The sequence below is a fragment of the Lygodium microphyllum genome, chromosome 3 (assembly GCF_053477565.2).
Source record: "Lygodium microphyllum isolate KBCC chromosome 3, Lygodium_microphyllum_v1.1.10, whole genome shotgun sequence".
NCBI classification, from domain to species: domain Eukaryota; kingdom Viridiplantae; phylum Streptophyta; class Polypodiopsida; order Schizaeales; family Lygodiaceae; genus Lygodium; species Lygodium microphyllum.
This window is the reverse complement of record NC_141137.1, coordinates 164,754,639-164,826,727: the sequence shown is the minus strand read 5'-3', so window position 1 is coordinate 164,826,727 and position 72,089 is coordinate 164,754,639.

The following is a 72,089-nucleotide window of genomic DNA, read 5'->3' as shown; positions in this document are numbered from 1 at the left end:
GGGTATCTTTATAAGAAGGGAGTGGGTCAGATTCTCAGAAGATGTGTTCCTAATAGTCAGCAAACTACAGTGTTGGCTGAGGCACATACAAGAGATGCTCGAGGACATTTCTCAGGTGAAATAACCAGCAGAAAAATATTTCAGAGTGGTCTATGGTGGCCTACAGTTATTAAGGATTCACATTTGTTTGCCAAGACTTGTGAGAAGTGTCAGAGGGATGGTTACCCTAAAAACAAGGATAGGATGATTCAAAACCCTGTCTTGCCATTAGGCCCATTTGAGAAGTGGGGTTTGGATTTCATGGGTCCATTTAAGCCAGCTGTACAAAACACAAGAAACAGGTATATTTTGGTTGCAACAGATTACTGTACTAAATGGGTGGAAGCTGTGGCTCTGAAGGATAACAAGGCCAGGAGTGTAGCGTCCTTCTTGTACAACAATATTATGACAAGATTTGGGTGTCCCATTGAACTGGTTTCAGATCAGGGAGTTCATTTCCTAAATAAGGTGATTAGAGTATTGACTGAAACTCATATGATTAGTCACAAGATGTCTTCTGTATATCATCCATAGGCAAATGGGTTAGCTGAAAGTACCAATAAGAACTTGGTCAAGATCTTGAAGAGGACAGTTGCAGAAAATAGGAAGGATTGGGATCCAAAACTCAATTCAGCACTTTGGGCTTTCAGAACAGCTTTTAAAGTCAGTACAGGGCTTACACCATTCAGATTGGTTTATGGAAAGGAAGTTGTAGTGCCAATGGAGTTCATTGTGCCATCTTTGAGAGTGGCTGTGCAACACAGATTGGCACAGGATGAGTCATTGCAACACAAATTAAACCAGTTGTTGACTTTGGATGAAGATAGGTTTCATAGTGCTTATGTGGCAACAGTGATTCAGAATAGGAGGTCAGCATGGTTGGACCAACATCTGAAGAAGAAAAAATTGAAGGAAGGGGATTTAGTTCTGATGTACAATTTCAAATTGGGCAAGCATCCTGGTAAGCTTAAACTCAGATATGTGGGACCTTATGTTATTTTTCAAGATATTGGTCAGGGCACCTTTATTTTATCTGATTTGGAGGGAACTCTGCTTAAAAAACCTGTTAATGGTTTTCGGTTGAAGAAATTCTTGTCTAGTGTGTTTCACGACACTAGAGATGTGCAATGTGACTTGGTGGGAGCGATCTCATGTTCTAATTTTGAAGGACAGTATTATTATTCTATTGTTGAAACCGACTAGGGTGACAAGGGCATTATAAGGAGAATAAGAGATGATGGCAAACGTCAAGTCTTCACACATGCTAAGGTGGGTTTTCAAAAGTTTGGCGCATGCAAACAGCTGTTCAAACTTGAGCCTACTCGCGCACAGAGGATTCATTCGCGTTCTGCATTTTCAAGGCCTAGCGTTTTCTGTGTCGTTCAGCTATACTTCTACTTCGTTCTCAATGCTTGTTTGCAAGTTCTTTTCTTTCCAAAGCTTCCCGCTATGAGGAGAAAATTCAGTTCACCAGAGAAGATGGCTGATAAGCCAGTCCGGCGTTCTGCTCGTGGTAAGGAGAAATTACCACAGGCTGATGCAAATGACTCAGATGCTAGCGAGGAAGATCTTACCAATTATGAAATGAAACCGCGCGCCACGATAGATTTGGCCTTGAATTTGATGTATCCTTTACATGATTTTCAGATTCATATGAATATTGAGCAGGAAGATAATGTTTTATGGCTGGAGCAGATGAAGCTAACTGAGTATGCTAGATTGCCATGGGAGAAGTATGAGCAGAACATTTATGCGCCCACTCAGTTGGCCTGTTTGCAGTCAGCTGATGTACCTTCCTGTCATAAGGAAGTGACCCCTGAGTTTTTAGCCAAAGTTTTTAAGTTTCCTATGGAAGGAGAAACAGAATGGAGCAAAGCATCAGATGAGCAGATAATTGCTGAGTTTGGAGCTGTAGAAGGAAGCAGGAACTATTATGTAATCAAAAAGGTTAAGAGTAAAAATAGAAGAATTCAGCTGACATGGTTCATGGAGAGGATCTTACTTCTGGTGAAATTGGACTACATGAGCAAAGATACATTTGGTTTACTAGTAGCTGCAAAATCAGGCATTATGTTCAATTGGGCACATATCATGTACAACAGATTAGTTATGGAGGTACATGGTACAGACAAAAGAAAGCAATCTGGTACTAGCAAAATTCCAGCCATTCTGGGAATGATTTTTGAGGGGGCCAAAGTGGATTCTTTTCAGTTAGCATTGTCATGTTCTGGTTTGGGTAAAAACAGAAAGGCAGGGGGTAGTAGAAGAACTTCTATCTCTACTTCTGTGTGCCTGATCAGTCAAAACCACCAACCAAGAAGATAAAGACAAAGACAGCAGTTGAAAGTTAGAAGCATGATCAGAAAATAGAATATGTGGATCAGGGGACTGAAGCTCAGATTCAAACTGAAGAAACAGGTGAATGGGGGACAGATTTGAAAAGTCAGCTGCACAAAAGACTTGTTAGCAAGCAAGGCCAAGTACAGGGGATTCCTGTGAAGAAAATATCAATCAAATTGGGCAAAAAGCAGAAAGAGGAGCAAAATGTACAGCCTGAAACTGACTTAGTGAAGAAATCAGATGTTTTGATGGGGAAACAGAAAATTGAAGACTTGGACATTTCAGTAAATGTGGATAAGAAGGATCAAGAGAATTTGACAACTTCATTGGCTGTTAAATCACTACAGGAACTTATTGTGTTCATTGAAAAATACCAAGTTCATATTCACAACTTGAATCAGACTGTTCAGATGTTGAAGGATTCAAATACAGCATTGGTGTCTATGATGCAAGATGAAAGAGCCAAAACTGTGAACTTTGATGTGTTGTCACAAAAAGTTGAAGAATTAGGAGAGTTTTTCAAAAGTCAGATTATTGAAAAAGAAGAGACCATTGTAATGATGAACAGGGAGCTGTCAGAAGCAGAAATCAAAGCAAATACAGTGAGGGAATGGATAAAAGATCTGAAGTTAACCTTTGATAATGAGCTTACTGAATTTTCAAAAGAAAACACAAGGTTAATGGCAGAATGTGGTGTGCTGAAGGACAAACTAAAGGTGTTGGAGGATGTGGAGAATCAATTAAAAGGTTCAGTTGATTTAGATGAAGTTGATGTAGATGCAGTATTCTTGACAGGAAATGATTTGAATCATCTGGTCAATGAAGTATTGGAAAATGGAGATATGGTTTGGAACTCTATACAGAAAAAGATGGAAGGGGTAATGCAGAAACGTTATAGCATGATTCAAATTAAGGATGAGTTAGAAACAGAAGCTAATCTGAATTTGTTAAATAAGGAATTGTTGAGTACAGTGAAATGCAAAAACATACCCTGACAATTCAAAAATTGGATTCAGAAATTTTGGAAGAACATATTAAAGCTTTGAAATTTCAGAGAGGAAAGGCCGATTTGTTTCAGAAGAAATCTGAAGAGGCAGAAAGTAGTCAATCTGACTATGAAGACAAATTCAAAGCACTGATTTAGTTTGTTAGTAAACACAGAAGTGTTTTTAGAGGGAGAACTGATGTGTAAGAATCAGAGGAGTGGAAGAATATTCAGCAATGGTTATTGGATTTTTCTGATGAGAAGAATTTAACAAATGTTTTAGAGTCAAAAGAAGTAAAGGAAGACAGTGGAAAAGAACCTGAACAGGAGAGTTTGATTCAACAAGAGTGGGCAATTGTACCTGTTGGACAAGCTTATGATGAACCATTGGAGGCAAAAGTGTTTTTTTTACAAATTTCCAACAACAAAATGTGAATTTCTCCATAGAGGCAAACCAAGCAGAGCAGCAGCCAAGACAGGAAATTAAAGTGATAAATGATGAAACAAAAGCAGAATAGTTCTGATTAGTAAACATATACTGAAAACAGACATAGGGACTATATTTTTGTATTTGTGTATGTTGGATTTTTTTTACAGCCACTGCACCTTGCACTCATATGAGTCCTAACATCTGAATTCACTTCTGTAAATTTTCAGAAAGATCAAGGGATTTTGTGGGTCTAGGTCAACTATTTTGGGAAAATAGTATCCACCGGGTGTGCCAATGTTAGAGGCATAACCTTAGGGATTATTTATCACTTTAGTTTGAGCCTTAGGATGTAAGGGATATGAAGGGGTGTCAGTTGTACCTTTTTGAATGGAAGAGTCATGAACCTTTTGGGTATGTAACTATTTGTGGAAGGAAGAGAGAATCGGAATGCGCTGTTGTAGAAGACAGTTCTGTTTTTGGCAATGAAAGGATGTTACCTGATTTTGCCTATGTATATCTGATTCTCTGTACTGTATTCTGAATTATCTGATTCCATTGATAAGGTTAATGGTGATGAATAGTGAATATTGAATAGCGTATCGCGATCAGAATGTGTATCTGAGAAGTCAGATTATTAACATTTAGAATCAGATTTTGATTATCTGTTATGGAGGCTTTGTATCTGTTTGGTATATTAAGGGTGGAAATTGGCCCTTAACAGTCATACCACAGCTTTCGTCATGCCTTTTCACAGATTAGAGTGTGGACTAACCGCTTAGAGACGCTCTAGCTCCTCTAAGCGGTTAGTCCATGCCTCTCTTCCCTCCCAATGCTCCTGCACTGCTATTCTTAAGCTAGGGACGAAGAATTCTAGAGGTAGAATGGCCTTCGTCCCGTAGGTCATTCTAAAGGGTGTTTGCCCAACAGCCGTCCGATAAGCCCACAAGGCAGCCATCAGGTTATTATCCCAGTCTCTTCTTGATGTGGATACTACCTTAGTGAGCATGTTAACGAGGATTTTATTCGTGGACTCCGCTTGGCCATTTGCCTGAGGGTAGTAGGGGGAGGACCTTCTATGAATGATTAAAAAGGTTGAGAGCAGGTGGGATATCACTTCATTAACAAAGTGTGCGCCTTGGTCACTTACTAGTTCGATTGGACAACCAATCCGCGAAAAGACCTGTTCCCACAGGAACTTTGCGGTGGTCCTAGCGTCATTCCTTTTGGTGGCTCGTGCCTCCACCCACTTTGTCAGGTAGTCTATTTCCACAATGATGTAGCGCGCCTGGGAGTATTGGGTTGCTGGACTGATAGGTCCGATGATGTCAATGCCCCATTTTTCGAAGGGATGTCCGGCTATTATGGGGGTTAACTCCATCTTATCTTTGTGCATGGGCATCTTAGTCCTCTGGCACTCATCGCAGTGTTTGATGAACTTAGAGGCGTCACGGAATAGGGTGGGCCACCAGAGTTAGGATTGTAATACCTTACGGGCGGTCTGTCCCTACTAAAGTGCCCGCCAGCTATCCTGTTGTGTGCCTCTCCCAATACATCATGCATCTCATGCTCGCACATGCATCTACGTAGCAGCCCGTCCTGTCCCAACCTATAGAGTTGGTCGGCAATTAGTTAGTATGGCTGAATTTTTAAGATAACTCTCCTTAGCCTAGCTTTCTCAATAGGTCTCTCTAGCAAGCCATTTTCTAACACTTGGACAACATCGTCTGCCCAATAAGGCATCAAATCGGCTCTAAACAAGTCCCCTTTGCTAGACAGGCCAAAGAGGTGAGTGTCCGGTAAATCATCAGGGATGCCTCGGCGAGCAGCTTCCCTTGTAGGTATGCAGGACATGTGATCTGTCATGTAGTGTTGCTTCCCTTTACGCACAATCACTGAGAAATCAAACTCCAGCAGGAGAAGTAACCACCTTGCTCTGCGATCTGTGGTGCATGGCTTGTTTATGAGATACAGCAGGGCTTGATGGTCCACGTAAAAGACGAAGGGTGTGGCCAATTGGTAATGCCTAAATTTCTTCACAGAGAACACCATGGCTAGCCCTTCCCTTTCTGTGGTGGAGTAGTTCATTTCTGTTTCGGTGAGCTACCTACTAGCAAAGCTCATGGGGTAATCAAGACTATGTTCACCAAGCTGGCATAGAACGGCTCCGATGGCAAATTTGGAGGCATGTGTACATGGAATGCTACACTCCAGTCTGGGGCTCGCAAGATGGGTGCAGTGGTGAGAGCCTTCTTTAACTGTTAATACGCGCATTGGCATTCCTTAGCCCACTCGAATACAATCAGTAGCTTGTACAATGGTCTAGCAATCAGCCCGTAGTTTAGTACAAAGCGTCGGTAGTATCCTGTGTGGCCTAGGAAACACTGGACGCCCTTGTAATCGGTGGGCGGTGGGAGGTCAATAATGGCTCTGACTTTTGAGAAGTCGATGGCAATGCCATTCCATGACACTACGTGCCCTAGGATGCATCTATGCTTCACCCAAAACTAGCACTTCAAGGGGTTCAGTGAGAGTTTGTATAGTCAGCATCGTTTGAAGACGGCTCCCAGCCTCTCTAAGTGTTTGGCCCAACTGGAGTGTATGCATAAGTCGTCCACAAATACCTCCGGCTCGCGTCGCAGCATATCCTTGAAGATCGTGCACATTAATCATTAGAAGGTTGCAGGAGCATTCATTAGCCCAAAGGGCATAATGATGTAGGCAAAGACACCCCACTCCGTGGCGAAGGTAGTCGTCAAGATGCACTTGCACTTGATTGTAGCCTAAGAATCCATCCAGAAAGCTGTAAGCTTCTTTGCCTACTACTCTCTCCAGCATGTGATCGGTATATGGCAAAGGGTAGTTGTCTCTCTTCGTAGCGGCATTCACCTTCTTGTAATTCATGCACACTCGAATCTTGCCGTTCTTTTTCATAACTATCACTATGGGCGATACCCAATCTGTGTGCTCGATCTCATATATAAATCCCACCTTCATGAGCTTATCGATCTCTTCCTTCACCGCATGAGCGTGTTTGGGATTCATAGGGTAAGGCCGCTGCTTCGTTGGCACCGCTTCTGGGACCATGGGAATGTTATGGGTCACAACCCAAGGATCGACTCCTCTCAGTTCCTCCAAGGACCAGGCGAACACATCGACGTACTCCCGCAGGAGAGCAACCAGCCTAGCCTCCTCTTCCTTGGTAAGGTAGTCAGCAATGAACACGGGTCGTGGTTCCTTGCCCTCCTCTGCCAGGTCGACTTCCTTGACCCTCGCGGGCCCCTCAATTGGTTCCCTAGCTTGCCCTTGTCTCTTTGCTCCTAGCAAAACCACCACTCTATCACCCTTCTTAAACTTTGTGAAGCGTTTGGGTAGGTCCTGTGGTTTCTTTTGTCTCTCTCCTTCTGAGTCTCTAGTTTTCTTCCTGGTCCCCTCCTTAATCTGCTTGCACCTTAAGTGGGCTGGCAAGTCCCCTTTAGTGCGTCAGACATTAGAGGATTGGGGTATTTCGGGATCACTCTCTGTACTGACTTGAGACTTCGAGTTAAACTTGCATCCCTCGCTTGAGGAAGGGGTTTCGCCCGGGGGTCGTAGTTCAGTAGGTGACTCTGTCTTTAATATTGGGACTACCAGCAATTGTGCCACCCCTACCTGCTCATAATCCATAGCTCTCACCTACTCCAGCCAAGTCCTATCACATTCCATCCGCATGACTCCTTTTCCACCCCTTTCCCATTTTGGCCTAGAGTCTGCCTCAATCTGCTCGATTGCTCTCCCTTCAGTGTCATAATCTATCATGTTAAGCCCTTCGTCGCTCTCATCCGTCTCAGAGCGACAATGCTCATACTCCTCATCACCGGAATCTTGCCCCTTCGACTGTTCATCATCCCCTAGGTTTTCGTCTCCAATCTCCTCTTCGTTGGTGATTAAAGCCCAGTTGTATGATAGGTTGAGATCGTGCACTTTGGTCCATTCCCATTCAGGCCGAGCCAAGAGATCGCTTAGGGGCTTTAGACTAGCCGCTTCGCTGCCTTTCAGTTTAGTGGTTAGGTACCCTACGATTCCCTAAAGCTCGAGCTTGTTCGTGGGGGTGTGGAATGGGACCGGTCTCCCCGCCATCGTGGATCCTGGATCCTACGAGCTCCCCGCCATCATGCAGAGTGGCACAGTGGGCTCCTCTGCTGGCATGCTCGGTGACTTAGCCACTTGCTTATACAACTCCTCCTCATCTAAGAATGGCAGGTCAATGGTTGCCAAGATGTGCATCCAGTCCCTCTCGTCCTTAGGGCAGGGAATATACTTGGTCAGCGTCCCATAGTGCTTGTGCGCTTGGGCATCGCCTTTTAGCATGATCGAGATAGCATCGAGGTCGGCTGGGGTAGTCTTCCATGTGTCCATCTCAACCCTCACCGCCTCCGTCGTCCTATTCCCCAAGAATATGAGGTTGTTTCCCTAGTCTTCGACCACTTGTGCATTCCTCATCCATGGCCGGCCTAGCAGTATGTCGTAGTCCACCCCCTTCATGACAATGAAGTTTACGGAAAACTGCACTCCTGCTATCTTCACTGGCCAATTTTTTAAGACCCCGAATGGTCTGACCTTCATTCTATTGGCCAATGTAACATTGAACCTAGCCGCTTCCACAGGTGGGTTTCCCCAGCCCTATAGAACTGTGTGGCTCAAGACACTGACCCCTGCGCCGATGTCCACAATTCCTTTCCGTGTTGTGTCCCCTAAGGCTAAGACAGGTAGGACTGCATGCATCTCCGTGCCTTCCCAGAAAGCGTTGATGTGCAGTGACCTTGGAGCCGAGTGCAGCATTAGGCTTGGAATTTGCGTGACTGCATCCTGCTCGTGCAAGTCAGCGGCAGCATGCTCCCCCCTTCCCTCCACCTAGTGCCTCAATTCTCCCCACAATGGAGGGTGCTGCTGAAGCAGGTCTCCCAAATTAATGGTCACTCGGGTGGTTACTACGATGGTGAGGAGGTTGCTGGGTAGTTGGCTTTCTCCTCAGTCACCACTCTTCGGCCACATGTCGTGGCTAGCTTGTTGATAAGTTTCTTTTTGGTCTTGCCTTTGTGGCATCTCTTGTGGTGTTAGCGCATTCCCCGATTGAGGTCGCGATGGCGAATCAGGTGTGCTTGCACTAGAAAGGTCCTCTATCGGATCCTCCAATATGGGTTCTACATCTTTAAGGTGTTCTTGGGCATCCTTGACCCACTCCTTTACCTTGGCAATAGCCTCAAGTTGCCACCTGGGATGAGGGTATTCCCCGACCTTGGCACTACCTAGTTCCGCCATCTTGGGGGCAGAGGTCTCTGCCTCAGTGTCTATGACCCCTCTTCTCACCACTAAGGTTGTATCTTCCTCAGTCTTAAGAGTGATCCTTGCGTCTGCTCTATTTCTCCTTCTCCTCTGGCTTTTCTTTCCTAGCGAGGCTGCATCCAGGTTACTTGGCCCAAGCAATGAGATGCTTGTCCGTCTTGTTTGCGCTCAGTCATGACATGCAACGGGATGGGTGTGTCCTCTTCGCCAAAAGTCTCTACACCAAATATCCCCAAGGGCACAGAAGGCACGTTGGCCGAACTGGCTGATGGTTTCCACCTAGGGCAGTCAGGAAACAAGTGCGTGATCCCACATTCGGTGCACCTAAGGTCAGCCTTGTCCTGATTTGCCTGTTCCCTTTCTGGACAGCATGATGATATATGGCCTGGATGACCATAGGTCCAACATGAGATTGGATCCTAGCTTGGTCCTCCCAAGCCTCTACCTCTTCCTCTGCCCAGCGCCATCACCGGCTCCGGTCGATAGTCCATTAGGACTGGATTGCCTTCCTCGTCATAGGAGATGTATGGGTTTACATAGCTCTCTTCTTCACTAGGTTCCTCCACATAATGAACAGGAGCGTCACTCGATGGTTGGGTTACATAGGGTCTTGGTGGCCTGGATATACCTGTTGGGTTCATCTCTAGCCTAGGGATGACTAGTCTCATGTTGTTTGGTGCTGGGAGTGCCAGCTGGGCTCCCCTGCCAAGAAAGTTAGGTGGCATGTTGCCTAGGTAAGGAGGGTTGTATTGATGTGCATACGGAAACCTCCTGGGCAATCTGCAGTGCAACGCGTCATGTCCGAACCTACCACAGTTTGAACACGGTCTAGATCTAGGATCTTGCCACTCGACTGGGAGGTGGTTTCCACCACAATGTATGCACTACACATGGGCTCGCGTAGGCTTCCTTATTTGTTCTTGCAAACGCGCAAGCTCCATTCTCACCTCAGCCAGGTCCTTGCCTTGGTCGACTCCCTTTCCCTTATCCCGTGCACTAGAGCTCTCTCTCTCACCCAATGTTGTTGACCGCTCTGAAGCCCTCTCGCCTGCACCGTCCCGACTAGTGTTCCTCATGCTTTGCTCCCTAAGCTAGTCGTTTACCCTTATTGCTTCATCAAAAACCCTAGCCAGCACATCTCTGTGTAGTGTGGAGTTATTAGTCAAGGCCTTGTAGAGTTCCTCGCTACGGATTCCATTTATGAACACTGTAGACACAGCCTTTTTGTTAGGTTGCTCATTGGCCGGGATTCTCTTGAAGAGGCTACGTACATGTGTGATGCAGTCTCTTACATCCTCCTTTTCTCTCTGGCTGACATTCATCAAGCGGACGATGAGGTTGTCGGAGTATCCTGCCTCGGAGAACCTCTTCATAAAGTGGTCCTTAAGATGGGAAAAGTTCTGATGCTCGGCTGCATCCATGCTGGTGTACCACACCCTCCCCTTGTCACCTAAGCACAGCCCAAAAGCTTGGGAGTATTGTGCAGGGTCTGTGAGGCCGTTTGCTTCACAAACCTGTTCGAACTGCTCCACAAAGCTATATGGGTCATTGCTAGGTTCATACTTGTCCAGTTGTTTCGCTACTATAGGGATCCTAGATTGCCCCTTGTGTGACCCCTAATCCTGAGAGTAAGGCTGTGGCTAAGGCTGTCGCGCCCTGCTCAGTGGACGTGTTGTCCATGAGCCGCCTAGCTACAAGTTCACTTAATGACAAGTCAGCCTCCACTGCCCGCTCTCTCTCGGCATTTGGTCCTGCCTTTGCTGCTCCAGCCAGGGAGCCGGGCCTCGTAATATCCACGTCTTGTTGGAGTTTCCTAGTTTTTGCTCGTGGTTATAGGCGATCATGCTCTCTAGCGCCCTTCTGATTGCCTTTCGTTCCTCTTCTAGGGTCGCTACCACTTCCTCTACTAGCCTACCCTGAACTATCGTCCTGGCCAGCAAGTCATACTCGTTGACTAACTCGTGCACCACGATTGGGAATTCTCCCAAGTCCAGTCTATCCTCTCCTGGTTCGCCTTGGGATCCTGACATTGCTTCCGCTTCCTATTTCACTAGGTCGTCGATCAACTTGAGTAGCTCTTCTCTATGTTGCGGTCCTCCGGATCTTCGTGTCCTCTCAGGGCCCTACAAATGGAGTTCCCTAGTAGCCCGCTATGCTTTGGGATCCTCCCCTAGTAGTGGGTTCCTTGATATTATTATGTTTCTTGTTAAGCTCCTTGTTACTAAAAACCATCGTTAATCTTATCCACAACTTGTGCTGAGTGCTTTCTTGTGCTCATGTGGAAGCGGGCTTTTCCTTTCCTTGTAGTGCACCCTAGGTGATGAAATCAGAAGGTGAGGTGAGGATGCACTAAATGCCTGATGCAGGCTCCACCCCACTGCCTACGATTGTGGCCTGATGTGGCTTTTGGTGCAGGTCCTAGCCACTCTAAAGTCTTACAGAAAGACCCTGCTGCATTCCCTATCCTGCTTCAGGGTTGGTTAGTTGGTTGGCTGGTTGCCGAATGTTGCATCCAATCCCAATTATGTCCGCCCAGTGTGTAGCTATTTGGGTGAATCTTCTGTCACCTTGTCTGGTATCCAGCTTCCAGGATCAAACTGGGTTCCCTAGGGAGTCAAAGACGTGACCAGGGCACCCATGACCGTGGCCTAGGTGAACCACCTTCTATTCAAGCTTTGGTACTCTGGTCCGATTCTGGGAATCGAACAGGTTGGTCCGATTCTGGGAATCGGGCGTCCGAGTCTGACTCTAGGAATCGGACGGGCGGGTCTAGTCTTACCGGCTTCCCTTAATCAAATGCAGATGGTTTGACCATTGCAATGGGTTGAGTGGCTCAAGTCTGGGACTCGAACACGTGGCCCGACTTGGTGGGCATTCTGGGAATCGGATTCAACTGGTCTGACTCTCAAAATCAGACGGTCCAACTCTCAAAATCAGACGGTCCGACAGTGCGGCCGACGGCCCGCAAGTTGCACACGGCGCCTTTAGGTCAATGTCTACTCTATCAAATCATGCCGCACTTTCCAAATCAATGCAAGCAACAGAGGGAAACGTCTAGCATACCTCGAAGAGATGGGGCACTAGATTAGAGCACTTCATGATCTCCCATAGCTCTCTCCCTCTCTCGCTCTCTCCCGAGCTCCCAGTCTCACAGTCGTCTCAGAAAACAGGGTGTCAAATGTGGGTACCCTAGTCTGCTGGGCCCCTTATTACCTCCTTCAGTCTGTTGTAGACTCAGAGACTAATCTCATACACTCCACCAACCAGATGTCTGAATCTTCACCCCAACTTCCCTGTCTCCAGTAACAGCAGAACCCTTCTGTTCCCTTCTTTTTCCTATCCTACCCTTAACCTATTGCAACAGAAAACAGAAACAAAAATAAAGACAGATGGTCCTACTCTACATTCAGCAACAAATCAAAATACTTACTTGCTCCAAGGATTAAAACCTCCTAATCCTTCTAACTATCTCGAGCATCGGTTCAGGCTGCAAACCCTACTGCCATGCTCGATACGATGCGTGCAAGTGCTCAAGGCTTGAATCCGTTGGTCCCGGCAACGGAACCAAAATGTAGGGGAGCTACAATGCTCTACCTCGAGACCTGCGGACCGCTTATTGATCAAGCGTTTCAAGCTGAGCGTTTCACGCTGCTCTACCCCGAGACCTACGGACCACTTATTGATCAAGCGTTTCAAGCTGAGCGGCCATGGCTACCTCTCACATAGCCGACGTGCAATGCCTACCTTGTGGGTGTAGTGAGCTTACCTTGATGCTCAATCGAGTTCCCTCCTCTCTCTCACACTTCGGTAGCTCCACGATCCTTGTGGCAAGCTCAAGCAACCTCAATCCCTCTCTATCAAGCTCCATCCTCCATAGCCGCACGAGATGAGAGAAGAGAAGAGAAGAAGGGAAGGAAAGATGAAGAGAGAAGATGGGGAGCTTCTTCTCCACGATCCCTTACTCACACACACTCACTCCCTCACTCCCTCACACTCCCTCAATCCCTCACTCAAGCACAAGAAAGAAGATAAGAAGCAAGAGAAAAGGAAGAAGAAGCTTTAGCCACACCCAAGAATGAACTTCTCATTCACTTTTAAACTTTATATACATGCCCTACTTTTTGGGCGATCATCCCCACTTTTTACATGGCCGGCCATTAGCCTAGGCCCTCTTTTCCTATTTCCCACCATTCTAACTTATGCATACAATTGGCACAGGAGTGAGCCCGGCGCTCTTTTTACAAGGATTCGGGAGCGCCTTCATATTTAATAGCGCACTTTTACTCTTTTCTTTTCTCGAGGTGACACCGAGATTTTCAGAGTCTGACCTCCATCCAGGACACATTTTTCCTTTCTTTGTCCTGTGCCTTCTTGGTTGTCTCCTTCTTCCATTTTTCCCTCACTTCTGCTCCATTTTTCGTTCCTCTGTGCTGCAGTAAACAGATGAATGAGAAGAAGATGCTGCTCTATTATTGGGCTGAGCCATTATGACAACCATGTATATCTTGAACAGGACTCCCACTGTAGGTATTCATGATATGAGACCATTTGAGAAGTTGTATGGCTAACAAGCCTGATATCAGTCACATGAAAGTATTTGGTTGTCTTGCTTATGTGCACATCCCCGATGAGAAGAGGAAGAAGCTGGATCTAAAAGCACATAAGTATGTCTTTATTGGTTATTCGCAGGAGAAGAAAACATATAAATGCTATGATCCCTCTACTCGAGAGACACTAGTAAGCAGAGATGTTATCTTTGATGAGATGGCATCTTGCATGCATCACCTACTGCAATGCCATTAGATATGCCTTCTACACATTTTTCTACAGTTGATTCACAGTAGAGTACTGCATTGACAAGCCCTAGTGGTATGACAATATCTCCATGGAAGTGGAGATTGCAGAGCTCTAGCTCACTATCCATTGACACCACTATGTCAGTAGTGAGGGGGAGATATGACCTAGTGGATAGCAAAGGGAAAGAGCAAGCTTTTGATGATACATCTAGTGTGATGACTCCTGGCAGGATGACTTCAGCAGCTAACAATCTACACAGTGAGCTTGGTATTCTGACTATGTATATGCCTAGCACTAGGCAAAACATGTATATTCCACCTCATGAGAGAGGGGAATCGAGTAGTGCACCACAGCTTGGACACTTGTAGAGAGTCATGTACCCTGTGGATAGACTGACTTACAATGGTTACTCTGTGAAGCATTATGCTTACATGACAAAAGTGACGGAGGTCAAAGAACCTACTACGTATGCTGAAGCAGTGATGGATAAAAATTGGTGCATAGCTATGGATGAGGAGATATCTGCCTTGGCTGGCTAAAAATAGAACATGGGAACTTGTACCACTATGAGAAGGAAAGCAGAACATTGGTTGCAAATGGGTCTACAAGATTAAATGCAAGTCAGATGGTAGCGTAGAGAGGTACGAAGCCAGGCTGGTTGCTAAAGGATATACTCAGCAGTATGGATTAGACTATGAGGAAACATTCAATCTTGTTGCCAAGATGGCAACCATACGAACAGTGATCACATTGGCTACTGCTAAAGGCTGGAAATTGCAGAGCAGATGGATGTTAAAAATGTGTTTCTCAATGGTGATTTAGCAGAGGATGTTTATATGGATCAGCCTGAAGAAAATGTACACCCTGATTTTTAGCATTATGTATGCAAGCTAAAAAAAGTATTGTATGGGCTAAAGCAGGCTCCAAGATCCTGGCATGCAAGGATCACTAATTACTTACAAAGTTTGGGATTCACTGTTGGTAGGGCTGATCATAGTCTGTTTACGAAAAAGACAGTTGGTAGTGCTAGTTATCTATGTTGATGATTTGATAATCACAGGTGATGACAACATGTTATGAGGATGCTAAAATCTGAATTTGATATGAAAGACTTAGGTGAACTAAAGTATTTCTTGGGTATTGAGGTGATCAAGGCCGAAAATGATTTATGGCTGATGCAAAAACACTATGCCATGGAAATGATAAAGAAATATGGCATGGCTGAATGTAAACCACTAGATACAGCTCTTGATCAGAATGTCAAGTTGGACATTAGCACTAGAACTGAAATTGATTATGTGACTATGTACAGGCAGATGGTTGGAAGTCTGGTCTACTTGACCATCACTAGGCCTCACTTGAGTTATGTTGTTGGGCTCATAAGTCAGTTCATGCAAAAGCCTAGAAAGCTACAATTGGATGTTGTTAGGCGAATTATGAGATATGTAAAGTCCACTGAAGATTATGGGTTGTTTTATGTGAAAGCTAAGCCCTTGACACTGGTTGGATACACGGATGTAGATTGGGTAGGATGCTCATATGACCGTAGATCTACAAGTGGTTATGCCTTTGGATTTGCAAATGGAATGATCAGCTGAAGCAACAAGAAGCAACCTAGGATTGCATTGTCTAGCACTGAGGTAGAGTACAAGGGTGCTGCATGGGCAGCATGAGAGACTGCATGGCTGCTCAAGCTTATGGCTGATTTGGACAAATAGGGGAATGCTCCAGTGACTTTGTTATGCGACAATCTCAGTAGTGTACTACTGGCAACAAATCCAGTCTATCATGCCAGGACTAAACACATTGAGGTACACTACCATTTTATCAAAGAGATAGTTCTTGAAGGGAAAGTAGATCTTATGCATGTGAAGACTAATGAATAGGTTGCATATATCTTTACCAAGTCTTTGGGTAAAGACAAGTTCAATGTTTTTCGATAGCTACTTGGTGTGCAAAGGTTGCCTTGAGCTTGAGGGGGAGTGTTAAGACTTCAAGCTCTTTTATCTTTATTATGTGTGTAACTGACACTTTATCACCTGTCATATGTCCAATTGTATCAGCAAGTGTGGGACATTAAATAAGTCAGTGACTTTAGGCTATGTGTGAATGTTCTGTAAGACCTTTAGTGTGTTGTATTCACTTCAGTTATGTGTTATGGAATAAATGAAGAAAATGAGATGAGAGCACACAGCTCCTCTCTATTACTCCAAGCCTTCTCTCTATCTCTCAACAACAATAGGTCTCATGGCTGTAAGTCCTCATCGACTTATCATTACTGTGGGAAAGTAGGGCATATTCAACCTCAATGTCATAAAATGTGTGAGGACAAGTACAAAGAAAAGGCAAGGGCAAAGCATAGGACAAAAATAATGATCACAACATTATCCCTAGCAATTCGAGTGTTAAGATTGAAGAGATTAATGTTATGCAAACTAATTTTGATGATGATTTCATACTTGCAATTTCTTCTCTTGATAGTTCACATCTGACTAATACTTTGTCAAGGTATACTCAATGTTGGTTGATAGATTCAGGGGATTCTTTTCATGTGACCCCTCATAGAGAGTGGTTTCACTCCTATCATTGTTTGACTAGATTTGTTCATTTAGGTAATGACCTAGCATTAGAGATAGTTGGTATTGGTGATGTTCAGCTATGCAGTTTGGTTCAGGTTGCATATTTACTCTTCATGATGTACGTCATGTACTGGCTCTTACGAAGAGCCTTATCTCTACTGCTGGCACTTTGGATGATGCAAGTTATCTAGTTTCTTTTGGTGATTCTCATGGAATACTACCCCTGGGAATATTGTCATTGCATGTGGTGCTAAGTCTAATACTCTCTATCCCTTGTATCTGGGTTAGTTGACCATGTTTTGGCAGTGGATGTAGTTCCACATGTATCTCTATGGCATTGTCACCTTGGGCACATGTCCTTGAAAGGAATGAAAATTCTTAATCATTTGCAGTATCTTCCACCCCTTGATTATAAGTGCTTTGAGTCTTGTGATCATTGTTTATATGCCAAGCAGACATGTAATATGTATAGAAAGTCTGGTATGACATGCATGGGTAAGCCATTGACTCTCATTCATTTGGATGTATGTGGTCCCATGTCGTGCAAGTCATTAGGTGGTATAAAGTATTTTGTTACTTTCATTGATGACTATATGCATAAGGTTTGAGCATATCCTATTGAGAAAAAATCAGAAGTCTTGGCTACATTTCAGCACTGGCTTGCTTTGGTTGAGAACCACTCTTCTGGGTATAGGCTGAAATACCTAAGGTCAAATAATGGGGATGAGTATGTCTCTAAAGCTTTTGAGCAATTTTGTGATGAGAGGGATATTAAGTGTTAGTTGATTGCCCTATACACCCCACCCCAGAATGGTATGGCTAAGCGCATGAATATGACAATTCAAGAGCAAGTTCACAGTATACTTAGCCAGGCAGGCTTACGAACAGTATTTTTGGGCTAAGGCAATTACTACTATCGTACACTTGATGAACCAATCCCCATGTACTACTCTTGACTATCAAGTTACAAAGGAGGTATGGTTTGAAAAACCTCTCTCATATGCTCATTTGCATGTCTTTGATTGTGAGGCTTTTTGCCATGTACCCAAGGACAAGTGCAATAAGCTGGATCCTAAAACTAGGAAATGTATCTTTCTTGGTTATGGGGATGCAACTGAGATGAGCTATCATCTCTAGGATTTGCATGCTTGGAAGGTTATTTGCGGCTCTGATGTTGTTTTTCATGAGAAGAAAATGCATAAACAACCTAAGCATGTCATTGAGGTATGGAGGTTGATATTTTAGTAGTAGCCTCCTATTATTGTACAACTAGCTAGACAGACTATAGCAGCACAGTCAATGCCCTAGTGGCCCAAGTCCCTAGTGCTCCACAGGATGTACAAGCCCCACAGCCAACTTTCAGTCTACTAGAGATAGGTGACAACCTACACAATTTGAGCCCTCTATGGATTATGTTATGGTGCCAGATGTTGATGAGTCTCTTACTTATGATGAGGCCATGCACAAAGGTGATAGTCACTCTTGGGAGAGGTCCATGTAGTTAGAGTATAACTCCCTACAAAAAAATCATACATGGGATTTGGTTCATTTTCCTAGTGAAAAGCGTGCTTTGCTATGCAAATGGATGTACAAGTTGAAAAGTATCCCTGGACACCCCAAGCCGGGATACAAGGCCAGATTGGTTACTAAGGGCTTCAAGCAGGAACATGGTGTGGGCTTTGATAGAGCATTTTCTCATGTTGTGAAGATGACTACCCTACACTTGGTAATGGCTTTGGTTGCTTAGTTTGACTTGGATATCTATTAGATGGTTGTCCGGATGGCTTTTCTTCATGGGGACTTGCATGATGAGATTTACATGGAGTAGGCTAAGGGATTTGCAAACATGGTAGGGAACACCTAGTATGCAGATTGCAAAAGAGTCTTTATGGCCTTTATTAGGCACCTAGGGAATAGCACTATAATTTTGATGATTTTATGCATTTAAAGGGGCATTCCCACAGTGATATGGATCCATGTTTATACATGAAGAAGACTCGTGATGGCAACCTTATGATTTCGATCCTCTATGTGAATGATATGTTGATTGCTGGGAGTGCACATGATGAGCTAGATGCTTGAAAGGTCAGCTCAAGAAGAGCTTTGAGATGAAGGATATGGGATATGCCTCACATATTATTGGGATGCATATTATGCATGATCGCTCTAAGGGGCTCCTCTACTTATCACAGAAGGAGCACATCCAGAAGGTCCTTGAGCGATTTCATCTACAAGATGTTAAGTCTATTAGTTGTCCTTTACCTTCTCACATGAAGGTTAGTCATGCCGATTATCTGCAATAATCTAATGAGAAGAAGGCCGAGTTGGCTAAGATCCCTTATACATCCACAGTGGGCAGTTTGATGTATGCCATGATAGCCACTCATCCTAATGTAACATTTGCAATGGGAGTTATAGAACATTATATAGCCACTCATCCTAATGTAGCATTTGCACTTTGATCTTTCTATTCTTTTTATTACAATCACAATGGGTGACACCCAATCCATGTGCTCAATCTCATAAATGAATCTAATGCTCAACAGCTTGTTGATTTCTTCTTTTACTACTTGAGCATGTGAAGGATTCATGGTGTAAGGCCTTTATTTGACTGGTGTTGCATCAGGAACCACATGGATGCTATGAGTCACTATAGTTGGATCGATGCCTTTCAACTCATCCATGGACCATGCAAACACATCAAAGAATTATTTTGAAAGGTGAATGTTCTTAGCCTCTTTCTCCTAAGTCAATCGTCACCTATGAACACAGGTCAAGGCTTTAGGTCAGGTTGAGATCTTTGGCCTTGGTAGGTTGCTCGATGGGCTTGCTGGCCAATCCTTTCCTTTTGGCTCCAATTAGCACCACTATTCAATCACCTTTTTTAACTTTGTGAAGCATTTAGGTAGATCATGTGGTTTCTTCTACTGTTACACTTCTAAGTCTTTGGGCTACTTTGTCCTCTCCTCCTTCAGCCTTTTATGCCTCAAGTGGACTAGAAGGTCCCCTTTGGTGCATTGAGTCTTAGAGGGTCATGGTATCTTCAGATTCATATCATGTACTCTAGTCCATTTCCATTTTGACTCTTTCATGAGGTTTCAGGTTGTCTGTAGGGTTATTAGCTAACTTTTGTGCTAGATGCTCAAGGATTCTATGCGATTCCAATTTTCTTGTTGGAACATGGCGGGCATCCACTACTTTCCATCATGCATAGAGGTACTATGGGTAGATCATTGCTCTTAGTAGCTTCATTGAATTTTGTAGCTTTCTACTCAACCTTTTTGTAATCATCCTCATCATTAGAGAATGGCAAGTGAATGGACCATGCAAACACATCAGAGAATTATTTTGAAAGGTGAATGTTCTTAGCCTCTTTCTGCTAAGTCAAATCATCTTTTATGAACACAGGTCAAGGCTTTATGCCAGTTGAGATCTTTGGCCTTAGTAGGTTACTTGATGGGCTTGCTAGCCAAGCCTTTCCTTTTGGCTCCAATTAGCACCACTATTCAATCGCCTTTTTTTAACTTTGTGAAGCATTTAGGTAGATCATGTGGTTTCTTCTACTGTTCCACTTCTAAGTCTTTGGGCTACTTTGTCCTCTCCTCCTTCAGCCTTCTATGCCTCAAGTGGACTGGAAGATCCCCTTTGGTGCATCGAGCCTTAGAGGGTCATGGTATCTTCATATTCATATCATGTACTCTAGTCCATTTCCATTTTGACTCTTTCATGAGGTCCCTTGAGAGGTTTTAGGTTGGTTGTAGGGTTGTTAGCTAACTTCTGTGCCAGATACTCAAGGATTCTATGAAATTCCAATTTTCTTGTTGGAACATGGCGGGCATCAACATTTTTCTTAAGCTACTTGCAATCATTCATAGAGGTACTATGGGTAGATCAATGCTCTTAATAGCTTCATTGCTCTTAGTAGCTTCATTGAATTTTGTAGCTTTCTCCTCAACCTTTTTGTAATCATCCTCATCATTAGAGAATGGCAAGTCAATGGTTGCTAATGCATGTATCCAATCCCACTCATCCTGTAGATAGGGAATTCATTTGGTTTAGGTGTGCCGTAGTTGGGCTTGACATGGGATTCTTCTTTGAGCATGGCAAAAATTATATCTAGGTTGACTAGTGAAGTCTTCCATGTGTCAATCTCCACCTGAACTACCTCCATTCTATTTCCAAAGAACATCAACCCATTTCCTAAATCCTCTATCTTGCAAGCACATCACATCCAAGGCCTTTTCAACAAGATATTGTAGTCCACTCCTTTTATTACAATGAAATTTACCATGAATTGGACTCCTATCTTAATTGGCCAATTTTTCAACACTCCAAAAGGGTAAACTTTTGTTCCATTGGTGAGTGTTATGTTGAATCTAGCAATCTCCACAAGAGGACTACCACAAGCCTAAAATATTTACTTAAGAACACTCACTCCCATCCCTATATCTACAATGCCTTTCCAAGTCACGTCTCCCAATGCTATGACTGGTAAGATATCATCCATCTTAGTCCCTTTCAAGAAGGCATTAATCTATAGTGAACCTAATGTTAGGGAAGGTGTCACACTTGGAATGTGGGTATCATTGTCACCGGACATGGGCCCACAGACATCCGAATGTACCAATGCTAAGGGCTCACTCATGTGTGTCCTACCAGACTTCTTATGTGTATTCCTGATGGGACCAGAAATGGGCCAGCACTAGCTATAGCACTAGTCGGACCTCATACTCATGGCACACATACACCCTCACGGCCGCACAGACCAGGAGTGTCAATCTAATGCTAAAGGACAAACTGCCCTAAAGCTTAATCTATGCGTTTATAGTTTATAGTCCAACATTTTCCTTAAACTCCTCAAAGGGAGAACCCTTACACATTGGCAATGCCACGATCACACACACATAGGAGGCACTCCACCGACTAATCGTCGGAGCCCCACTGCAGCTCTCCTACATCTCAGGGATTGGCCCTTTGATGTGCTGCTAGACATATAACACATACGAGCACCAACTCCTCTCAAGGTACCAGTATTTTACGTTCCAGGATGTATCATTCCTCACTACACTTTCCCCTTAGGACCCAACAACTAACCTACAGCTTAGGACATCCTCTCATGCTCATCGTTGGTCACAACCTAAGGAAGACAAGTGCCATGCATCCAGGAGGTTTTTCTGATACCTTTTAATTATTATGTTTAATACAAATCATGTATGGCTATGTGCTCAAAGATCAGCATCGTGCATAGTGCATAAAGCATTCTTTCCATGAATTTTACTAGCGCGTGCTGTGTTGAAAGGAGGCACCGAGCCATATACTCATGCTACCATCCTCTTTATTAAAACCGTTTCCTATATGCCAAATGCAATGCATAAATCAAATATTTTCTTTATATTTCAGTGTTTTAGCCCCTCTTCATCCAACTCTTAGCATTTTGCATCATTGATCTGTTAGATAGGGTTTCTATGCATTTTTCCCTTTTAAAAGAACGATAAATACGCACAAAATATAGAAACGGGGACAAACCGAGGCCAACCTCATGCTTTGCCATCATTATACATTGCACAAACATAGATATATTTTTTCCTAATTTTTCTCAGCCCATTTTCTATTTTTTCCTAATTTTAAACCTATTTTTTCCTTTTTTTAAAGGTATTTTTTCCTATTTTTCTTTAATAAATAATGATTGAAAATGAAAATTGATTGTGGGCTGTGGCCCTTAGGCTCATTGACAGAAAAAACTCAGATTTAGTTGGTGTGACATATTATATTTCTCATTTATATAGCAAAAAACCCAATTTTACCCTTAAAACGCGTGTTTTTCATGCATTTTAACACTAATTCCGGCCATGTAGCCTTATATTTTCTTATTTTCGGGTTGCAAACAGTTGAAACTCATGGAAAACAATATCATAATGAACTTTCATCCCATATGAACAAGATTTCATAAAGCAAATAGCATAAAAAGATCATTTTTCTTTATAAAAATAGCATTACCGCTTATTTTCAGGTCTCGGTTTCTTGGTCTTGATTACGAGACTGATTTCCAGCATGCATTTAATGCTCAGCATCTTCAAGAACAACACTCTTCATGTCTTCATCCATCCGAAAGCAATCCGGTCTCATCCGGACAAGCTTTCCTCCATTATTCTTCATTGTCTTCTTCCAAACAAGAACAGCCCCTTAAGGGAGAGAGAGGGAGGAGAGAGAAAGACTAGATCTGGTTCTCTTCATTCCCATAGCCATTTCATGGGCGAAGACAGGCGATAAGACCGGCAAGAAAGGAGAATATCAGCCCCATGATCGATTGTATGGATTGCTTTCAGCCTGCATACTCCATCTCCATCATGAGAGGGCGCAAAAAACGGCCTCCATGTTGCTCCACGTTTTTTCTTCATCCCTCATTCTCTCTTCACATTTTTTGCTTCATAAGGTGCATAACATTTTAGGGGGGGGGTCCAAACTCAAAAGGCATGCCCAATGTTGGCCTCCCAAATGTCCACCTTTTCATATCTTGACCATTTTGTGGCCATTTCCCCGTTCGGACTCCAAATCGAGCTTTGAAAAATCTTGGACGTCTGGCTTTACATCTCGCATTGACTGGCAACTCTTGACAACCTATATGGTAGTCTGAAAAATTATCAAAAATCAACAAGTGTCGCTCGGGCGCCTTTTAAAAGTCATCTTTCACTTGGTGCTTAAAATCGTCCTAGCTGGAGCCACCACCTTCGATGTTGAATATTTTTCCCTTGATATTCGTAATTTTTTGCTATTTTTAAGCACTTCTCGGTATCAAAACTCCGCTCTCATTGGCGACCACAGGATAGGGCGACTCAGCCTGTCGAATCCCACAATAGATCTACACAAAACAACCAAAGGAAGCATCAAGATGGTACAAAATAGATACAAAAACACAGCACAGTGCTCACCCTACCCCCTGACAAAACCAAGGCATGACATCCACAAGGAGTAGGCCTAGCACTATCCAATAGAAGGTCCGAAGCTAGTCACTAAACAACTGCTCCAACACAGCCAAACTAAAAAGAACTATCAAAGAGGTCGCCCTAAGTGGTGGTCTGAACTACCTACCTAACTAAGGACAACACAACCAGGAGCTCCTACTAGGCGAGGACTCCTATAGCCTAATCAGGAAGTATTTTCTTTTAGCACATTTCCTCTTCTAGGGTTTTATTTTCCCATACTCGAGTATGTAAAAAGGAGGGAGCTAAGCATAGTGACCCAGGGAGAATAGGGCATCGGCCTCAGGTCCTGTCTCGGTACCCAAGAACCTACCAAGCCCTCGCAAGGCGACACTTAATCCTTTCTTGACGCTCACTTTTATTTTCACTCTAACCTTCCTTACTTTCTTCTTTTTTAGCAAGAAGCCACCCCTAGGAAGACAAGGCATCGGCCCCGAGTCGACTTGTCCCCAAGAACCTACCAGGCCTTCACAAGGCGATGATCAACTGCTTATAAAATTTCCTTTCTTTTCTTTTCTATTTTGATAGGGGTTAGAACCCCTTTTTACACACCTTTGTATATATTTTTATTTTCTTTTGGGATATTCAGGGTTTTGATCATCATCATTATTTTTCTTCTAGCAGGCTTCTCTAACTGCCTCACAACTAAGCAAGAACTCCTAGAATAGCTGCAGGCTAGCAGAACAGGGTCACTAGGACTCCCTTCTAAAACAGGTCTTGTAATGTCTAGCAATGTCTTTACAGGAGGCAACGACTACTCAGACCTCCCTCAAACATACTGAACCTAAACCTGGGACTTCATGCCTTGGACGTCGGTCCCCAACAAGAAAAGAAAAACCCCTTACAAGCACACAGACATATATAGCACAAAAACTACAGTACTCATAAAGGAGAGATATCACCTGGATAGGGCCACGAGAAGCTTCCACGCAACAAAAGGCTCCTTCCAAGCTCTTCTTTCGAACCTGTCTAGCACAAAACTAAAACAAGAAACCATTAACCATACCTGCACTAAACAGACGACTGGCCCTCTTGGCCTAGCAAAATAAAACATTCAAAACCTCACAAAATTTGCCCTCTTGGCCTAACGAGATCAAATAGAATAGCACCTACACATCCCTTCCTGAAATAGCACAAATATATAATAACATACCCCTTTCCAAGGAGGAAAACCACAGGGCTCGCAGCCCTAAACTAAATGCATAAGGTTATGACCCATCCCTCCTGCATATATAGCAAGAGGTGTATGCATAATATGTTGTCTAATCAGCCTATGGGTCCAGGATAATAACGGTAGATTGGTTTCGGCTACTCTTTGCATCACCCATATCAACCATCGTCTGCCATATATTGCATGCTCTGATAACATTCCCCACAAGCGACTGGGTCATGTTTCATCATTGATAACAATATCCAAACTAGGACCACAATTGAAGAAGAGGTCTTCCTCATAAGCAAGATTTGCCAGTGAATCCGCAAACTGATTCCAGTAACGTGGAATCACTGAAAAGACACTCTCTCAAACTCCTCAAGTAGGGTCATAGCAGTTTGATGATACATACAAAGAATGGGATTCCGCACTATGTATGTCCCATCTAGCTGATTCAGGATCAACTGGGAATCCCCTTTTACTAACAACCGACGAATACCACCTTGTTTGGCAATATGCAGACCCATAATCAAGGCTTTATACTCCACCATATTGTTAGTGAATCCTACCCCAAGATAAGCAGCTAACTTCATCGTAACTCTTCGTCGGGGATCTCGAATTATTACTCCAACACTCCCTTTTTTATTAGGGCCCCTAGACGCTCCGTCAAAATATAATGTCTACGTCCACAATGGGTTTACATAGCCGGCCATCACGAACTCCTCTATTCATAATTATGATAATCAAAGTTTAGCATGTTAAGAGGATGAACGGACGGCTCCATCCCACCTTCTTCATTGAACTCAACAGGGATACTTGTCAATAATCGTAAGCAGTGATGGCAAAAGACTTTACTCTCCCACACAAAGGTTCTGTCTTCTTACTCAATCACTTTGTATCCTTTGCTCCACCAGATAAGTTTCCCCTAATGGTATCTCTGCTCCAGATATGGGTGCTCCAAATAAGGAATTAACCGACCCATCAACCAACTTTAGGCTCTTTTGCAGGTCTCAAATCATCCCCCAGCATGGACCTACAATGCATTTTCTTTGTATTAGCATACTTAGAAATAATAAGGTTTAATCTTATTAAGATTAACCTTATTTTTAAACTCTACTCCTTGTAAATCAGCTAATAGAGCCATAGACCTATTTTTCCCGAGCCTCACAATCTTGTAGGGACCATCCCATTTAGGTTCCAGCTTCCCTGCAAATAGCTCCCTATGCGCATCATAATAGAGAACTAATTGCCCTTTTTTAAAGGTATATTTCTTCTCTCTAAGGTCATGCAAGTGCTTCATCCAACGTTTAGCCACCTCATGGTGTAATAAGCTCTGCAACTTCAGCTCATCCAGGTGGGCTATGGTGGTGAAACGTTCAAAAAGGAAATCCTCATCTCCCAAAGAATGATTAATTGCAAACCGTATGGTTGGCAACTCAATTTCAAGGGGTAACACACACTCTTCCCCATAAACCAGTTTAAATGGAGTATGGCCGGTAGCTCGCTTGAACGTGGTATTATACGCCCATACTGCCACATACAACTTCCTGTCCCAATCTCGTTTCTTCTCAGAGACTATTTTAGACAAGATACCCACAAGCTGCTTATTAGTACTTTCAACTTGCCCATTTGCTTGCGGATTATAAGGAGTCGTTTTATTATGCTTGATTTGCCAAGCTTCAGTCAAGCTTTTGATCACTTTGTTCAAAAAATGGGTTCCACGGTTTGACACTAATTCTTTCGGTGGACCAAAACGGCAGATAATCTGCTCTAAAAGGAAACTTGCAGTTTCTTTTGCATTGTCCTGCCTCATCGCCCGCGCTTCTGGCCATTTTGTAAAATAATCACTGGCTACTATAATGTACCTCTTCTGAGCAGTAGACGACGGGGTAATAGGACCCACAAAGTCAGTGCCCCACTTCTCAAATGGAAGGATAGCCATGATAGGCGTAAGTGGGCGTTTCCTATTCTCTCTGCTGTCATGTCTTTGACAGGTATCACATCTCTTAACATACTCAAAGGAATCTTGGAAGATGGAAGGCCACCAATATCCAGCTCGTAAAGCTTTCTGCACCGTCAACGGTCCAGCGAAGTGCCCTCCACATGCAGAGTCATGGCACTCTTCCAAGATGAAAGGAACCTCGTCAAGCATCACACATCGGCAGTAGATATCATCAACACCCTGCCAATATAGTGTTCCTATGATCAAGGAAAACTTCCAAGCTTCTTGTTTGATTTTTCTCTTTTCAGATTTTGATAGACTAGCTCCCGTCTCTCCTGTTGATAGATAATGCATAATAGCAGCATATCAAGATGGAATTGAAGCTGTATCAATTTTAAACATTTCCTCAATATCACTTCCTTCAGCCAAAATCTCTTTTGGCTCCCCGAAATCCACAAGGCATTCCACAATACCCTGCAACCTCGGTGGCTTACTCTTAATCTCATAATCGAACTCCTGCAAAGTGATTGACCACTTTGCCAAACGATCAGGCGGCTATAGCTTGTTCATAAGCAATCTAAGCCCTTCCGCCTTCATATAGAACACTACCTTTTCATAGAGGATGTAGTGCCTGAATTCTTAGTCCCAAAGACCATCGCAAGACATAACTTCTCCATGTAGGTATAATTGATCTCCGAAATGCCTAATTTTTGACTAGCAAAAGCTATCGAATCATACCACTTTTCCTCCCAGATTTGGGCTAAACAGCACAGCTGATACTATGCATGGTGGCGCTAAAAATATGTAGAACACCTCGCCTCTTTTAGGTGCTTTTAAAACGGGTGCTTTTACTAGCTCCTGTTTCACATCCTCAAATGCTACCTTACAAGGGTCGCTCCACTCAAATGAATAGCTAAAGGATAATAAATTCATTAATGGCAACGTCCTTTCTGCCAAGGCATTTATAAACCTCCGATAGTACCCTATCGACAACAGAAAGCTATGCACCTCTTTCGGAGTGCGTGGTGGACTCATAGCAACTATAACCTTGATCTTTTCAAGGTCAGTTGCTATCCCTACTAAACTGACCACATGGCCCAGCAATAGCCCATAAGGCACTCCAAAGACACACTTCCTTGGATTAAGAGCGACACAAAATTGTCTGCAACGCTCAAAGCATTTTCTTAAGATAACCAACATCATGTCCCTTACACTGGCTGCCCCCAGGTCATCAATAAATACTTTCAACTCGTCGCGAGAGATATCACCAAAGGTCTTGTCTGCTATTCATTGCCATGATCCAAGTGCATTCCACAAACCAAAGGCCATCACATGGTACGCAAAAGTACCAAAGACCGTAATAAAAGTTGTTTTCAACTTGTCCTCTTCTGCAATTGCCATCTGGTTGTATCCTGCAAAGCAATCCATGAACGAATATATTTCCCTACCCGCTAATTGATCCAAAATCTGGTCAATAAACAGCAATGGGTAGTATTCCTTAACCGTCTACTTATTCAGCTCTCTAAAATCTACACATAGTCGGATCTAGTTATTTTTGTTCTTCCTGATAACAACTGGTGAATACCATTCTGTGTGTTGTACAGGAAAGATTAAACCAGCTTTCCTTAACTTCTGTAACTCCTCAAACAGCCCGTCCCTCAATTCGAAAGGCATACGACTTACCTTCTAATGCACAGGACGACTGTCTTCTTTTACAGGAATAGTATGAACAGCCAAGCTGGGAGGAATACCTCTCAGCTCATCATAACTCCAAGCAAAGATGTCGTGGAATTCTTGAATCAAGGACACATAGTCCTCCCTTTTTGAACTGAGCATGGATCCTAATTTTATTGGCCGTGAATCATTCAGCATGCCAAGGTCCAACTCAATCACATCCGCATCTCTTATCCTATCTTGCGGCTCTATCGGCTCATTTAGAGTTATCTGATAAATATCCTCTGTAGTGGACCCCTCTTTAGATTCATCACTGGACAATGTCTCACTACCAGATGGATCGTCTGCTGTCTCTAATTCAGTAGAAGATAAAGGAGCTCTCTCACTTTGAGGAGACTCAGGGTAAGCATCGACTATTACTCGATTAGCACCTCTACCTAGAACCACTCAACCGGCAGGTATATCGACTTGACAGTCTGTTCGTAAGATCCAAGGCCTCCCTAGCAAAACTCAATAGCTAGGACGTCCTACAAATCTGATCACCCTAAAGTCCAAGAAACATTCTACACTCGCAATTGTAACATGGACCTTAGTAACGCAACCTTCTGGTTGTCTTAGACTATCATTAGCCATTCTAAGAAGGGTGGAGCTGTCTTTTTGGATACCCTGACCCAGCCTCTCCATCAACTCTGAACTCATGATATTGACGGAGGATCCAGTGTCTACAATGGCATGTTCCACTAATATTCCATCCACATATGCTGGAACCCTAGGGCAATTCTTTTCAGCATGGTCAAACCAATCTTCCCCTACTCGTGCTATGCCCAAGGGTTCTACAATATACCCAATACGTAGGATCTTCTTAAATTCCTTACGTACTCCTGGAGATAATTTGATCAATTGCAAGAGGTTCACATCTGGATTAACTTCGCAAAGGGAACTTGCTAAATCAAAGTCATGATAAGTAGCCAAAGCCCTCTTTTCTTGCCAAACCATCCTCTCTTTTGGTCTTTGGATCGGTTTCGGTGCTTCTTTCTTAGCTCTTGCCTTCTTTCTTGGCACTTCCTCATCCTTCTTAGGGTCGTCTTTTCTGTCAACCGGCCTTGGCAGTCCCCCTTCCATGCTAGGACTCTGGACTTGCATCCCCTTATCCCCTTGTTTAGGGTTTTCCTCGACTGGTTTTGCATTATCTTTGTCATCCTCTTTAGCCTTTTAGCCTCTTGTCACGGCTCTTAAGTTAGAGGTTTTAGCGTCATTGACTCATACAGCCTCAATAAGGCTGACTCCGTTGCCTTGTGGCAACTCTTCTATAGTTGTTTTTCCCCTCTGCAATATTTGTCTTGGTGCATCATTCTATTGCAAGTTATTTCCTTGTACTCTATGATTCACTGGGCCCGACTGTTTACTCCCTTGTTGGAGAGAACTAATCTTACTCCAAACAACAGGTAGCAGCTAAGTGGCCCGACTTCCCACAAATGTCACATGTCACATTTGGACAGTTTCTGGGGAAGTGCTATCCACCACACCATTTACAACTAAATCTAGAGGGTCCACCCTCTTCAGGGCATCGACTCCCTATCAGATTTTGTTGTTTCTTCAAGAAATTAACGTCGACAACTATTTGTCGATATTGTTCAGAAATCATATCGGTATAATGCTTCATCATGTCCTTAACTTCACCAAGGACATTAGATGCACTCGACTCGCAGCCTTGATCATCGACCCGTCGTTCCATTGGCCTAACAATCTAATTTAGCATGGGTTGTTGACTCACAAGAACAACGTTAGAATTCGAAACCTGGCCTCCAACATTTGGTGGAGCCAACTGACTTGCCATAAGCATAGTCACACTGGGAGGAGCTAGCAGTAAAGGTACATTCTGAACCACACTCCCTCTCCCAATAGGTTAGTCAAAGGTATCCCTTGACTTCCATTCATCAATGATGGATTGCCGCCAGGTACTAAACCCCCATTAACATTCATTCGAGAGGAGTAGGCAATTTGTAATCGTGCTTCTACTCCCTCTGCCCGCGTAATAGCAGTGTCTATATCTGCCAAGGCCACACTGCTCAATTGTACTTGGATATTAAAGTCCAACCCATGCAAAAAATATTGCAATTGGGCAGCCGGCGGAATGGGAATGTAAGTTTGTAACTTACGAAATACTTCTTTCAGCTTATTGGCATATGCTTTCACATTCTCATGAGGATCTTGGTGCATTACATTCAAGACCCACAACCAATATTGGCCACCTCTTTCAGGGGCATATTCTCCTCGGAAAGCTGCATAGAATTGATCAATTGTGGTTATGGTTCCAGATTCTATGCTATGATACCATACGGCAACCCTTCCTTTTAATGTCATATTGAAGAACATCATGAGATGTCCCTCGTCTTGGATGCGATAATTGAACATCAATCTTTGAAATTTACAGATGTGAAATTCTACATCCTCTTCCGCTAACCCATTAAAAATGGACAAGGGAACTCCTAAGGCTGGTAAATCTGGCATCCCTACAGGAATTGCAATTGGTTGTGCCATGATGACAATCGGATTAGCAATAGGAGCTTGAACGGGTGAATTCACCCCCCCACTTGAAGTGGGTAGACTTGGTGGAGAAGAGGAAGAACTTATGCTTCCTCCTGCACCTAGTGGAATATATGGAGCAGTTGGGCGACTAAGACCACTGCTTCGTATACGTACTAGGCCACTCCTTTGAGGAGAATAACGGCTTACGATCTCTAACCGCCATCTAGCCCTCTCAGCACGTTCTACTTTCTGGATTTCGGCTTGACGGTCCTTGTCAGAGGACATAAACCAACTTCCTTTTGGTCCCTAGAAACCCTAGATCCAAAAACCACCACTTATAAGCGGCTCCTGGCAGTCGCACCACTGATGGGACTTGAAATGGGCTGGCACTGGCTATAGCACTAGCCAGACCTCATGCTCATGACACACAAACATCCTCACGGCCGTGTGGACCAGGAGCGTCAATCTAATGCTAAAGGACAAACTGCCCTAAAGCTTAATCTATGCGTTTATAGTTTATAGTCCAACATTTCCCTTAAACTCCTCAAAGGGAGAACCCTTACACATTGGCAATGCCATGATCACACACACATAGGAGGCACTCCACAGACTAATAGTCGAAGCCCCACTGCAGCTCTCCTACATCTCAGGGATTGGTCCTTTGATGCACTGCTAGACATATAACACATACGAGCACCAACTCCTCTCAAGGTACCAATATTTTACGTTCCAGGATGTATCATTCCTCACTACACTTTCCCCTTAGGACCCAATGACTAACCTATAGCTTAGGACATCCTCTCACGCTCATCGTTGGTCACAACCTAAGGAAGACATGTGCCATGCATTCAGGAGGTTTTTCTGATACCTTTTAATTATTATGCTTAATGCAAATCATGTATGGCTATGTGCTCAGACAAAAGAAAGGTCAGCATCGTGCATACTGCATAAAGCATTCTTTCCATGAATTTTACTAGCACGTGCTGCATTGAAAGGAGGCACCGAGCCATATACTCATGCTACCATCCTCTTTATTAAAACCGTTTCCTATATGCCAAGTGCAATGTATAAATAAAATCTTTTCTTTATCTTTCAGTGTTTCAGCCCCTCTTCATCCAACTCTTAGCATTTTGCATCATTGATCGGTTAGATAGGGTTTCTATGCATTTTTCCATTTTAAAAGAACGATAAATACGCACAAAATATAGAAACGGGGACAAACCGAGGCCAACCTCATGCTTTGCCATTGTTATACATTGCATAAACATAGATATAATTTTTTCTAATTTTCCTTAGTCCATTTTCTATTTTTCTCTAATTTTAAACCCATTTTTAGGGTTTTTTTCTTATTTTTCTTTAATAAATAATGATTGAAAAGGAAAATTGATTGTGGACTATGGCCCTTAGGTTCATTGACAAAAAAAACTCAGATTTAGTTGGTGTAACATATCATATTTCTCATTTATATAGCAAAAAAACCCAATTTTATCCTTAAAACGCGTGTTTTTCATGCATTTTAACACTAATTCCAGCCATGTAGCCTTATATTTTCTGATTTTCAGGTTGCAAACAGTTGAAACTCATGGAAAACAATATCATAATGAACTTTCATCCCATATGAACAAGATTTCATAAAGCAAATAGCATAAAAAGATCATTTTTCTTTATAAAAATAGCATTACCGCTTATTTTCAGGTCTCAGTTTCTTGGTCTTGATTACGGGACTGATTTTCAGCATGCATTTAATGCCCAGCATCTTCAAGAACAGCACTCTTCATGTCTTCATCCATCCGAAAGCAATCCGGTCTCATCCGGACAAGCTTTCCTCCATCATTCATTATTGTCTTCTTCCACACAAGAACAGCCCCTTAAGGGAGAGAGAGGGAGGAGAGAGAAAGACTAGATCTGGTTCTCTTCATTCCCATAGCCATTTCACTGGCGAAGACAGGCGATAAGACCGGCAAGAAAGGAGAATATCAGCCCCATGATCAATTGTATGGATTGCTTTCAGCCTACATACTCCATCTCCATCATGAGAGGGCGCAAAAAACGGCCGCCATGTTGCTCCACGTTTTTTCTTCATCCCTCATTCTCTCTCCACATTTTTTGCTTCATAAGGTGCATAACATTTTAGGGGGGGGTCCAAACTCAAAAGGCATGCCCAATTTTTGCCTCCCAAATGTCCACCTTTTCATATCTTGACCATTTTGTGGCCATTTCCTCGTCCGGACTCCAAATCGAGCTCTAAAAAATCTTGGACGTCCGGCTTTACATCCCGCATTGACTGGAAACTCTTGAAACATGCACGGCAATCTGAAAAATTATCAAAAATCAACAAGTGTCGCTCGGACGCCTTTTAAAAGTCGTCTTTCACTTGGTGCTTAAAATCATCCTAGCTGGAGCCGCCGCCTTCGACGTTGAATATTTTTCCCTTAATATTCGTAATTTTTGGCTATTTTTAAGCACTTCTCGGTATCAAAACTCCACTCTCAATTCCTAGTCTGTCTACTATAAAGACAATGCTCATATGAATCAAAACATGCATAGTCAAGGGGCGGTAAGTACTGCAAACAAGAAAGCATTTTCATTCCCTTCAAGGATATATGGCCCAAATGGGCATGCCAAAGAGATACATGTGGAATGGAACTGATTGAAAAAATATGGTCAATAGAGGACCTATCAACTACAAGAGGACAGAGGCTACCAACCTTGGCACCTCTAGCAAGCACAAGTCTGCCAACGGGTAATCTTCCAAGCAGAATCCCCTAATGAAATATGAAATCGAGCATCATTAAGCTGCCCTGCAGACATAAGACTACGTGTAAGCGCATGTATATGATGTACATCCTATAACAGAAAAGTACTGCTAGTAGAGAACTGCAACCATACATCCCTAATGCCAACATTGCAAGTGACATGTCATCACCCAAGAGAACTAAACCAAAGACGGTGCAGTAGGAGTGAAACCATTCACGCAATGGTGTAACATGAAATGAAGCACCAATATCCAAAAGCTAGCACTGCACATACATAGAGTGAACCTCGATCAACGGTGTAGCATCACAAGAACTAGCTGCAAGTATGTATTCCCCATCGGAGTCATCAATCTGCATGACATTGATTTCCTCTATTTTCACACTAGATTTCACAGGTACCATGCTGTGATCAAATGACTTTTCTTGTACTTTGTCTTTCCCCTTCTCTTTGCACTTCTCATTGCGCAACTCATGACACTGTGGGCGTATGTGACCCTTCTTGCCACAATGATGACATGTCACATTAGCATTTTTTCCACGAGACTTGCTGCGCAACTTACCACACAACTTAGACCTAAACTTCTGTGAGTCTCTGCCACATCCATACCAATGGTCATTATTTCCATTACCATCTCTGCCTCTAACATTCAAAGCATGCGACACATGAGAGGCATCCAAGTTCTTACGGTTGATCTCTTCTTACACAAGAGCACTCTCTACATCAAGCAAGTTCAAAATAGTAGCAAGAGCACATAAGGTAGTGCGAAATACATCCCATGACTCACTCAAAGTCCCAAGCAAAAACAATGGAGTAACCTCATCATTAAAGGTAATGCCCTGCGAAGTCAAGTTCTTGAGAATAGCATGGAACTGGCTCAAATGAGTAGACATTGTCATATTCTCACATTGTAATGCACCTATTCAATGAGATACAAGATGAGGGTGGACTTGCATAACTCATCAAGCTCATCCCATTCATCATCAGTCATAGTTTTAGGTTGCTTGCCATGTATCCTTAGTGGCTTGATCTAAGATTTATACACCAATACCTGCCAAACTTGGCTCTTCCAATAGGCATAATTTGTACCATTGAGCTTAGTGATATTGAAGATAGCATTGTTAGTGGAAGAATATGCCATATTGCAGTCCAAAATGGTACAGACAGTTCAAAACTGCTTGCTATTTTCTACTGTAATCAACCAAAATACCACCAAAACCAAGGCAAAATGACCACGAAGTGATAGCTAATGATGTTGCCTACCAAGTACCATCAAAAGTACATAAAATCAGGATGATTTAGCATGAAAAATACATCACAGTCCATGCATAACTGCTTGCTATAATAAATTACAGCTAGGTACAATGAGAGCAAATTGTAGGCAAAATGAATACACCAAGTCCACCACCACTGATGACTATCAAAGCATAACCGGCATCAAGCGAGCATAAATCAACATGTGACAATCATATGGACGTCGAGAAAACACCCAAGTATGTCAAATGAATCCATCATTAAGCCAGCACACCCCTTGTGTAATAGGCCAAAGTGTACACAACACTAACAAGACCTTACACAAATAGGTGTATGCTCAAGAAGTGCAAAGCCCAAATCAGCCCAAGTACATCTGTGAGGACCATGACATATCAACCATGGAACATCCAAGTGAAGATCCCAGTCTCAAGTATTTGAATGCTCAAGTAGCATAAATCTCTTGCTCAATGTTTGTCAAGCGTATCAAGACACTCCCACTGGCACAAAAGCCGTAAATATCAAGCAAAGAAGCTCAACAAGGGCATATAATAGCACCAGTGCCCAGAAGGTGCAAGATTAAGCATCAATAAGACCTCATGAGCATATAGCTCATGTAGCATCCATAGACATCAAGTACATCTGAACTGTAACTCTGGCAAGTCGAGAAATAGCCAAAGTAAGCTCCGGGAAATCAAATGTCAAAGCCAAAGCAAGGATTAGTACCATCCAACTCCAAACAATGTAACAGGCATGTAGTAGTGGCATAGGCTAAGCATGTCAAGACCGGTCGTACATAAGCAAAGTACATGCCATAAGTAAATCAAAGATGAAGATCCAAATGCTATGTGAAGCGAGCTCGAGCTCAATCAATGATTCGAGAGCAAATCCAAGCTCTGTGTTGATCCTTGAGAGTAGTCATGAATCCCTTCACTCCCCGGCTTCCCAACTACCCGGCCCCTTTAGGCACCCTCAAGGTATTCCAACAAAGGTATTTCTTCATTTTCTTCAAGGTTTCATGCTAAAGAGTTTGGATTTGGGAACCTACCTGGCCCCTTTGGGCACCGTCAAGGCATTCCAACACAGACCCAATGAGTGAAGGGATTCAATAGGAAGCTAAAGATTCCATGAACCAAGCTCGAGTAGTCATGAATCCATGCTCTGATAGCAGTTGAAAGGTGAGCAAGATCGAAGCTTGCTTGGAAGAGCTATGGCAGGAGATCAAGAACAAGAAAGAGAGAGAGAGACCAAATGGGAACTCCAATAGTCACAATGTGTGACGAGGCCTTCCTTTATTCAAACTGTCACTAAAAGAATAAAGAATAAAGTGACGGTGATGGGGCGCCCGCCACCTGCAGTGTGCAATGGCGGGTACTATCAGTGTAGTAATATACGGGTAGCTAGGCACAAGTGCCTTTACCCCCAACAGGATATCTTAGCCGATCTAGAGGAGGAGAGAAAGTTGGCAAGGGAAGCATTGCAAAGCTTGACTGCCTACAACCGAGAGCAAGAAGCTCAAAAATTAAGATAAGACATAGAAATGCACGAAATCCAATGTGTCTTAGCTCTTGCCAATAGAGCCAGGACATGACCAAATACTGAGAGGGAGAGAGGCTTAGAGGCTGATCTTACGCTAAGTGAGCTTGTCACGAAGTGAGTCTTAGACAATAGCTCTAGTGACTATATTGCTAGCAGGACTAGGAATGACCCTAAACTCTAGGAGCTAGACCAAGATACCTGTGGTTGTAAAGAAACTCAACAAATATCAGCCAATAATGACTCGTATACCTTTCTAGATAAGTTTGAGCAAGTATGCAAGGCGAATAGCCTCATGGACCTTGCTCAACATGCATAAGCTTTCGAACTTTGCCTAGGAGACAAAGGATAGATGTGGTACACTAGTTTAGACAATGTTGAACACAATGACTTTAACACCCTCAAGAGTCTCTTCATCAAGAGATTCTCTGAGGCAGGATACTCTGACAACCTCATTGCTAGATTGATGAATGTCAAGCAAAAGGACAAGGAGGATATCCAAGACTATGTCACCCATATGCGGAATCTCTTTAAGAGAATCCCAATAGTAAAGAGACCTAGCAAATGAGCAGTCTCCACTGCATTCATAAGTGGAATCTGAAGTGAAGAGCTTTAAAAAGCCTTTGTGAGCAACTCAAAGGGATGTGCTAGCTAGGATCTTCGAAGAAGCAATATGAGTGGATGAACTACTCAAAGAGAGGAGCTCAAGACCCACAATTCGAGACATCACTGCCTATAGAACCTCAGAAAGAGCTCCAACCACTAGTGAAAGATCCAGCCAAAGCACCCAAGACAAGGGAAACAATGTTGATTAGAGCCAAGAGTTGGAAGATGGGAAGCTAGAGTTGGCTAAGCTGCAAGAGATGATGAGAAGGCCTTCCACGACCTCATGTCCAATGCGTGCATTGCAAAGGAAACCACCTTTTGACCAAGCGCATGGATTCAAGATCTAAACCCTGTGCCAATTGTAGTAGGTTTGGCCATGATGCAATGCATTGCCGATTACCAAGGCGGTTGCCATACCCACAGCCATACAATCATCCTTACTACCTATGGAGTAGACTGCCACATTATGGAAAGGGAGCTCCACTAGCTCTTCCAGCACCCAATGATTCAAAGCTAGCCATCCGTAGGATGGACATCAACCCCATAGGGATACCTAGACCACCTGGACCCATTGTGACCCATCCACACCGACGAGTGATACTCCAATACATTGTGTAGAGGAGCCAAACAAGGACGAAGCATACCTAAACCCTTATGTCTTGTATGAAAACAAGGGTAGTTCCATCTTGATGGATTTTAGACCAGTGCCAATGATGGCATTGGTTAGGGGAAGAGGTAGAGATCTAGGAGGACAGAACCAAGAACCCATCGCATGCTAGACTTGTAGTCACCTAGGACACATCTCATCTAGATGTCTTGAAAGGGAGCAAGCTAATTGAGACAAGGCTGACATGAGATGCCCTGTGTGTGGAATCACATACTTGTATGTCGAGGGCCCTAGGCAGAAACCATCCACTAGGTTGGCTATTGTACCGTTTGTACCATTGGGATTGTTTGGAGTTGAAACACTTGACGGTGAAGCCACACCAATTCCATTGAATGTCATGACTCGAGCATAGGCAAAGCAGGCCAATGTCCCATTACCAGGACCTAGAAACCTTGATGAAGCCTCAATAGGAAAGAGAAGTCGTAGAAGAAGGAAAAAGTGGGATGAGACAAGGATTATACTTAAGATAGATAGTGCCACCACATTACCAAAGGGGAAGCAAGTCACAGACACAGGATCAGAGACATCTGCTCCTAAGACAACAAAAAAGGGAAGTGCCAAGGTTGGGGAATATCTTGATCCAAGGCACTAATTAGAAGTGGTCTATAAGGTCAAGGAGTGGGTGAGAGAAGCCCAAGTGCACCTAAAAGATACGAAATCCATCATGGAAGATGAGAATGATGAGCTCTCTAGTGTGAGCACACCAGTCTCACCTACTCGTTTAAAATCAAGAGATGCATCCACACCCCACGTAACACCACATAGATAGAGCCTAGACACCACAGGTGGGCAAACTGCCCAAGATCATTGGCAAAAGAGTGTAGAGCCTAATGAAAAGAAACTAGTTGGCAACTCACTCATTGGCAAAAGAGTGTAGAGCCTAATGAAAAGAAACTAGTTGGCAACCCTACCTTTGGGAGAGCTGCTTAGGCAATTGCCAATGCTATGGCAAGGGTTGAAGCAATGGGTAGAACAACATGACAAGCTTGGCATGATCGACTTGCCTGACCATGATGTAGTATCGTACATACCAAGCTTAACCTTGAACTCAGTGCCTATGTCCTTGCATCTGAATGCTTTTTGGGAAGGCACGGAGATGCATGTAGTCTTGCCTATCAATGCATTAGGAGATGCTACAAGAAAGGAAATTGTAGACGTAGGGGCAAAAGTCAATGTACTTAGTCATGCAGTCCTACATGCTTGTGGTAACCCACCTATGGAGATGGCAAGTTTAATGTCACTTTGGCTAATGAAATGAAGGTCAAACCGTTTAGAGTGCTAAAAGACTGGCCCTTGAGGTTAACGGGAGTCTAGTTGTTAGTGAACTTCATAGTCATGAAGGGAGTGGACTACGATGTCTTGCTAGGCCAACTTTGGATGCAAAATGCACGAGCGACAGAAGATTGGGGCAATGGTCTCATATTCTTAGGCAACAAATAGGAGGTTGTAAGAATTGAGATGGACACTTGGAAGATCACTCTAGTCAACCTAGATGCCACCTTTGTTATGTTGAAAGGAGACTCACAAGTCAACAAATCCTATGGGCCACTAACAAAGTATATCCCCTGCCTTGAGGATGAGCGGGATTGGATGCATGTGCTAGCCGCCATCAATCTACCAATCTCAAATGAAGAGGAGGATTATAAATAGGTTGCCATCATAGTCAGTGAGCCCCAAAAAATCACACATCTCAGTGCTACCGCTAAAGAATAGGGTTCCACCATCAGTATCACTCTGCATGATGGCTAGGAGTATAGTAATCAACCAATACCAACTCACCTGCCACACGAGCCTCCAATGCTAAAACCCCCTTTAAATGTAAGAATAGGCACCATAACTGAGAATGAGGAACAGGGTGAGGAAGCAATCGCACCTGCCTACCTACGCATATCAGTGATTGCCCAGAAGACACACATCTTTGATGCATTCATTAATGAGGGAGATGATTGTAATATCCTTACGATCATTGAATCCTCATTGGTCAGCCCCAACTGCAACCTACCAACACTAAACTTAACCCATTTGGAGGACAGTCCTACTCACTACTGGGAAAGTGCAAAATAACAGTCTCTATCGAGACTAAAAGCCTACCTATGATCTTCTATGTGATGCCTAACACTAAGGCTACTAGTAAGGAATCACTACTAGGACACGCATTTAAGAAATAAGCACACTGTAATGTTGACTATGACTCGCAATGCATTCACCTTACCATTGGCAATGTTTGAATAGTGATAGCTTTCAGCAAGGGTAGTATAGCTCCATCAAAGCTTGCAATGCCATTCGTGGAGGAACCCAATGGAAGGTCTGAGGGGGGTCATAACTTGTCCCATCCTGCCAAGACAAGTCGGTTGCAACATAAAGGAGACACATCCAAGACCATTGAGCAAGAGCTCACATGGATGCCCAAACGACAACTGCAGCTGCCTAGAAGCCAACCCTCACAAACTTGTGACCACAGAATATCATGTCCTAGGCCTAGAAGCAATAGCTCTCTCACGGAGTAGGTTGAGAAAAGTGCCGTCTTCTATGAACGGATGCTGAGTGCAGCAAACGGCCAATGTCAATGAAGAACTCTAATATAGAACACTCTAGTAGCAACTTAGACGACTGAAAAATGCAGCAGGTCAGCAAAGGATAGATGATCACATAGGGCTAAAGACAGTAGGGCACTAGGCAGCATGTTAAAGTGTAGCAATGTCTAAGGCTGAGGATGATGAGATGAAGTTGTGTGTAGCTTGGTGGCAGGCTTTGAAGGCTTCAGTACTAGCAAGATTATAGAGCAAAAAATGTAGGAGTGCTACAGATGTAAATGCAGGCTACAATGAGTAGTGTGGGGGACAACACCAAAGGATGGAGCAGTAGCTCGGTGGCAACTTGCAAGAAGAAATGCAGCTGCTAGGTGATGTACATGTAGAAAGTGGCAACTTTAGATGGCAGGGCTATAGCTCTAGATGCAAGGCAGCACCACTAGCAACGAGGTGGCATAAGTCAGCAGATGGATGACAGTTGAGGCTGCAACTAGAAGGAGCGATGATAATGATGAAGAGAGCGATAGAGGAGAGCTGGCATTGCAGACTGAAGGATCGAGGGATGCAAGTGGTATTGCAATTGAGTTTCCCTTCTATAAAACATTCTGAGCAGTTATCCTATTAGAAAGTCTTGAGTGTCCCTAAATTGAATAATTGATTTTTGGGATTGATTTAGTGGCCATAAATATGTCAAACAATTATAATATTTTCAATGGCAATTTTAGGTACCTTACACTTGAGACCTTCATGCTATCAATTTTAAGTTCATGATTTATGCCATCACTCCAACATAAAGATATGGCCTCTTGAACATCAAAATTATGTGGGGATGCTACACTGTCATTGTCGCCTCTTCCTTTCTATGGTGATGGCTAGTGGATCTTGTTATCGTTAATATAGGTATCGAGGAAGATTTTCTTCTACTATCTTTTAGAATAGTAACATGTGTCTTTGTTACACTTTAGGCCTTGGGAGGCATAAGCCTCATAGAATATCCAAACATTTGCAGATCCCATTGCACGTATGATGTATCTTGCACTCTTTGCATTGATCCTTTCATGTTAATGTTTCTCTCTATGCTCACTGAAAGGTTGCTCTTTCTTATTTCAGCACAATTGTTGGATATTTTTATTGATCTCCACTTCTTTAGAACTGCTACTTGTCACACTACAATTGAGTTAGCTAAGCGAATGTTTGAATCATGTATAATAATTAGCTAAAGCAATAGAAGGGTTCTTCTTTGAAAATTAAAAGATAAAGACTACCAAAAATCCATCCATACTTATATCAAGGTTTGTGTTTAAGTAGGGAAGCCATCAAATTATTTTCACAATTGAAAATTTGGCTGTGGAATGATCAAATCTATCCAAAATACTTTAAAAAGTGCTCATAGTGGTAATTCATATTTGTCATATTTCAGAATCAAGAACAACCAGAAATATAATTTCAATCAGGGATGGAAGAAAACGTGTTTGAAGAACACAATACATCATAAACAAACATACATTTCACTGCTATCCATAGTTAGCACCCAATCCCCTTACAAGGCTAGGTTTTGCTATTAATGATAATCGGTGCCTAAGCCGCTTACAAGGCTGTTATCTATATATGCAAAAAACTGAAAGCATTACATTCATAATCAAGAGCTCAACTACTTGAATTGATAGTTCATAATAACTTTTTGTACCTCTACATGTCATAGCAAGTCCCTAAATAGAAGCATGGAAATCAAATTAAGCTAAGATTAACTCTATGTAGTATAGAAAGACAATAAAAAGCTTCCTCGTTATGGATGAATGGTTATCTATATGAAAAAAATTGAAAGCACTACATTCATAATCAAGAGCTCAACCACTCGTAGTGATAGTTCATAATAGTTTTTTGTACCTCCACATGTCATAGCGAGTCCCTAAATAGAAGCATGCAAACGAACATGAAGCTACGATTAACTCTATATGTAGTATAGAAAGACAATAAAAAGCTCGCTTGTTATGGATGAATGTACATGTGTTTGGACTTTTTATTATTTTTTCTTGGTTTTTCTTTATGAGGGTACTAGTTTTAAATACATCACATATATTTGTATTTCTACCTTGATGGAAAATTAAGTCATCGTAGCTTTTATCATCTCAATAAGGATCTCAAAATGAACTCATATATTAGTAGAAGCAGCATGTTGTGAACGTTTTGTTAACACAATTTTACCTTTTTAGAGCTTGGATCATCAGGTTGGCTCTTCTACATATTCAGGAAGTAGCTCCACTAAGGATTTCAAAATTCTAGTACAAGGTATATACCTCTACTCAACTATTTGATCATATGTTAGGTGATTTCATTTTTTGTTGTTTCTCAGTGTTAGCTTTTGTATAATCTCTAAAATTGCATTCCTTAGTGTAGCTTGCATGAGCTTCACCCAATTGTTTCGAGCTATGCCTTGATCCAATAAGCTAGAACAACTAGTGTATAGCATTATGTTTGAGAAAGGATGTCGTCTTACTAATTTTAGAAGTCTCTAAGAGTTGCCATCAAAGAATGTTGCATCTAGCTGTTGCAAAAATGAGAGCACCTTTAACCTATCTTTGGGACTACTATCTATCTCAAACTTTACTAACTATGCACCTTCTTTGTAGTCCTTCAACTTTTGTTCAAGTGATTCATTATCATATGCAAGAGGCCTCAATAAATAGCAGTCCATATCTTACCTTCTTGTAGGGATCTAGTTTGCTTCATTACCTCAACCTTTTCTTGCATTGTTGTTTATTGTAAGACTAGATGCTTTCCTTTGACCATGATTGAAGAATCCTCAATGACAATGAAGGGAATGGCCCTACACACCTTTCTTTGTATGATTTCATGCTCTAGAACAAAAATGTAATTTACTACCTCTTCATTGTCTAGGATCTTGACCTCATCCCAATCTTCAGCCTGTTACACTTATCGTATTCTTCTATAGTTCTGGTGTGAATGCTCCCTTATGCACAGGTAGTTTTTACCTTCCAACTGGAGAAGGGTTTTCCTGTGTGTGAACACCTATTAGTGGGTGTGGTACTTAGTACCTTAGGGATTGTACTTTCATTATCATTCTCCATAGTGAATGTGAGTTTTCGATAATTTCTTCTCTCTTGCTCTTCACTTGTTCATTGTGAGTGTGTATGTGTTGGTGAATCCTAACCTAGCAATGGTATTAGAGCCATACCTCTTGTCAGCTGTTGCCTCAACTGCCATTGAGTCTTCAACTTCACGTCTACTACTCATGCACGTGTTTTCTTTTGTGAGAACAATTTGCTTCTTCTTGCTCAAGATTTCTTGTCCTATCCATGTAGCTTGACCTGCCCTATTTATGCAATCTTTTTGCCACGTAGTTTCCTTGTTACATGGTATTGCAGGCTACATTGTCGCAGCCCTACTATGTGTCATTGCCTGCATCATCATAGCCCCTACTTGTAGGTTTGATGCCACCTGGGTTACTCACGTTTCTTGTCATGTCGATTCATCCTCGACAGTCCTTGTCTTATAAGTTGATAGCCTAGGCCATGTTTTTGAAAGCCCAACACCTTTTAGGATTTAAAAAATAAGATTGATTATTAATCCTCAAACAACCTTTGGGTTACACAAGCCCTTATTCATGCATAGCCTAACCGCACAAAATTTGGGGATTTTTGCAATAAAAAATTGTGGTATTTTCCCAAAAGTCCCAAATTGCACCAAAAATTTGGGGATTTTGTGTTTGGTGCCCAAAAATTGCCCAATTTCATGCCAAAAATTTGGGGTTTTCATCTTTGAACCCAAGTTTCACCAAATTTCAGCAAATAAATTTGAGGCTTTTGTGAAATTTTTCCAAATCCATTGACATTGAAGCCAATTACACCTTGTACACCAACATTCACGAACATTGGAGCCTTTTTCAATTGCCAATTTTTGTTCAACATCATCAATTATGCACAAAATTGTAATTGTTTTAGCCTTTTCTTTGCTTTTTCATGCTGTTGCACTTACAAGAACACATTTTGCAACAGTAGTCATGAAAAATCAGTTGTATATAGCAAGCAATGGTAGGCCAAAATGATTTGCTAAACATGTTTGGGGATTTTGATAAATTGGATGGCACAAATTGTCCTATGTGGGCCTACATGATGAAATATGTTTTGGTCGCCAAACAGCTTTGGGGATATGTATCTGCTTTCAATGTTAGGCTTGTAGGCCTCGCTACACAAAATGTTGTAAGTTCATCTAGTTCATCCACTTTCACCAGTGGACCTTTTGCTCCAGCCCTTGCTGCACATCCCATTGTTGATCAATTGAGATAGCATAGGCGAGATGCCTAGGCACATGATTTTATCACACTCTTGTTATTGCACATATTCGGTTGTGCATGATGGCCAAGGATGCTCAGGATAAACTTGCTTTATTATGTCAAGTGCGCAATGAGGTTCATGTAACCTTTTTGCATAAACAGCTTAGGATGGAGCACATGACATAGGGTGATGCAGTGGATGCCTACATTACACGTGTCAAGGACATAACGGAGCAGCTTGTAAATATTGATGAGATAATTCTACTTCTCTTCTTTCTATAGTCTTGGCTGGCCTACATGACACTTATTAGAGTTTCGCTACTACACTTCACTTACTTGCAAAAGGAGATGTTGATGCATCCACATTTGATGCGTTAGTGTCATTGTTATTGCAAGAAGAGCAATTAAGAGTGAATTGCTCTAATACAAGTATGCAAAATCAAGCATTTGCAGCCAACTATAAGAACAAAGGGAAGTCATAGAAGCTATCAAACTCAAAGGTAAAAGGCAAATTAACTTCTTTCATAGACTCTTCAAGCTCCAAGAATGAGGGTGCTAAGAAAAAGAGATGCAATTATTGCAGGAAAAAATACCATATTATTGAGGAATGCAAAAAAAATATTGCAAATGAAAAAAGAAAGTAATTAAGCATGGTTGTTATTGAAAATTCAACAAGAGCGAAGGCAATATCACATTTAGCAAGTTTGGACATTGGTCAATCTTATACTTTTGTTGTGTGTTGTGTGTATGATCCTTCTTCACATGCACATAGATTATCAATGGTTGAAAATAGCACTACATGGCATTTTGACAGTGGTGCCTCCAAGCACATAACACCCTTTTGTGACTTGTTTATATTATATGCAAATATAAAAGGGGGGATCAATTGTATGTGCAAATAATGCTTTGTTTGCAATCTAAGGCATTGAACAAATTGCCATTGTTGCAGTAGATGGGAAAACTATCATGCTTGAAAAGTTTTTTTAATGTGCTTGGCATTAAAAAAACTTCATCCTAGTTTCAACCATTGCATGTTCTAGTTTTGTGGTCAAATTCCACATGGATTGATGTAGAGTCTATGACTACAGTGATAGAGATGCTCTTATTGTCACTGGCACTTTGTATAATGGCCTATATCAGCTTCATATATATGAGAGGAGAGTATCAGAGGATACTTTGCATGTTGATGCCATCATTATGTGATGACATTGAGTTATGGCATGCTCAGTTTGGTCATCTTAATTAATGGTAGTTTGCTTCGCTTGAGAAGAAAAAATATGGTGCTTGATCTCCCTCTATTGAAAACAGGTACTCATAATGTATGTAAGAGTTGTGTACTTGGTAAAATGCATAGTGCTTTGTTTCCAAAATATGGATCTATGCATGCTGATCGGAAATTATAGCTTGTGCATAGTGATGTTTGTGAATCCATGTGTCTCAAATCCATTGAAAGGTTCTTGTACTTTATTACCTTCATTGATGAAATAATTCATCATTGTTGGACATATGCTTCATAGTCACAAGTAAAGGACGAGACGGGTGGGCCCTTGGGACGTCAAGACGGCATCCCCATGATGGTTGCATAATAGGACATGTAACATTCAGAAGTGACAGATCAAAAGGTGATGTCACAATGTGACAGAATGGGGACGTGTTATGGGATGGGGTATCGTGTTTGTTGCGTGAAGGGGATGGGACATGGTCAAATTTGGTGTTGACACTAACTTACATAGCATGACTAAACTGCCTACATAACATGTCTGTCCAACCTCGACCTGCAAAGGACTCATCATGGACCTAAACATGACCAACTTATAGGCCCCCTTTGTGAAGAATAATGTATTATGAATACCACCTTTGCAAATTGTTGCACCACAATACATTCATTGTTTATTGTTTAGTGACTAGCCTTCCTTTACTATTCACTGCTCTATCCACAACTGCCAGTCAGCCCATGCTCCTATACCCATCTTGAGTCTTGAGTCTCCACGAGACATGACTATACACACTGTGTAGCCTCTCCCCTCCTCTCCTCTCTCTCTCTCTCTCTCTCTCTCTCTCTCTCTCTCTCTCTCTCTCTCTCTCTCTCTCTCTCTCTCTCTCTCTCTCTCTCTCTCTCTCTCTCTCTCTCTCTCTCTCTCTCTCTCTCTCTCTCTCTCTCTCTCTCTCTCTCTCTCTCTCTCTCTCTCTCTCTCTCTCTCTCTCTCTCTCTCTCTCTCTCTCTATCTATCTATCTATCTATCTATCTCTCTCTCTTGTGTGAATACCCATCAATGGGGTATGGTACTTAGTACCTTAGGGATTGTACTTTCAAATGATTCTCAGATAGTGGATGTGACATTAATAGTGGTATGAGAGCCATATCTCTTAGCTGGTGCTACCACTACCTGAGCCACCATTGAACCTCTAGCTCAGTTGCTCTTTTCCTCACATGTTGTCTTGCATGTTGTTGTGTGACTATTCTTGCTTGCTTGTTGGATGCCTTATGCCACATCACTAGTCCAATTGATTTTTATTCGTCAGTTGGTCGTTGCCTGTTGGTCAACCTAGTCATTGGCTTTCTTAGCGGCAATAGGCGCTAGTGTGAAATTGCGCAAACTGCTTCGTCTCTAGTCCTGATATGAGTTGCACTCGTCCCCATTTTGCACACATGATGAAGCATGTTTTAGTTGTCAAGCACCTTTGGGGTTATGTATGTGGTTCAGAGGCCCGACTACACAAAATGCTATAGCCTCATCTAGTTCATCCATTGTCACTAGTGGATCTTCTACTTTAGCCCCTACTGCACCTCCCGATGTAGATCAATTGAGATGGAATGGGTCGTACCCTCCCACAAAATATAGGTTATTTCTCATATTCGGTCTTGGACAATAGCCAAGGATTCTTGGGATAAACTTGTTTCGTTGTATCAAGTGTGCAATAAGGCTTATGTAGCCTGTTTATGCAAATAGCTTGAGATGGATCACATGATAAAGGGTGATTCAATGGATGCATATATTAAACATGCCAAGGACATAGTGGAGCAGCTTGCAAATATTAATGAAATAATTCATGATCTCTCTCTTGTTTTTACAATCTTGGTTGGCCTACCTAATACTTATGTGAGTTTCACCACTACACTTCACTTCACTTGTAAAACCAAATGCCGAGGCATTCACATTTAATGTGTTGGCATCATTGCTATTGTAAGGAGCAATCACGGGTAAATTGCTCTTAACATAAGTATGGAAAATCATGCATTTGCAACGAGTCATAGGAACAAAAGGAAGTCATGGCAGCCATCAAACTCAAAGGGTCAAGGCAAAACAACTTCTTCCACAGACTCTTCAAGCACCAAGCATGAGGGTGCTAAGAAAAGGAGATGCAATTATTGCACGCAAAAGGGGCATGTTATTGAAAAATGCTGAAAAAGGATGGCAAGTAAGAAGAGGAAACAATCGGGCATGAGTATTGCTAAAAATTCAACAAGTGCAAAGAATGCAATAGCACATTTAGCAAGTTGGACATTGGTCACTCTTATACTTTTGTTGTGCATTGTTTGTATGATCCTTCTTCACATGCACATGGTTTATCAATGGCTGAAAAGAGCAGCGCCGCATGGTATTTAGATAGGGTTGCTTCCAAGCACACAACATTCTTTCACTAGTTTGTTTGTATCATATGCAAATGTACAAAAGGGGACCCGTGGTACCACTTGAATGTGCAAATAAAGCTTTGTATGCAATTAAAGGTATTGGACAAATTCTGACTATTGCAGTAGATGGAGAAGTATCATGTTTAAAAAGGTCTTGTATATGCCTGGCATAAACAAAAACTTGCTTTCAGTTTTAGCCATTGCATGTGTTGGTTTTATGGTTGGATTCCACAAGGATTGATGCAATGTCTATGATTGTAGTGAAAGGGATGCCTTCATTGTTACTAACACATTATACAATGGCCTCTATTAGCTTGATTTATATCAGCAAAGAGCATCAGAGAATGCATTACAGGTTGATACCACCATTATAGATGATAGTGAGTTATGGCATGCTTGGTTTGGTCATGTTAATTATGGCAGTTTGCTTCACTTGAGAACCAAAAATATGGTTCTTGATCTCCCTTTGTTGAAAGCACCTACTCATAATGTATGTGAGAGTTGTGTACTTGGCAAAATGCATTGTGCTTCATTTCCCAAAGGTGGATCTAAGCATGTTGATTAGAAATTGTAGCTTGTGCATAGTGATGTTTGTGGACCCATGTGTGTCAAATCGATTGAAGAATACATGTACTTTGTTGCCATCATTGATGACATGACTCATCATTCTTGGGCATATGCTTTGAGGCACAAGTTGGAAGTGTTTACATGCATTAAAACCTTCTTGGCCTTGGTTGAAAATGGCAATGTATACAAGCTGATTACACTCTATACAAATCAAGGAGGGGAATACATGTCACGAGACTTTAACTCTTTTTTGGCCCACATAAGTTTCATGACAAGTTCAATGTCAACATTTGTGCTCAGCTTTCGAGTTCTATTCCTTTTGCATTAATTACTGAATATGGATGGACCTTTTAGATTCTGATCATGTCACTCTCTTGAATTGTAGCGATTAAGCTCTAACAAGCTTGCAATGATGCCAGCCAACTATTGACACGTATACCCATTGTAGACAAGGAGAACCTTGATTTATTGATAGTAGTGCTGCCCATACATTGGAGACAACACAAGTACTACCTCTAGGATGTAAACAGTGTATTCTCAGAAGGTATTTAGGCCTCGAGATGATTCATAAACTTCAAGTAAGCATGTTGTTGTAGCTCACAGCCTAATCACTGACTTAGCATTCCATTAAGAAACATGGGCTCTCAATCTCATGCCAAAGAACTCCATGAACTAGTGCCTTATGCTCCCAAGGCATAGTACCATTCATACTCCAGTCAGATTCAGCTCTGAAAACGTATACATTATTTCAGTCCATAACCTTGGTCAATGCATGTGAAATACCACTCAAGCATTCTTGCTTAACAAGCATTGTACTTTCACCTCTCACCAAGAATCAAATAACTCATACATTGCAATTCTGGATTACTTCTGAACTAGGTATCAAACTAGCCCAAGAAACACAGATTTGCCCTTGCTTGGCCCTGACTTTAACAAGCATACACAAGTGCTCTATTATCAACCATTAACTCCTCTTCAAAAGGCCACAAGATGTAATCAAGCATTATCATAGTTCAATTGTTGCTGTCCACATTGGTAAATAGGAGAAAGAACAGGCGCCATCTCTACATTCAGATCACGCAATGAACTAGAAACCAAGTGCACTATATGCAGTCCACACTGATGTTTTGCTACTCCAGACTGCTTATGCTATAGCCCACGCTGATTCTAGCTGCCCACGTTGTTGTCCATGCTGATCCACGCTAACGAAGAATGCCAGGTTGGTGCTTAACTAGTCAACACTCAACACTATGGACTCCCTTGAATGCCTCACATGCCCTTGATGAGAAAATATCTCAACTACATACCACTTACTTGAGATTCCTATTGATTGTAGTCCATATTTAGCTCCCGGTTATACTTGCTCTCAGCCAAAACCATGCTCTGATACCATGATGCGAGTGTGAGAAGATTTGGAGCCAACAGTGCAGAGCAGAGAGCTCTCACACACTTCTACATTATTTGTCAATCATAACTCAAGAGAGTAGTACAACCTAGGGTCACAATAGGACCATTCACACCAAAGACAATTAAGTAGAGCTTGAAGTCTAACAAATCTTTGATTTCAATATTTCTCTCTCGTCTTTCTCTCTCCTCTCTGCACCATGTTCCCATGGGTATTCTATGTGAGAAAGGAGACGAGCTGAAGTGATAGATTTTGGTCATGTGATGATGCTAAAGTATTATAGAGTGTAAATTGAAGGTTGGGGATGCATTAGCAACCACCATGGAAGAGCGTTAGTGGCTTCTCGACTTTGAAATACGTGTGGCTTCAAATTAAATTAAATGTGTAAGTGCTCAATTTTATGTTTTATGATGAATCTTTTGCGTAGTGGGGCTAGGGCATGAGGTTTAGCCTCAACCTATCCCCATTTTTATATTAAAGTGTGTGTTTACTGGTTTTTATATATGAAAAACACATGAAAAATACTATTTACACCTACCAACGAATGCAAAACCACAAACGATAGGGGGAAGGGTTGTAGGGAGTTAAGAATCCATTGAAATCTATTTTTATGCATATCTTGACATATAAGATTCGTTTCTTTTAAGTTTTTAAAGAATGGCAATACACGAATTATTTCAGTGCTGCCTTAGCAATGATGCATCGTGTTAGGGTAAAATCATGAAAAGAGTTGCTTGCGCATAATCCACGAGGTTTGATCTATAAGTTTACATGTTTGTGCACCTAAGGGCATTCACCTTTGCATTGCATTACATATGCATGGTATCACAAAAACAAATCCTAGATGTATTGCAGTTGATTGCTACAATCATTGACCTGCGTTGAGAGCGTGAGGAGTCCCATGCTATAGGATAGTATGTTCATTCCCTTTGGGGCCTAATTTGGTAAGGATTGTATTATCTCTTGGAACAAATATAAAGAGAGAACTATGTTTCGCATGTGCTATATTTTTGGATAGCACATCTTGGGGCTAATCCCTAGGGTGTAGGAGAGCCGTAGTGGGGCCACAATATTTAGTTAGGGGGTGCTCCATGTCTATGTGATATGAGATGCTAGACACCAATCTGGTTGGAAACTCCAATTGCTTGGAGTAGGGAAGGGCAATACATCAAACTAAACTCTAGAAATAGTATCTACAAATGCATTCTTTGGTTAAACTAGCTCATAGTGTTTATACGCTCTTGGTTGTGAGGCCGTGGGGTGTTTTGCTTGAGCATAGAGGCTCAGCTAGAGCCTTAGAGCCAGTATTGGGCCCATTTTTTATCCCGATAGAATGCTGTAAATCGTAAAGGATGTTGAGTCCAAAAAGGACTCTATACTACCATCGAGAGGTGGAGAGAACTAAGGGGTATGATAAGAATTGTGGATGGCTAGCTTTATCTTCAATCATTTTACATCCACCCCACAATCATTCTTGTCAATGGTCATTAGGTCCTAAGGAATATAGTGCCTTATCTAATTACCTTTGAAAGACTTCTCAATTCTATCATGTTTCACCTATGGAAAGACACAAATATGGCATTTACTGGTTCAAAAGAAGCATGTTAGGCCTTTGAAAACCAAGAGTGTAAAGCCCTAAGGCATTGATCAAGATACTTGGGATGAGTTGAATGAGCTTTGTAAATCCACTCTTATATTGTCATTGTCTAAATAGGTTTATTTCAATGTGGTATCACCTAAAGATAGTACTTGACAATTATGGGAAAAGATATGCAATCTTTATGACAAACAAAGTCTTGCTTCACAAATGTATTGGTTGAAACTGCTCATGGACCTTCGCATAAAAGAAGGGACTAGTGTGTCCATACATTTGAATGAGTTTCACTTGATTTTTAGCTAGTTGACTTCACATGATATTGAGTTTAAGGATAATTTTCCTCCCTTGTTCTTGCTTATGACACTTCCTCTAAGTCATGGGACACTTTCCGTATTGCAAAGTGTGCTAATATGCCTAAGGATGGTTTGAAACTCCAAGATGTTGAGGGTGCCTTTCTCATAGAGGAGATAAATAGAAAGAATGTGGATGTAGCCCATATTTCTCATGAATTGACTATTAGGGGCAAACATGATGGTAAGAGTGATAATGACCATCGTGGTATAGACTCACATAGGTCTCAATCTCAAGGGTAGTCTTGCAGTAAGTCTCATGTTTGTGGGAAGCAAGATAATATTTGGCTGCAATGCCATAAGATGTGCAATGATAAGTAGAAAAAGAAAGGCAAAGGCAAAGTGCAAGAAATGTCTAATGATCGCAGGATTGTTCCTAGTAAGTCCAACATGAATATTGAGGAGATAAATGCCTTGGAGCTTGAGTTTGATGATGATTACATCTTGGTAGCTTCTTCTCTTGATGTTAATTAGTTGGTTGATGCCTCATTCACTTTTTCTCAATGTTAACTACCTAATTCAGGAGATTCTTTTCATATTACCTAACATAGACATTGGCTTCATTTCTATCATAGCATCATAGGTTCTGTGAGGCTAGGAAATGACTTGGCATTAGATATTATTGGCATTAGTGATATTAGATTGCAATGTGCTTCATGCAATAATTTTGTTTTGCATGATGTATGCCATGTTCTGGCATTGACCAAAAGTCCACCATTTGCTGGCTACTATTTGCTAGATATTTGGATGATGCAATATACCATGTATCTTTTGGTGATTCCACATGCAAGATTACCCGTGGGAATCTTGTCTTTGCTCAAGGCACCAAGGTGAGTGATCTCTATCCCTTCCTCATTTTTTGGTCTATTGACTATATTTTGGATGTGGCTAGCATACCATATGTATCTTTATGGCATCATCACCTTAGGCACATCCTAAAAGAATGAAAATGCTTTCTCATTTGCATTATCTTCCCCCTTGAATACAAATGTTTTGATTCATGTGATCATTGTCTTTATGGTGGCAGATAAACATGTAATTCTCATAAGAAGTCTAGAATTATGCACATGGGTGAGCATTTGGCTCTTATTCATTCTAATGTATGCAATCCCATGCCCTAGCGGCCTACAACCGCGAGCAGAGAGCTAGGAAGCTATAGTAGGACATAGATGTGCACGAAGCTACACGTGCTAGCCTTAGCCGGCAAAAGCAAGGCAGGACCAAACGTGGAGAGAGAGTGTGTGTGTGCTAGAGGCAAACCTCACAATGAGCGAGCTTGTGACCAAATGGCTCATGGACAACACGGCTGGTGAACAAAGTGGAGCAACACTAGTAACCTCGCTACTCTCAGGCCTAGGAATTACTCAGGGGACAAAGAGCCAATCAAAAATCCCTGCAGTATCAAAAATCCCTGCAGTAGCTAAGCAGCTGGACAAGCACCAGCCTAGTAGCAACCCATACGATTTCATAGAGCAATTTGAGCAAGTTTACAAGGCCAACAGTCTCATAGACCTTGCACAACTCCCCCATGTGTTTGGGATTTGCTTAGGCGATAAAGGTAGGACATGGTACACTAGCTTAGATATGGTAGAGTGAGCAAACTTTGCCTGACTAAAAGGTCTCTTCATTAAGAGATTCTCGGAAGCAGGATACTTTGATAACCTCATTGTCCCGACTGATGAATGTCAATCAAAAGGACAAGGAGAACATAAGAGACTATGTCACTCATGTGTCTAGCCTCTTCAAGAGAATCCCCACAAATGAGTGACCCAATGAAAGAGCTGTCTCCACCATGTTCATGAAGGAAATCCACAGCGAGGAGTTGTACAAGGCTTTGGTGATTAACTCTAGCTTGTAGTGAGACGTGTTAGCTAGAGTCTTTGACGAAGCAATTAGGGTGGATGACCAACTCTCGAAGTTTGAACCATGACAACTCCAGTCAGAGGACCTCAAAGAGGACCACAATCTCGAGCAAGGGATCAACCCCTAGCACACAGGACAAGGGGAAGAGTGTAGATCAAGGCTAGGAGCTAGCCGAGGTAAGAATGGAGCCAGCACAACTGCAGGAATTGGTGAGTAAACCATCACGACCACATGTCCAATGTGTGCATTGTGGCAGCAACCACCTTCCGACCGAGTGACAGGATCCTAGATCTAGGCCTTGTGCGAATTGTGGTAGGTTCAGCCATGGTGCCATGCACTGTAAGTTTCCTAGGAGATTCCCCTATGTTCAGCAATACAATCCGCCTTACCTAGGAAACATGCCACCAAATTTCTTTGGAAGAGAAGCCCAATTGGCGCTCCTAGCACCAAATGATGTAGAACTAGCCCTCCCTAGGATGGAGATCAACCTAAGGAGCATATTCAGACCACTAGGACCCTACGTGATCCATCCACAAAGTGATGCTCTAGTCCATTACGTGGAGGAGCCCAACAAAGATGAAGCCTACGTGAACCCTTATGTCTCATATGAAGAAGAGGGCAACCCAATCCTGATGGACTATCGATCAATACCAGTGATGGCATTAGGTAGAGGTAGGGAGGATTCGCAGGGCCGAGATCCAATCTTGTGTTGGACTTGCAGCCACTCGGGCCATATCTCATCATGATGTCTAGAGAGAGAACAGGTGAATAAGAAAAAAACAGACCTTAGTTGTGTCGAGTGCGGCATCACTCATCTCTTTGTTGATTGCCCTAGACGAAAGACATTCCCTAGCTCGAAAATCATGCCATTAGTGCCCTTGGGGCTGTTCAGAGTCGAGACATTGGACAGTAAGGATACACCCATCCCATTGCATGTCATGACCGTGAAGCAGGTAGGCATATCACTGCCAAGGCCAACCAATTTAGATGCAGCCTCAATAGGAAAGAAGAGTCAAAGGAGAAGGAAGAAAAATACTGACACAAAGGTCACATTTAAGACTGAGGGTGCAACAATGCTAGTGAATGGCAAGAAGGTCATGAATGTAGAGGCAGAGACCACCGCTCCAAAGATGGCAAAGAAAGGGACTGCCAAGGTGGGGAAGTATCCTCACCCTAGGCACTAACTTGAGGCAATAGCCAAAGTCAAGGAGTGGGTAAAGGAAGCCCAAGAGCACCTCAATGACATTGAGCCTATCTAAGAGGACGAGATCGAGGATCTCTCTAACATGAGCATGCAAGTCTCACCTGCATCACCAAGGTCGAGAGATGCACCCATGCCACAGGCAGTGCCACCTAGGCCAAGTTTAGATGCTACGGGCCAACCAGTCAATCAAGACCGATGGCCAAGAGGCACAAACCTAGGAGAGGTGCAAGCAACCAACAACCTCCTCGCGATACTAGCGACCACCCCAGTGACTTTGAATTTAGGAGACCTGCTTAGGCAACACCCCACGTTATGGCAAGAGTTGAAACACTAGGTGGAAGAACTGATGGAGCATGCTACAACTGACTTGCACAATCACGATGCAGTCACACACCTTGACGCCACACTCGGTGCCAAAGTCACTACACATCAACACCTTTTGGGAAGGCACTAAGATGCACGCAATCTTACCTATCCTAGCCCTAGGAGACGTAACACAGAAGGGAATCATAGATACTTGGGCAGGAGTGAGTGTGTTGAGCCATTGTGCTCCAACAGGCTTGGGAAAATCTGCCTATCGAAACTACTCAATTCAATGTCACTCTAGCTAACAGAACGAAAGTAAGGCCATTTGGAGTCTTAAAGAATTGGCCAGTGAGAATCGTGGGTGTCCAGTTCTCTGTGAACTTCATCATCATGAAGGGGTTGGACTACGACATTTTGCTAGGCTGACCCTGGATGAGGAATGCTCGAGTCATTGGAGACTAGGGCAACGGTCTAATCTTCCTAAGAAACCGAACAAAAGCAGTAAAGGTCGCGATGGACACTTGGAAGATGACCCCTTTCGACCTGACCAAGTACATCCCTTGCCTTGAGGATGAGCGAGATTGGATGCACATCCTACTGACCATCGATCTCCCATTCTCAGACAAAGAGGGGGTGTGAAAACAGGATGCAAAAATTGCGAGCATGTTGAAGAAGAAGCTCACAGTGCTACTCTGCATGATGGCTAGGAGCTCAAGCAGTCGACAAGGCCTATCTATTTCCATGTTCCTAGCAACATGCTAGAACTTTACAAGATCCTCGAGTATCAGACAGACAATTTGACCAGCAACCCTGTTGCTAATCTCAAGCCCCTTAGAGACCTCCTAGACGAACCTAAGTGGAGATGGACTAAGATGCATGACCTAAACTTATATAAAATTGGGACTTAGTCACCAACGAGGGAGAAGCTAGAGATGAGAGTCTAGGAGATGATGAGTAGTCAAAAGGTGACGGTTCTGACAATGAGTACGAGGACTGTCTCTTTGTTAGTGAGGAAAGCGAAGAAGAGATAGAAACCGTAGAGTACGACACTGAGGAAAGACTGATAGAGCAAATAAGGGCGACTCCAAGCCTCAGAAAGGGAGTGCTTGCAAGATCAAGAGAGGAGTCATGCGGATGGGGTGTGATTGCTCCTGGTTGTGGAGCACATAGGAGTAGTAGAGTACAAACAAGCAGGAGTAGCCCAGCCATCCACAACACCCTTGCTTAGGATGGACGCACCCACCGAGATAGGACTACAAGGGAAAAACCCTTCCTCTAGAGAGGATTGTGAGTTTAATTCTGAATCGCAAGTTAGTACAAAGAGTGACCCAGAGATACCCTGTCAAACTTCTAGGACCAAACGCACCAAGGGGGACCTGCCAGCAGTCCACCTAAGGCATAGACGAGTGAAGGAAGAAATGAGAGGATAGACAAAGAAGTCGGAGGCAAAACAGAAAAAGAAACCAAAGACCTATCAAAAAATTTCACGAATTTTAAGATAGGTGACATGGTAGTGATCCTGTTGGGGGCGAAACGACAAGGACAGTCAAGTGAGCCGATCGAGGGACCTGCCAAAGTCAAAGAAGTCTACTTGGTAGGGGAAGGCGAGAGGCCTTGACCTGTGTTTATAGCTGAAAACTTGACCAAGAGGGAAGAGGCCAGAGTCTCATTGTGCTCTTGCAAGAGTACGTGGACGTGTTCGCTTGAGCTGAAAGGAGTGGACCCTAGAGTGGTGACGCATAACATACCAATGGCCCCTGATGCGATGCCTGTAAAACAACAACCCTACCCTACAAATCCAAAACATGCCCAAGCCGTAAAGGAGGAAATCGATAAGCTAATGAGGGCAGGATTCATCTATGAAAAAGAGCACACGGATTGGGTATCACCGATTGTGATAGTCATGAAGAAGAATGGGAAGATCCGAGTGTGCGTGAACTATAAGAAGGTTAAGGCTACAACAAAAAGGGATAATTACCCATTACCATACACGGAGCATATGCTTGAAAGGGTAGCACGTAAAGAGGCCTGCAGCTTTCTAGACAGCTTCTTAGGATACAACCGAGTGCAGGTACATCCCGATGATAGTTAGGCACAAGACCACATTTTCCACTAAATGCCCTTTGGATTGATGAATGCACCTGCAACCTTTCAGCGTCTAATGTGCACCATCTTCAAAGATATGCTTAGACCAAAGCTAGAGGTGTTTGTAGAAGACCTATGTGTGCACTTTGGCTGGGCAGAATACTTGTAAAAGCTGCAAGCAGTCTTTGAACAATGTCAGCTTTACAACCTGTCACTGAACCCCTTGAGGTGCCAATTCTAGGTCAAGCATGGATGCATCCTAGGGCACATGGTGTCCAAGAACAACATAGCCACCGACTTTTTGAAAGTTAGGGTAATTGTTGACTTGTCGCCACCTAAGGATTATAAGGGAGTTTTGTGTTTCTTAGGTCACACCGAATACTATCTGTGCTTCGTGTTGAATTGTGCATTGATTACAAGACCATTGTATAAGCTGCTGATTGTGTTTGAGTGGACTGACGAGTGCCAGCAGTGGGCATATGGGGAACTGAAGAAAGCTCTTACAACTGCACCAATCTTACGAGCCCCAGACTAGCGCATCACATTTCACGTGCATATAGACACATCTAAGTTTGCTATTAGAGTTGTCTTGTGCCAGCCAGGTGAACATAACTTGGATTACCCCGTGAGTTTCGCTAGTAGGCAACTCACTGACACGAAGATGAACTATTCCACCACAAAAAGGGAGGGGTCGGCCATGGTGTTCTCACTATAAAGCCTTTCACCTTTTTTGTAGACCATCAAGCATTGTTGTATCTCATGAATAAACCATGCGCCACTGGATGCATTGCTAGATAGTTGCTTCTTCTTCTAGAATTTTATTTCTCTATGGTGGTACACAAGGGCAAGTAGCACTACATGGCTGATCACATGTCTCGAATAACCACAAGAGAAGCAACTAGATAAGGCATAGTTGACGATCTGCTAGACGCTCATCTTTTCAGCTTGTCTAGCGAGAAAGACTTGTTTAGAGCTTATCTAATACCATACTGGGCGGATAACATAGTCCAAGTGCTAGAGCATGGTCTGACCAAGAGACTTATCAAGAAGGCCACTCTTAGGAGACTTATTTTGAAAATCCAACCTTATCAATTGATAGCCAGTTAACTTTATAGGTTAGGGCAAGATAGGTTGCTACGATGATGTGTGTGCAAGCACGAAATGTACAACGTGTTGAGAGAAGCACATGGAGGGATTGTTGGTGGACACATCATCGGGGATAAGGCAGTCTGCAAAAGGTGCTTCAATATCAGTTGTGATGGCCCACCCTATTCCATGATGCGGCTAAGTTTGTAAAGCATTGCGATAAGTTCCAAAGGACTAAAGTTCCTACACGAAAGGATAAGATGGAGTTGACCCCTATCATTGCACAACAACCCTTTAAGAAATGGGGAATCGACTTCATTGGACCCATCAGTCCCACATCACAATACTCATAGGCTAGATACATCATCGTAGCAACTGACTATCTCATGAAATGGGCCAAGGCACAAGCCACCAGGAAGAACGACACTCGGACCACATCGAAGTTCTTGTGGGAGCAGGTTATCTCACAATTTGGTTGCCCTATTGAATTAGTAAGTGACCAAGGCACTCGCTTCATCAATGAGGTGATTGCCCACCTGCTCTCAACCTTCTTAGTTATCCACAGAAAATCCTCACCCTACTACCCTCAAGCTAATGGCCAAGCAGAATCCACGAACAAGATCTTAGTCAACGTCCTCACGAAGGTAGTTTCTACCTCACGAAGTGACTAGGACAACAAACTTATGGCACCATTATGGGCTTATTAACAAACAATCTATAAAATGGCTGTAGGACAGACGCCCTTTAGGCTAACCTACGGGACTGAGGCAATCTTGCCATTAGAATTCTTTGCCCCTAGCTTAAGGATAGCAGTACAAGAGAGATGGAAAGGGAACGAAGCTTGGACTCTCATGGAATTGGAATGACTCTCTAAGATTCGGCTCATAGCTACCCATGCCTTAATTTGTGAGAAAGCATGACAGAAGATGTGGTTTGACAAGCATGTCAAACAACTCGACTTTAAGGGAGTCCTCGTTTTGCTTTACTCGGTAAAGGGCCACAAGTAGAAAATGAAATTCCAAGGATTAAGACCTTTCTGAGTTCTCACCATTAGTAGGACGGGCAATGTAGAACTTGAAACCCTTGAAGGCGAGGGCATAGGCTTCTTCAATGGTAGTCGCATGAAAAAGTACTATCCTCCCACACATCCACTGCATGAGACCCCTATGCTAGAAGTTTGGGGCAATGTCCACGTAGCCACCATCACCGAACTGGAGGATGAGGATGAAGAGGTAGTAGCACCAGCATATTTGCGCATCACGGCCACCGCCTAATGCACACACACTTTTGATGCCTTGATTGACAAGGGAGTTAACTTCAATGTCTTGACTCATGCTCATTGGACCCCGATTGGTCAACCACAATTATAGCACACCAATGCTAAACTCAACCCATTCAAGGGCAAGCCATATGCACTCCTAGAGAAGTGTAAGATCACAGTCTCTATCAAGTTTGAGAGCCTATCAGTCATCTTCTATGTATTGCCAAACACAAAGGATGCAGGTCAAGATTTGCTGTTAGGATGCATTTTCAAGAAGCAAGCACATTGCAACATAGATTACGATCTACAGCATTTTCACCTTGCCATTGGCAACGTTTGAATTGGGACAGCTTTCAGCAAGGGCAGTGAGGCTCCACCCAAGCTTGCCATGCCACCTATAGAGCTACCTAGGACCAAGACTAAGAAGGGGGGTCATGAGTCATCACAACCCACCCAGACTACAAAACCATCGCCAACTAAGGCCATTCCCAAAGCCACAGAGCCCACACTTAAATGGGTGCCAAAGCACCAAAAGCAACCTACTCATAACCAGTAAACATAGCCCCACAAGGCTAATGACTATCATTCGAAACCTAAGAAACCGACCCGATGCTATCAACGTAGGTACACCATCAAGCTGCGATGGATCCCCAAAGATCTATTGTGAGCCCAAGGATACTACGAAGGCAACACCTGGATATGGATGCCCAAGAAGGGAAATCCTAGAGGTATAGCCCAACCACAACCATCGCTTGCCACCCCATCTCCAAGAGGCCACACTCCTGTTAAGGCAATGAACACCCAGGAAACTCGAGCTGCAAAGCCTATAGAACCCATGACGATTGCTGTCAAAAAAACCCAACCAATCTATTGACCTAAATAGTAGCTTGATACCCTGGAATCATCTAAGTCCGGAGAGCTTGGCACCCAGTATAGCTGCGCAAGAAGAGGCCAATGCACCATCTGTGCCTTTAGAGCTACCCTCAATACCCCAAAGCAGCACTAGACACACGGATTAGTAGACTATGGAGCTACCCTTAGACACACCACTGTCAAGTCCACTACCACTAGAACCATCACTGTCTAGCCCAATTCCACCACAACCACCAACAGGTCTTAGACCTTCCTACAAGCAACGTTTGTTCTTAACGGTCACCAAGGAGCTTGATGAGAATATGAGAGATGACTTGGTGACTTGCATCAAGCTCTTGGAAAACACTTTCACCACGTTTGCTAGGAGCTATGAAGACTTGACCTTGGCTTGCTTGATGAACCCCTTGCCTCTAATGTTCACTCTTTATCCTACACTTGGGAAGAATATGAGTTCATAACCATAGAATTTCCCAAGGTTGCAAAGGAGTTGATCGATAATGGTGAAATCTCAAAACAGTATGCGCTCATTAGACGACTAATAACACCACAAGCCCCAAAGCCCTGCGTCACCGTTGAGCTTGAGGAACTCACTCGCCTCGCTGACTCTGACTCATCATTCCTACAAAAATGGTGTAACCTACGTCTCAAATGGGAGAAATGGGGTTTCCAAGTAATGACTAATGTTGAGCAGCGACATGCAATTAAAACAACTGAGTATGACCCAACTTACGTAGCACCAACCTCTTTCAAGGTCTTGGCCATTACTCAAAACAAACACCTAGACGACTAGGTCTTGCCCTACCCTTACATTGATCGCATCCTTACAAAAGAGAAGCTACATGTGGCTAGTCGCATTAACTCAGGTGATTTTCTAATCGATGTCCTAACTATTGCAATATAGGCATGGGAATTCACCCTAAGCAAGGGTCTATGAGAGCAGATGGATGTGAATGGCCTTAAGGGTAGGGGAAACCCTAACCCTAGCCTGGCAGAGGCTATATAAACAGCCTATGGGTCACTATGAAGTGTAAGATAGAGTGTACCCAAGTTGTACTTTGAGCAACTTAGTGTGCAAGATTTTGTTTTGAGCTCTCATCTCCCTCTTGTGCGCATTCTTCTTGCTGAAAACTCTAATTTTCCACATGGCATCAGACCCTCCTTTGATCCTTTCAGCTTTCTCTAACCTCAGCTTCACTAAGTGCACAAGAAAAGCTTCATTCTCTCATCTTGGACCTTCAACCTCCATAGCCAGCTTGACCCCCTAACCTTTGAGGACCTGGAGAAGCCAAAGGAGAGCATTTCAGCTCTTGACTTCAACTAAGGACTTCTTTCCCAACATAAGGCACTTCATCATGGCATGTTAAACACAAGGATTAGTTGACGTGGAGGGTATCATTGCTTAGTTCTAGAAAACGGTGCAATTTTGGGCAGCGTGAAGTTTCAGGGCATGGCCTGATCTGCAGGCAGCGCAATCTTCCTCGCCACTATAGGGCTTTCAAAGCCCCCCCATTGGAATATCTCCCTCTAAGAGGGTTTGATGAAATTCCTCCTATGGTGGTTACAATCAGTCAAACCCTAACTGCCTATTTCCTGACAGCCATAGCCAGGAAGCTTCAAGCTTTTCCATTCTTCAAATTTTTCAATTTCTAAGCACTAACAGTGATTCTAATCACTGTTTGATCTTCTCCAATGTTAGTTGAAGGTTTGAAAGCTCTATTTCAAAGTTCTTACCCCCGGTGGATCTCTTAAATTCATCAAACAATCCACATCATACATCTCAAGTGGCATAAGCCTTGAGATGAGTGCTTGTAAGCACTAATGTTGCATTTTACAATCATGTTGCTAGCTGGAGGATATTAACTCAATCTGGTTTTTTTATCAAAAAATTAAATCCATCAAGTGCTTTATAACATTTATCTCTTCTTGCTTGGTTATAAAGCTATGTTTACAACTATAAACACATAGACCATATCCCAATATTAGTCTACTGGTACATGAGAGATATGAGTGTTATTCTACTCTCCTCTAATTCATCCAAGAGCATAGAGTTGATTGATACCAAGAACTCCTCTAATAGGCCACATTATCGGGAAGAGCCTAAAGTCCAGTCAAAGCTCACCTTGTTGAAACCTAGAAAAATAGTAAAGCCTAAATCAAGGGTTGTTCGAAGAACAAGACCTCCTAAAACTTATCTTGAGATATTGCATATATATGATTTCCAACCATTTTCAACTCTACAACTTTAAAACTTGGCTATCAGTTATGCTATTTGGTTGTACTTGGCCACCTGTAAAGGAGTAGACACTGCCATTGCTTAAGGCAATTGGTAAGATCTTCCTATAATGGCCATGGCCTATGCAAATGTAAGGCCTCAAATTCGCAAGTTCAATGGAAAAGATTCCCATCCTTAGCAAGTCTTGGTAAAATACAAAATGATGGAAAGAGACTATGGGCCCATCATAAAAGGGACCAAAGTAATTGACCCATCCAATCCCCTTGATGTAGAAGATGATGAACGCGTTCAGGCTATCATCATGCTTCATTTAGATGAATCTTTAATTCATCATATTGACCAACTCTCCACTGCCAAGGAAAAGTGGGATGAGCTTGAAAGGCTCTACGATGCTACAGGGAAGAACTCCAAGATATTTCTCAAGTTTGAGTTTTTCAGCTTGGAATACAAATAGGGAGAATATCTAAGCAAGTTTATTTCACATATGAAGGGGCTTATGGCACAGCTTGCCTCCATTCAAGCACCCATCCATAATGAAGCTGCCATTGCCATCCTACTAAAGTCTGTGAAGAAGGTTTTTCCAACCCTTGTGACTACCCTAACTAATATCCCGAACCCAACCGTGGCAAGTACCATCCAGTCTTGCAATCTAGATGAAGAGAAGAGAAACCATACTGAAGGAACATCAGCAGTCACTTCCCGTAAGCAAGTGTTAGTCCATAACGCTTCTACGAAGTGCTCCTTCTATCACAAAAAATGGCATATTGTAAGCAATTGTTGGAAGAAATGCCATGACAAAGTGAAGTGCAAGAAATGCAAAAAGACCAGTAAGTGTCCTAGTGTTCCACCAGTATCTAAGGAATTGGAGGCCAACTTTGCCTCCCAATCCACAGATGACCAACTCTTTTGAGTCTTGTAACATCCTCTACCTATGAATATCCTTGTAGCCTGATTTATAAAGGCATCCGATTTGATTGAGGGGGGAGGGAACTTTAATATGTCTTGTGATGCAATGCCACCCTAGCATTGAGGAAGGGTGTTACAATATAGGCATGGGAATTCACCCTAAGCAAGGGTTTATTAGGGCTGATGGATGTGAATGGCCTTAAGGGGCAGGGAAAACACTAACCCTAGCTTGGCAAAGGCTATATAAATAGCCTATGGGTCACTATCAAGTGTGAAATAGAGTGTACCCAAGTTGTACTTTGAGCAACTTAGTAAGCAAGATTTTGTTCTTGTGCTTTGAGCTCTCATCTCCCTCTTGTGCACATTCTTCTTGCTATAGACTCTGATTTTCCACACTAACTTACATTACCCAAGTATGCATTAGCGCTCATAATCTCGATCGTCATGCCCACTTGGAATACAACCCTGATTTCTACGATTGGCTTATGCCAAAGTAGACAATACCATACTACACTCAAGTGCCCTTGTCTCTCCCATGTCCAATCCTAGGAAGGATTCTCATCATTTTCCAAGGGGGGAGGAGGTAAGGTGATTAGGTGATTAAGGGGGGGTAAGGTGATAGGAAAAAAGAAGGAAACAAAAAGCCTTAATTAGAGTTAAAAGTAGAAAATAATAGAAAGGGTTGGAAAGAAAATGTCGAAAATGTTTTGGAATGAATAGGCTACTATTCAGAAATTTTATATCTTTAATTCAGCTTGTTTATTCTCTTCATGGAAGAAAAATCAATTTACTGCTTATCGAAAAGTCATCTGAGGAATACTAATGTTGGATTATGATGAATGATAGGTACCCACAATGGCGGAGCAAGATAAAGGTGGCAAGCTCCATTTCACATAAGAAGAGCGTCCTAGGTATAGCCTGAGTGTCGAGACAAGGGGCTTTAGCCATTTCACCTTCAAACATACACTGAACTTGGATGAAGCCATCCTAGAGGAGCCAGCTATAAAGTAATTGGTGGACAAATGTGCCCTCCAGAAGTACATGGAGAAAGTAGGGCAAGAAGTTGACTACAACATGTGCATAGAGTTCTTGAGAAGCTTTGATGATGCAAGAAACTACGGCATAATAATAGTTCGGATAGGAGAAGCAGAACGCCAAGTGGAGGTGCCCCTAAGTGCTACAATGGTGAAGGCCCTATGTTTGGCCCCCCAAGAAAGAAAAACACCATCAAAGAGACGTGTATGCAATGCTGGATGCGAATAAGAATGATGTGCACATGGTGGATGGGATAAGTCACTGAGACATCCCAAACCCAAAAGTGAGGATGCAAGCAAAGATGACCCATGCCCTCTTCTCAGGACAGAGGTACAATGCATTGATGAACAGGATTGGCGCGCCACTATTGGAGAGCATAGCTGCAGGATCCCTTGAAGAAGTGGATTGTCTTAAAAACCATCAAGACCTCAACCGCCATCCTAGCCACAAGCGCAGCACCAGCAGGAGGGGATTCTCCAATCTCAATGGCCAAATCAGCACGTAAGAAGCCTGCCTCCAAGGCCTCCAGGTGAAGTCTTAATAGCTATCATCTAAGAGGCCATAAAGGAGGCAGAAGGAGTTAAAGAGGAGGTAGGAGAGACACCCCAGCAGTTGCCGCACCTTGATGTAGAGCAATCCAGTGAGAAAACCATCAATGACCGGGGAGAGCAGGAAGTGCAGGCTACCTAGAAGGAGGCAAAGGCACAAGAGAAGAAGAAGGCCATGAAGCCCTAGCAACAAACGAGAGAGAAGATGACGAAGGAAGAACGGGTGGAGCTGAAAAGAGCTCAAAAAGAATGCAAAAGGGCGAAAGAACAACGAAGGCGAAAAGAGGAGGAAGAAATGAAGAAAGTGAGAGAAGAATCACAAAGAGTCGAGGAGGAGAGGAGAAGGAGAGCAGAAGAAGAGGCCGAGGAGCTAAGGAGAAAGGAGGATGAAGACATGTCAAAGGCCATACACATGTCTATGTAGGAGACCCACGGTGCCAAAGAAATGGCCACCTTGAGCCTACGGCACGAAGGCGAAACCAAGTGGTAGAGCGGGAGTGGCCCATGTTATTGCAGGAAAGGGCAAGGCCCCACTCCATCCCCTCCCTTCAACTCTCACACCACCTCAGACCACCACCAACACCTCCACAACATAGGAGCCAACGCTTGCCATGGACACCACTCAACTCATGTCCATGATGCAGTTTCTGGTCATGAAAGTACAAGAGGTAGTGCCAAGGGTAGGAGCCAAAAGGCCGGCTGTAGTAGATGCCGAGTCAAGGCAAGATCCAAAGCGGCAAAGGTTGGAAGCATCCACCAGCACAGCACTACTAACAATGCCCACAATTGCAGACTATGATGCTTGTGTAGTTGAACGCCTAGCCCAGCTAGAGAAGGCTAAGGAAGAGAAGAAGGTCGCAGATGTAGAATTAGAGGCCGAAAGAGAAGTTGCTGCAGCTCTAAGGCTAGAGATAACACGGCAAGCCACGGAGCATCAGAAAGATATTCAAAACTCGAAAGAGCAACTTAGTGCCAAAGAAAAGAAGGCACAAGAGAATGAAGATCGCATAAGGCAAAGGCTAGAAGATGAAGCCCAAGACCTAGTGCCAGAGTAGCAGGGCCACAAGTTGCTCATCCAACAATTTGCTAAGCTCCAGCAATGAATGGCACGGGTGGAAGCGATGTATGTAGAACTACGAAAGAGCCAGCGGGAAGGAGACCAGGTATCAAAAGAACGATGCCAAGAATAGGAGGATGCCCTGGTATTCAGGCTGTGGTTAGCAATGGAGGAGCAAGGAAGGTTATAGAGAGAGATAGGAGCCATGTCGAAGGAGAAGGAAGAGGCCATAGAAGAAGCCACCAAGAGTCTGCAGGACAACCTGCGAAATGCTCAGCACGAAGTGGAGGGACTAATGGCCATGGCCATGATCGAAAGAAAATTGCACCTGGCGGAGCTAGAAAGCCACGTGCAAATTATTGAAGATCTATCAAAAGGCTCGCAAAAGTCCACCAACAGTTCTTAGTGGCTAATCGAGGTAGAAGAATAGCTGAGGAGTAGCTGAAGTGTTGGGATAAAGAGAAGACCCAAATGCTAGAAGTGTGGGATGAGCAGCAGCAGGTGGTAATGATGTTGTCTTAGGAGATGGAAAGGGGTAAGGAAGATCTGGAAGAGAAGGCATAGTAGTGGGAGAGGAGCAACTTTGAAAGAGTGTGAGGGTTGACAAAGTGCCTGGCAGTGGCAAAGTGCGAGAGGGTGCTTGCAGAATCCAAAGATGAGGCCGCTAAAGCATGCTCCATTATGCAGAGGCAAGCTTTCTTAAGCATAGTGCTTCATGTCACACGCACTCCCAATCGGCACACCCATAACCAAGGAGTAGCAACACAGCTACTTGCAATAAGCCATCCTCTCCACTAATGAGCTTAGGAAACTTGGATTCGAGGAACAAGAGTAGCCCCATCCACCCCTAGTCCAACCCACAATGGAACAAGACACCGAGGAAGGGCTGGACTTCGAGCAGGAACTCGAAGAAGAACCGCAAATCAGAGAGCCCACTCTGCCCTTGCCTGATCTACCCCTAAAAGAACCAGAGGGTGCCCAAGTTCCCAAGCACGTTATTGCTACGAGAATAAGAAGATGGAAACTTGTGGAGCAAGCCCAGCAAAGAGCACGAACAAGCCATAGCAGCTTCCTTATGAGCCCATGCTACTATGCGAGGATCACCATTCCGTACTGGCTACAGGAACTGACTATATGGCAACAGCGGGAGCTCCAATCCCGATCCTTCGAGTTCTCCTTTCTCTACCCACGAGCCTTAAACCGAGTCTTACCCCTGGAGGTAGTGGAAAGGATCATTCGTTTGGGCAATACTCTAGCAAGCCCATGGGTCGGGAAACGAAGCATCATAATCACACAATGGAGGTGAGAACCCATGGACTACTAGCAGGATAAGGTCTATCAGGTTTCCAAAACCATTTGAGGTTACGAGGCGCAGCAAAAGTGGTGGAGGAGGATTTGGGATACCAATTTTGATGCATGGACGACCTTCTGCGGCATGCTGCCGGAGGAATGGAATGATCCTATCTATATGCCCTACCCTCGTGGACATGGAGTGGATTACGATAGGGGGTGCATGGCAGGTACGACTTCCCGAAGATCTACAACGTCAATGCAGCAACTCCCAAGGAATGCATGACCTTTAAAGCAGGGGACTTGTGCCCATCCATCAACCTCTTCCTCGTGGATTTCTCTTCCTGCCCAGACCCAGTCTTCATAACTACTTGTAATTACCTTAGAACCATTAGGTTTTTACTTAAACAAAAGCCAACAGATGAGGAAGCCCACCTTCCCCCACTCTTTGCTGACATTAACCTAGGAATAGATAGTTGCGCTATGGCTAGGCTCATGATGACGGCAACCCTGCTTCCCTCTTTTTGTATGAGGACCCTTGAAGACATGAGCGATAGCCACTTTATGAGGTGCAATCATCCTTTCTTGACAACCACACCTCTTAATGCAAAGGCTAGTATCAAGGAATACCCGCAAAGTCACGCCTTTTTGACTAAGTCCCTAAGACCACATCATGAATTGTTCTAGGAAGATTGAAATAGAGCTTAAGAGCACCCCTTGCATCAAAATGCCGGCTACAATCATCTACTAAAAAAAAAAGAGAAAAAGACAAAGATAAAGACAAAGAAAGAAAAAGTGGAAACACTGAACCCCCCAAAAGCATCTTGAGTGCCATGATCACTGCACCTAGGGTTTTCTTACCTAGCCCCGTCCCCCACTGCACATGCTTAGGGCACATCAAGGGCAGGACATTCTCCCAAACCTATCTCCCTAAGCGACACACCGCACATACAACACCGCGCAAATTGGGTCCTCAAGTGTGGGACACCACTGAGGGCTTGCCCAAGGTTGGTGGACCCATCTCCCAGTTCCACAAGCACGTGCATCACACACTATACAGTAAGGCAGAGACACCCCCAGGTAGTGCATCTGTCACCATGCAGGCACAACAAAGTAGGGGCAGACCACAACAGCCCTAGTCAAAAAGTGAATGAAGAAGTTCATTTAGAATAGTGCAAGAGAAGGCAACCGACGGAGGCCTAGGGGAGGGATCCGTCCAACATGATATTCAATTTTAAAGATGGATCTGCCCACCATCCTCTCTTCACACAAGGATCCGTCCAACACCATATTCAGTTTCAACGACAAATTCCCTCACAACCAGCAGCCAAGGAGGATCCACCCAACTCCAATTTTAGTCAAGGGTAGGTCCATCCATGGCCAACCTTAAGAAGGGGGTTTGCCTTAACACCATCGTGAATTTCAAAGGTAGACCTCCACCGCAACCAACTCTTCGGAGGGACTCACTCCAACACCATCTTTGATTCCAAACATAAATCCCTCCAACAACACATCCTCAACCAGGACTTGTATACAAACTCAAAAAGCCACCCAGCTACCCCATCACCACCGTCCAACTCACCACCTAGTAGTGCCATGGGACTGGCACTCCGTTAGGAGGGGGCTAACGTTTACTGCAAAATAGAGAAAGCGAAAAAAGAGGCCTCGGGGAGGCATCGAGAGGAAAAGTGCAAGGCGAAAAAAGAAAAAAGCACCTCACAAGAGAACAGTCCCGAAAAAAAATCTAAATGCATGGGAACAACCACAAAGAGTCCGAGGCGCAACCATAGAAGTTGCAAAAAAGCCAAAAGCAAAAAGGCGCACCTTTAAATATAAAGGTGCAGCCAAAATCTTTGTAAAAGAGCGCCAGGCTTCCTTCTGTGCAATTTGTAACGATGGATGGGCGGTAGGACTAAGCTAGGAAGTTAGGGCAAGTGAAAAAGGGCCTACAGTCATGTACAAAGGGGATGACCGCCCAAGTGAAAGAAGGCATGTATATAAGCCAAAAAGTTAATGGAAACTCTCATTCTTGGTGTGTTGCAAAGAGCTTCTTCTTATTCTTCTCTTCTTTTTGCCTTCTTGTGTGTGCTTGAGTAAGGGAGTGAGGGAATGAGTTTGTGAGGGTGAGGGATCGAGGAGAAGAAGCTCCCCATCTCCTTTCTTCATCTTCTTCTATTCTCTTCTCTTCTCTTGTCTCACGCAGCTATGGAGGATGGAGCTTAATGGAGTGGGATTGAGGTTGCTTGAGCTTGCATCGAGGATCGTGGAACTACCATGTGCAAGAAAGAGGAGGGTACTCGATTGAGCATCAAGATAAGCTCACTACACCCCATAGGTAGGGAGAGCAAGTTGGCTATGTGAGAGGTAGCCATGGCCGCTCAGCTTGAAACACTTGACCAATAAGCGATCCGTAGCTCTCGGGGTTGAGCAAGAGAGCTCCCTTCATTATCCAAGTAATCTTATCACAACATTTTTGGGTTGAGATAGTTACTATTACCATACACTTGATAAATAGATCCCCATGCACTGCTATTGATTGTTAGGTTGTTACAGAGGAGGTATGGTTTGGAAAACACTCTGTCACATATGCTCATTTGCGTATCTTTGGATATGAGACTTTTTGCCATGTTTTCAAGGATAAATGAAATAAGCTAGATCCTAAATAAGCGAGATACATATTTCTTGGTTATGGGAATGTGGGTGAGATGGGCTATCACCCATAGGATTCGTAGACAAGGAAGGTCTTTAGTAGGCCATGATGTGTTTTTTCATAAGGAGAAGATACATAAGAAACCTGAGCATGTAGTTGAGGTATGCAAGTTGATATTCAAGAAGAGCCCCTTGTTACCATAGAACCAACTAAACAACCTACAGATAATGTTCTAATGGCCCATGGATAGGGTATACAACATGTTTTTAGATGGTCTACTAGAGATAGACATAAACTTGATTGATTTGAGCCCTCCATAGACTATGTTATGGTAATAGATTACGGTGAGCCCTTACTTATGAGATGACTATCCTATACTTAGTATTGGCCTTGGATGCTTAATTAGATCTCGATCTCTATCAAATGGATGTTAAGATGGCTTTCTTACATGGGGACTTACATGATGAGATTTATATGTAGCATCCTAAGGGCTTTCAAGAAAAGGGTAGGAAATACCTAGTGTGCAAGTTGAGAAAGAGCATTTATGGTCTTAAGTAGGCACCTAAGGAATGGCATCATAACTTTGATGCATTTATATAGTTGTAATCTTACGTCCATAAGTGCTATGAATTTGTATCTCTACATGAAGAAGGCTCATGATGGTAGCCTTATTATCTTTGTACTTTATGTCAATGATATGTTGATTTCTATGAGAGCTCATGAGATGAGTTGGATGCTTTAAAGACTTAGCTCAAGAAGAGCTTTGAGATGAAGGACACAGGACATGCCTCACATATTCTTGGGATATGCATCATGCGTAATCACTCTAAGGGGCTCCTTTACTTGTCATAGAAGGAGTGCATACAAAAGGTCCTTGAGCGCTTCCATGTGCAGGATGTTAAGCCTATTGGCTATCCTTTACCTTCCCATGTGAAGGTTAGTTAGACAAATTGTTCCTAGTTATATGAGCAAAAGGATGAGATGACCAAGATCCCTTATGCATCAGTAGTGGATAGTTTGATATGTTCCATGATAGCCACCCACATTGATATAGCATTTGTAGTGAGAGTTGTGGCACACTATATAGCTACATTGGCTTGCCATAAAGGATATCTTGAGGTACTTGGAAGGCTTTGCAACTATAAGCATTTGCTATGGTGGTCAGGATACTATGGTCATGGGTTATACTAACTCTGACTATGTAGAGGACATGTAGATAGTAGGAAGTCCACCTTTGGGTATGTCTTCACTTTTGCTAGAGGTGTTGTTTCTTGGATATCCATGGTGCAAAAATGCACATCCTTATCTACTATTGAGGGAAAGTATATTGCAACCACTAAGGCTTGCAAGGAGGCGCTATGGTTAGACAATCTGGTGGGGCAAACCTTGGTATTACTGTTACTCCCACATTGCTTTTGGATTCTATGAGTACTATTCAACTGGCCAAGAATCTGATCTTCCATGTGAAGATAAAGCACATTGAGGTGCTCTATCACTTCATTAGGGAGGTGGTAGAAGTTTGTTGAGCTTGTTAGGTTCTTGTTAATCAGAACCTTATAGATCTGCTCACTAAAAGTCTCTCAATGAAATATTTTTCCTTCCTTAAGAGATAATGGGCGTATGATGAGATGATGTCTATTCCTCGTCTTGTTGTACTTTATGTACATTTGTACTTTGTTATTTTTTCTTATTCTCTCCTAACTAGAGGCACATTCTGTTAGCCTGTCTATATT